Source organism: Peromyscus maniculatus, chromosome 5, assembly GCF_049852395.1.
Source record: "Peromyscus maniculatus bairdii isolate BWxNUB_F1_BW_parent chromosome 5, HU_Pman_BW_mat_3.1, whole genome shotgun sequence".
Taxonomy (NCBI): Eukaryota; Metazoa; Chordata; class Mammalia; order Rodentia; family Cricetidae; genus Peromyscus; species Peromyscus maniculatus.
Window position 1 is genome coordinate 128,149,864 of NC_134856.1, and position 71,342 is coordinate 128,221,205.

The 71,342-nt window shown below is 44.4% G+C and overlaps 3 protein-coding genes, 1 long non-coding RNA gene and 1 pseudogene across 6 annotated transcripts in view; 3 read left to right on the forward strand and 2 right to left on the reverse strand.

Annotated features, from left to right (window-relative positions):
- The first annotated feature begins 1,448 nt into the window (after nucleotides 1–1,448).
- Nucleotides 1,449–10,373, forward strand: LOC121829817 (uncharacterized). The gene is made up of 3 exons (XR_006072893.2): nucleotides 1,449–2,306; nucleotides 3,047–3,110; nucleotides 3,539–10,373. It is a non-coding gene; the product is annotated as an uncharacterized LOC121829817 (long non-coding RNA).
- A 21,425-nt stretch (nucleotides 10,374–31,798) lies between these two features.
- Nhlrc1 (NHL repeat containing E3 ubiquitin protein ligase 1) lies at nucleotides 31,799–34,650 on the reverse strand. The gene has a single exon (XM_006972849.4). It carries the CDS (start codon nucleotides 34,099–34,101, stop codon nucleotides 32,914–32,916), a length of 1,188 nt encoding a protein of 395 aa, XP_006972911.1. The 5' UTR covers nucleotides 34,102–34,650; the 3' UTR covers nucleotides 31,799–32,913.
- A 10,666-nt stretch (nucleotides 34,651–45,316) lies between these two features.
- Nucleotides 45,317–66,959, reverse strand: Tpmt (thiopurine S-methyltransferase). Of its 2 annotated transcripts, none has more exons than XM_006972850.4 (9): nucleotides 66,831–66,959; nucleotides 64,025–64,205; nucleotides 62,307–62,399; nucleotides 56,168–56,300; nucleotides 54,839–54,891; nucleotides 52,558–52,632; nucleotides 49,081–49,166; nucleotides 46,508–46,552; nucleotides 45,317–46,098 (listed from the first exon to the last, which is right to left on the reverse strand). In XM_006972850.4, exons 2-9 carry the CDS (start codon nucleotides 64,159–64,161, stop codon nucleotides 45,986–45,988), a joined length of 735 nt encoding a protein of 244 aa, XP_006972912.1. In that variant the 5' UTR covers nucleotides 64,162–64,205; nucleotides 66,831–66,959; the 3' UTR covers nucleotides 45,317–45,985. The 2 variants fall into 2 exon arrangements, with proteins under 2 accessions (XP_006972912.1, XP_042134357.1); XM_042278423.2 differs by having other exon boundaries at nucleotides 64,025–64,222; nucleotides 66,831–66,954.
- Nucleotides 50,492–50,594, forward strand: LOC121829931 (U2 spliceosomal RNA; annotated as a pseudogene).
- A 316-nt stretch (nucleotides 66,960–67,275) lies between the features above and the next one.
- The window catches only part of Kdm1b (lysine demethylase 1B), a 41,135-nt gene continuing 37,068 nt past the window's right edge, over nucleotides 67,276–71,342 (forward strand). The window contains exon 1 of one of the 2 annotated variants that reach the window (XM_006972851.4): nucleotides 67,276–67,421. The gene's annotated coding sequence lies outside the window, so the exon portion shown is untranslated. Of the gene's footprint in view, nucleotides 67,422–67,548; nucleotides 67,684–71,342 lie in introns of those variants that run through there. The other variant, XM_076573267.1, reaches the window with a different exon arrangement.

Consider the following 71,342-nt stretch of genomic DNA (forward strand, 5'->3'; position numbering starts at 1 on the left):
GATCAAGAACTCAAATATATGAACCTATGGGGCCTTTCTTACTCAAACCAGCCCAGTATGTTGTATGTGCATGCATGTGGTCAGGGGGCTATAGAAGATGACATCAGCCATCTTCCTCCATCCTCTCCACCTTATTTCTTGAGACAGGGTCCATCACTGAACCTAGAACTCACCAAATCAGCAAGGCTGGCTGGCCATCGAGCCCAGTGATCCTCCTGCCTCCACCTCCCCTAGGCTGGGACTACAGACACATGCTACCTCACCTTTTTATGTGAGTGTTAAGGATCAAAATTAAGTTGACATGCAAATACAGTTTATTGACTGAGACACGTTCCCAGTCCCCTATTTATTTTTAAATACCTACATTTTATGTGGTAACAGCATGTAATGAACTTTTAATAAATAGTTGCTCAACTAATTAAATAAATGCATAATCATAGAACTCACTTGCAGATAACTGAGTAATTGCCAATTGTCGACAACCTAAATATCATTTCTGTGAATCTTATCTTTGTCTTGGAGAAAGAAAACCTTTGCCACACTTTATCTTCACTCCATAGGATTAACCTGAACTGAGTAACAATTGATCAGTGTCTTTCTGTTGGCACACTCTGGAGTCATTTCCTGTAACAAACTAAAGCAAAAGTTATGTGAGAGGAGCCCTCCACTGGGTCTCTCTCTAATGAGGATGGTGTGTAAGCAGACGTTCTGGTCTGTACTTGCCCCTCGTTCCCATGATAGTGCTGGAGATGCACAGCCCTTGCCCGCCTGTTATGAGATTAAACCCAGGGACTTAATCAACTCAGCTCCTGATCTCCGAACAAATCAGCCTAAGAAAGCCCAATGTGTAGGCAAAAGGACTCTCCAATGTCTGTTCTCTAGATGTTCCTGTAGTAATTTGGGGCACTTGTCTCAGCCCTCAACTGTCCACCCACAATGATGAAATACATCTTGTAAGTATTCTTTTAGCTATTTTTAGTCACGTCTTTTTTTTCTTTCTCAAAGTGTGATTCTGTGTGAGTGAGGGCAATGAGCAAAAACTACTTAAAAAATACATTTTTATTTTGTTTGAGTGTGTGCCTCTCTCTCTCTCTCTCTCTCTCTCTCTCTCTCTCTCTCTCTCTCTCTCTCTCTCTCTGTGTGTGTGTGTGTGTGTGTGTGTGTGTGTGTGTGTAGGAGAGGACAACTTGTGGGAGTCACATATTGCATCCTTCCATCCTGTGGACTGCAGGGATTGAATCCTGATCATCAGACTTGTGCGCAAACGCCTTTCCCAGCTGAGCCACGTCCTTGGCCTCACAAGCTGGGTCTCTCTTTCTACCTCTGTCTCTCTCCTTTTTATCCCCTTTTCTTTCTTCCCTTCCTTTCCCCATCTCTCTTTTCTTCTCATCTCCACTCTCTTCTCTTTCCTTCTTCTGTTCCTTCTTTCTCCTCCTGGCCCCCTCCTTCTCCTCACCTCCAGTTCTCCTTCTTTCCACTTCTTACCATAGAATGATAAGCAAGTGAAGCTCAGCAACCGTGGGACCCACAGCCCTCAGCTCCCCAGCCCCCACGACTGTGAGGAAGGAATCCCTGTCCTTCAGTAATTGCTCAGCCCCGGCTGTTCCTGTTCCAGTCGTGCAAAGCAGGCTGCAATGCTAATCTCAGCTTCTACTGTCAAAAAAACAGGCCGTGGCAAGAACCTCTGGCTGTGCATTTACACGTACCATACCGTTTTCTCAGCTCTGCCTCCTGACTGGTTGTGTTGTAGTTCATCTTTTCATGAATTACAAACCATAAATTAAAAATGTGTAACCACTGTTAGGAAAGAATTCAATATACATTTCTCTGTATGAGAGGTCTACACAGGCTAGTGGAAACCACAGCGCATTGTAACTCTTTAGTATATTCAGAGCAACCTCTCATTGAAAATGTCTAGGGGCCTTTTACACACAGAGTCCACGAAGCAGTCCCATTCATCCATCAAACTCAGCTGAATGCCCCATGAACCCTAAAACCGAGTTCCCAAGATAGTTGCTAGGGTGACAATCATAAACAAAACAGAAATTCCTTCCCTGGAGCAGGAATGTAGCTATGCAAAGAGAAAGTACAGTCATGAAGAAAACTCTGAAGGCAGTTAGCCTCAGAGAGATGAAACTGTGAGAGCTGATAAGATTTTCAACCTGAATCCAGCCTGGATCCCTCCACGGGACCTGAGCTGTCACCACTGACCTGGCATGGCTAGGAGCCGGTCGGCAAGGTGGGACCTGGAAGAGTTGTTTTCCAGCCTTTTTCCAAAGGCCAGGGTTCGCTGAAGTGGAGTAGAGGTAGGAAATCCCCTCTAATATTGATTTATGTTGTGTTTCTTTTTTGGGTGGGTGGGTGGGCTCTAGCTTTATGCCTGTTTGTTTTCTAACTTTATGCTACCTGTAGTTTGCTGATATTTTGAGTTTTTGTTTTTTGACAAGGTCTCACTACTTAGTCATAGCTGGCCTAGAACTTGCTGTGTAGACCAGGCTGGCCTTGAACTCACAGAGATCTGCCTGCCTCTCTCTTTGGAGTGCTGGGATTAAAGATGTGCATCACCCTGCCTGGTTTTGTTGGTATTCCCCAGACACTGTCATGGAATGTAATTCAGGTTGGGCATAAACCTTATAACTCTCCTGCCTCCGCTTTCTGAGTGCTGGAATTACAAGTGTGTGCCACCACATCTGAGTCAAATTTTATATTTTAAATGTACATGTGCTTTAGTTGTACAGTGACTGTGTGTGTGTGTGTTTGTGTGTGTGGTATGTGTGTATGTGTGTTTGTGTGTGTGTATGTGTGTGTGTATGAGTGTGTATGTGGTGTGTGTGTGTGTGTGTGTGTGTGTGTGTGTGTGTGTGATGGTTGTATGGTTCTCTGGAAGGGCTAAAGTTCACTGCAGTTGTTGCTGAGGGTCGAGACAAGGGTAGGAAGAAGCAGGTTGACACCAACACCACGGTGTGTTTCCAGTATTCCTTGGTATCTGTAGCTCTGTTTTATGTTTGTTATGTATCCCAGGCTGACTTTTAACTCTGTATCCCAGGCTGACCTTCTGCCTCAGTCTCTCAGATGCTGGATTACAGACATGTTCCATCAAGCCCCACCAGGTAAGGCTTCCCCGCCTTGCTTTCCAATGTCCTGTGACACCCCAGCCCATGCTGGTCCTGAGGATTCTCAATGAGCATTCCTTCTCTAGAAGGCAGGGAAGAGAAGGGGCCCTGGGAAGGGAGAGGCCTGAGGCAGGCCCTCTGTCTTTCATCCCACACAACAGCAGTGGAGACGAGCTGCCTGGGTTCCTATCACCACAACACACTGTGGGGAGTAGGCATGCTCTCAGCCCAGCCTGTAGCTAAGTCTGTTGCTGTTTCCTGTCCATCACATGGCCTTGAGCCTGTTCAGCTAAGTTCTGAGTGTGACCAGGGTGTTAGATCCAGGAGGAAGGACTTCTCTAACAGACAGCGTTCCCTCAGGGGCTGCCAGACACACTGCAGCCTGAAGCCGTCCTACCCATCCTTCTGTTTCTCTTATTCCTCAGATGTCCTACTTACACCGTGGCCGGATGACCCTCTCCTGACTGCTTCCTCTGCCTTTTCCTGAACGCGCACTTCCCCAGAAGATCTTTGCTTGTTGCGTTTACCCATTGTCCTGCCATGGCCAAGTGCCACGGGCAGCATAGCTTCGACAGAAAACCATTGTCTCATGGTTCTGGAGGCTGGACATCCCAGGTCAAGGTGTCGGATGTGTTAGTTTCCTGGATTGCAAATGGCCACCCTCTCCCAGTATGTTCTGTTGGTCTTTCCTCTGTGTGTCTGTATTTCCTCTTGGTGAAGGAAATTCGCCTTATTAGACGAGGGCATGCTCTAATGACCTCGTTTTAAGTCATTACAACTTTAAAGACTCTATTTCCAAAGAGACCAGGTTCTGAGGTATTAGGAATTCGGACTTCAGCATACTAACTTTGGACAAGCACAGCTCAGTACCCAACATCCATCTAGTTCTGTGGTGGCATTCCAACTTCAGGGGTCAGGTTAACCCAACAGGCACAATTAACAAGGAGCTCAGTGTGACCGGTGACTCAGTTGTCCCTATTCCAACTCAAAAGCCCTGTTACAAAAATAATAACAAATATACAGAAATGGAGGTTATGTTTGTGGTGTTGGAGATTGAACCCAGAGCCTTGCATATGCTAGGTGAGTGCTGAATCCCTGAGCTATATCCCCAGTGTGAAAAAAAAAAATGTTTTAAATATGAAATAAACCTCTAGTTTCTTGGGCAACCACTAATTCCCCTGACACCTACTGAAAGATACTGAAGCACAGACATCATAAGCAAAGCTGGACATAGTGGTGTATACCTCTCATCGTAGTACTTGGAAGGTGGATGCAGGAGGATCAGGAGTTCAAAACCAGCTTCAGCTATAGAGTGAGCTTGAAACCAGCCTGGGCTATATGAGACCTGCCTTAAAATTGTAACAGTGAAAATCAGTGTGCATCAAGAAAAGTAATGGCGTCCCAGTTAGTGCCTCCTTCATGTGGAACACATCGAGTGTGACTGGGGTGAGTGAGCCTCAGAAGTCCAACCCTGGATCCCACGGCCAGCATGAGTTTTGTCTTCCGCAAGCAAGATGGCAGACGAAACACTCTAAGGGCAGGTGTTGGCAAGAGCATGCGTGAAAACCAGACGCTAGCGGGGTTTGCTGGCTTTGTTATTTGTTGGCTGGCATCTGAATCATATTGGCAATGTCTTAGGCAGAGAAAGTTTTAATGACTAGGAAAATGCTTTGACTTGTACCCTTTTAGTTTTAATTTTCATCATTCACGGTCCGTGGAAAGTTCTAACAGCTTCCTTCTTCGTAGTTTCTGGGGGAGCTGGCAGTACACCAGACCAGCAACTATTTCAATGGAGAAAAATTTCTTCTCTCACTCAGCAAACACATTTTGTTACTTGGAGGAGTGCTTCCAGGAGCACTTGGTGGTGAGTGTTAATAAGACTCTTACAGCTGAGGGTCAACTCCTTATGAATATTTTTATCAGGCTAGCAGACGGTTCTGATAAAGACACTTGTGCTGCAGCCATGGTGACCTGAATTCTCCAGAACCCGATAAAAGGGGAGAACTGACTCCCAGAAGTTGTCCTCACTGATGCCCCAGGGGAACTTTGATGGGATCTGCTTTGGTTTGTTGTTGGGACCTTAGGGAGGAGGGCATGGATTTGATCAATAGGCTGGAACCAAAGGCCTCATGCACACTAAGTAAGAACAGCAGCACCATGCTACACTCCTCACTTCCTTCCTTTTCATGGTCGAATAGTATTCCTTTGCCTGTATATATCACATTTTATTTATCTAGTCATCTACAGATTGACATCTGGATATTTTACAGTTATTTGCTTGTAGTGAGCAAGTATCTTTCTGAGACACCGTATCTGTGTATGTGCCTAGAATGGTAATTATTAAGTACTTATGGAAATTCTACATTTAATCTTTTGAGGACTCACCAACTGTTTTATATAAGAGTATTTTACATTTCTATAAGTAATGTTTGAGGGTCTCCATTCTGAATTTTTCCATCAGTAATTTCTGTTTTGTTTAGTTTTACACCCATTATAATGGGTATGAAGTATCTCGTCATTTTGATTTGAATTTTCTTTCCTTTCCTAAGAATACTTTTATTTATTTATTTATTTATTTATTTATTTATTTATTTATTTATTTATTTATTTATTTATTTATGTTTGAGGCAGGGTCTGGTGTAGCCCAGGCTGGCCTCAGACTCTCCTTGTAGCTGAAAATGACTTGGTTTTTGCTCCTCCTGCCTCGTGTCTAGGGTGCCTCAATCAGAAGCACGCACCACCATGCTTGGTTCTACACAGTGCAAGGAACTGAACCCAGAGCCCTGTGTCTGCCTGGCAAGCACTCCACCCACTGAGATACCTCCCAGCCACTTGATTTGCATTTTCCTAATGACCATGTCTCTGATCTTTTTAGCATACACATGTGTACATGTTTGTGCAAATATACATGTGGGTGCAAATATAAATGCGTGTGTATGCACATGGAGGCCAGAGGTTGATGTGGGGTGTTTCCTCTGTCACTTTCCACCTTATTGTTTTTGAATCAGGGTCTTTCTCTGAACTGACAAGGCTTCCCGGTCACTAAGCTCCTGTAATCCTCCCATTGCTGTGTCACTGGGTCTGGAATTACAGGTCCACACTGCTAGACCCAGCTTTTCATGTGGGTGCTGGAGATTCGAGTCCTCGTGCCTATATAGCACGCATTTTATACACTGAGTGATCTCTCTGGCCCCTTAGCTTCATGTTAGTGAATGATATATCTTCTTTGGGAAAAACAAGTCCTTTGTGCATTTTTTAAAATGTATTACATCTTTTGGTATGTGTGTGTGGTTGCACATGCATCCATACCACACAGCACATGTGTGGAGGTCAAAGGGTAGGAGTCACCATTCTCCTGCCACTATGTGGGACCCAGGAATCGAATTCAGATGGTCAGGCTTAGCAACAGGCACCGTTACTAGATGACCCATCTCAACGGTCCCTGTCTTAGTCACTTTCCAGCTGCTCAGATGAGACATCATGACCAAGGCAACCTAGAGAAGAAAGAGTTGACTAGGGGATTACAGTTTTAGAGGGTCAGACCATGACCATCATGGTAGAGAGCGTGGTGGCAGACAGGCAGGCATGGCACTGGAGGAGTAGCTGGGAGCTGGAATCTGATCCGAGAGAGAGAGAGAGAGAGAGAGAGAGAGAGAGAGAGAGAGAGACAGAGACAGAGACAGAGAGACAGAGAGACAGAGAGAGACAGAGAGAGAGAGAGAAAGACTAGGAATGGCATGGGCTTTTGAAATTTTAAAGCTTACCCAGTGACACACCTCCTCTAACAAAGCCATGTCTCCTAATATTTTCATAAAGTCTACCATCTGGAGATCAAGTATTCAAATATATGAAACTATGAGGTCTATTGCTATTCAAACCACCACATCCCCTCCATGTTTTTTTTTTTTTTTAAAAAAATTGGTGTGATTTTTGTTGTTAAATTGTGAGTCTTAGTATGGTACAGCAAGCAAAACATTCATACATAATAACATAAACTAAAATAAATTTTAAAGAAGTATTTGTAAATTCTAGATACTGGACATTTCCCCAATGAATTTTCAAGTCATATGTATTGTATTCAATATATATTCATATATATTCAAGTCATATATTATCAAGTCATGTATTTGTATACACACACACACACACACACACACATATACTGTACTGTATGTTGTCTTTCCTCTTTATTGATAATGTTCATTGATACACAAAAATCCAACTTTATGAAGTCCAGTTTTCTATTTTTTGCCTTTGTTGATTGTGCTTTCCATGACATGGCTAAGAATCCAACTCCCAGCCCATGCTTTATATTGCAAGTCATATTTTTAGCTCTTGTAGTTAATTCTTTCTTCCTCATGGTGATCTGTTGGGGAATATTATTTAAGGTGTGTTACTTTTGTTTATGTTGCATTTGTTTAACTCTGTGAAGCTGTGCTACAGTGCTTGTCTAAAACATCTGATGGTCTAATTAAGAACTGACCAACAGTAAGGCAGGAGAGAAATATGTGGGGCTGTCAGGTAGAGAAAATAAATAGAAGGAGAAATCTGGAAAAAGGAGGAAGAAGGAGGAGCCAGAGAAGGAGGAGGACTTCAGGGGCCAGCCACCCAGCTACACTGCAAGCCACAGAGTAAGAGTAAGATTCACAGAAGTAAGAAAATGGGAAAAGCCCAGAGGCAAAAGGTAGATGGGATAATTTAAGCTAAGAAAAGCTGGCAAGGCTGGGTGGTGGTGGCACAAGTCTTTAATCCCAGCACTCGGGAGGCAGATCGAGGTGGATCTCTGTGAGTTTGAGGCCAACCTGGTCTACAGAGTAAGATCTAGGACAGGCACCAAAGCTACACGGAGAAACTGTCTCAAAAACAAAAACAAAACAAAACAAAAAAAAAAAAAAGAAAAGCTGGTAAGAAACTAAGCCAGGCTGAGGCTATGCATCCATAATTAAGAATAAGCCTCTGTGCATGATTGATTTGGGAGCTGGATGGTGGGCCCCGCAAAAGAGCAGAAATAAGCACAATAGGGGTCCAGCTCTGTTCTCTTGTATGTGGGTATCCAGTTGTCTCAGGAATGTTTGTGGAGCATTCTTCCCATTGTGTCATCCTGCAATCTATCTTAGTTAGGGGTTCTATTACTGTGAAGAGACACCATGACCACAGCAACTTTTATAAAGAAAACATTTAATTGGGTTAGCTTACAGTTTTAAAGGTTTAGTCCATTATCATCATTTGGGACATGGTAGTATGCAGGCACACATGGTGCTGGAGAAGGAGCTAAGAGCTCTGCATCTTGATCCACAGGCAGCAGAAGCAACTGTGTCCTCACTAGGCATAGCTTGAACATAAGAGAACTCAAAGCCTGCCTCTACAGTGACACACTTTCTCCAACAAGGTCACACCTACCCCAACAAGGCCACACCTCCTAATAGTGCCACTCCCTGTGAGCTTATGGGGGCCAATTACATCTAAACTCACTACAGAGCGGTTGGCCATAGATGTGAGGATTTGTTTCTCAGTTTACCCACTGTCTATATGCTTTTCCTGATACCAACGCCACACTGCTGTGAGTAGCACACTTTATAGTGTATCGCCGCCTGGTGGGCCAGCCTCCAGGTAACACAGGGCTCAAAAGGAATCCACAGCCTTGGCACATACTGGACTTTTCTATCTGAGGAGGTCAGGGGAAAAGACATTCACATGCTCTCTTGATGGTTTCCTTCTTAATTATCTGGTCTCTTCTTCTTCTTCTGTCCTCCTCTCCCCCTCTACAGCTTATATAACCCAATGAAATCTTTCAGGCAATACAAGGATCACAATGAGGTTACATTCCATTTTTTCAAGTAAATGATTGTGATGAATACAGGTAAAAACATGTTTTTCATCTCCCTTACATGATTAAAAACAGAGTCACCCCAATAACCTACATATAATACATCTAAGTAACTTGTTACAGATTAATAGAATCATAAGTAAGCAAGGAGCATTTTTTTTCTCAGCCAACTCTTTTGTTTGTAGGCTGCAAACTACAGTTACAAAGAAAGAATCAATCACTTAGTTATCTATCTTGAAAGGTAATCCTATAAGGAATTTTAAAGGAGTCACAAAACTAAACTTTTATACATAAAAACAGTCAGCTGGAACTTTGAATCTTCAGGGTACATATCCATTCATCAATAGTTTCTTATATCAGAGGACTGAGGTCAGAAACGGGTACAAGGAATTAATCATCACCTTTGATCATCAACCAGTCCAAGCAAGGAAAGTACATCAGCTAGCAACAATTGGGCTGTTCGGTATTTTTTACCCTAGCCTAATGAATCAGACAACTCAGCTATGTGTCCTTGTAAACTTTAGATTGTTTTCTGGGGTTATTTATTTTAAAACTATTAGAAAAGCATCTAGTCTAACCTGAAGTTACTTTGAAGCTTTGTTCCAGCTAATGGTGCACATCAAAACTCATAATGGCATCTTTTCAGCATTAAGAGAATTCGAGCCAGCCTGGTTCCTGGGGACCCAATTGTTCTTCTTAATCATTAACCTGAGCTGTGATCTAAAGTAGCTCCTTATATGAAACTTGTAGACCTTAGCTGTGAAACATCCTTGTATTTATTTTTTATTCATCAAAACTCTGTATAAGCTATCATTATTATTATCAATTAGACAGTCAATTTAGGAAGGAATCATCTTCATGACAATCTGCAGGTAAAAATGCCCAGTAGAAGGGGATGTTTCTATGTGATAAACATACTACATCACAGGCCATGAAGCTCTCCCCACACCCATTCACACCACGCCAGGTACCTGAGAAACATAGCAGAAGCAAACATGTAAAGGCACAGCAGAAGCAAAAGACATTCCGGGTCTATAGTCCCATGGCCTTGTCTAAATGAAATTCACCCATCACAGAGTTTCCTCCTGGTGGTCTGGCAGTCAGTCAGCTGAACTTTGAATCTTCGGGGTATATACCCATTCATCAATAGCTTCTTATATCAGAAGATTGAGGTCAAGGAATTAACCATCACCTGTGATCATCAACTGGACCTAACAAGGAAAGCATGTCAGCTGAACTTCAATTGCTACTTGCCGCTCCTCTGACATGGCCACTGCCAATGGGGAGTGTGACAGCAGATAGTGCATCGTCCAATTTTGTTTCTCTTTTCCAACTGTTGTCATGACACTTGAAGCCTCTGTACTTCCATGTGAAGTTGAGGATCAGACTTTCAGTTCTGGAAAATAAAAAAAGGTTGTAGGTGTTTTGATGGAGATTTTACAGACTCTTTTTATTCTTGTGTGTATGAAACTCAGTGGTTAAGAGCCCTTGTTGCTCTGGCAGAGGGCTTAACAAAAAGAATGTCAAGCCTACCCAAATCTACACAAAATGAATGAATAAACTACAAAAGGTCCATGCCTCAAAAATGCTTCCATTGAATTGTGGGAAGTCAGACAGTGAGCAAAACCATATTTATATAATATATCATATATATATATATTTATATAAGAATTACAAATCCAAAATGTTGTGACTTATCAGGCTCTTCAAGTATCAACATGACATCACAGTGATGATTTCACACCATGAAATTTTGTTTCATAAACAAAATTATCTTAAAATATTATATACAGTTAGTTACCTTTCAGTTCTGTGCATAAAACATGTCATCTATGGGTCATAGCCAAGATACCCAATTCTGCACATATAAATATTACAGACTTGAACCTGTAGCACTTCTGATTCTATGCACCTGGGTAACAGACAATCACATGTCAGCTTGTGACAAGTGCTGAGAATGAAGAAAATGAGGGGATATTGAGTGGCAGGAGTGAGCGGCTATTTTAAATAGAATGGTAGAGATGTCTTTTTCCAGATCAATAGTCTTATTTGAGCTGTATTGATGGTAAGGCACTGTGCTCGGTTCTAGATCATTCTCTATCTATTTCCAGCCCTCAAGGGATTTGGACTCTGTGGGTGTTACCTAAGATTCCTGGCCCTTGGCATATGCACACAGCATAATCCACTGCTTTGAATACTGTGTGCTATGTGCACTCCAGTGATCAGGTGATGCATGTGCCTTTAAGAAAGAAGAGTATCTGCCTGAGCCAGAATGCAATCATGTGGACCATATCAAAGCTCCAGGCTTATAAAAAGAGATTGGGAGCATGAGAAAGATTGAATGCCAGGAAGTTTCTTCACTGCTGGCTTTGAAGTTGGAGGTGGCCACAAGCCAAGGACCTGTAAGCAACTTCTCTAAGCAGTCTTCAGCCAACAGTCACCAGGAACACAGACACCTTGGTCCTCTGGCAAGCAGAAACCCAGCTCTTTTATGTCCACAGCCAACAACTTAAATGAGGTTGGAAGTGAAGCTTCCTTAGTTAAGCTCAGGCTTGAGTCAAGAATTCAGCCCAGATACTTCTTAATTTCAGCTTCATGGGGATGTAAGGAGAGAGGGCAGGCATACTATGCCTGGACTTTGAGCTGAGAGACAATAACCATGTGATTTTAAGCCATTGAATTTATGGTAATCTATGACGGGGCAATAGGATACTAATAGTGACCCTAGGAACTGGGGAGATGGCCAGGAAAATGCTGGCCATGCAAGCATGAAGACCTGAGTTTGACACCAAGAATCCTTGTAGAAAGGCCAGGAATGGTGGTATCTGTTTGTTAATCCCAGTGCTGCAGAGACAGAGACAGGCAGATCCCTTGTAGATCACTAGCCAACTAGTCGAGCCAACTCAGAAACTCTAGGTAAAAGTGAGAGAATCTGTCTTTAAAAAAAAAAAAAGGGACACCAGAGGTTGGCCTCTGACCCCCACATACACACACACACACACACACACACACACACACACACACGAACAAGCACCTCTATATATAAACATGAACACATGAACACATGCATACACACACACAGAGAGAGAGAGAGAGAGAGAGAGAGAGAGAGAGAGAGAGAGAAACAGACAGAGAGAGATTCTAATGATGGAAATGAATGAAAAATATATCATGTCTAGACTACAAAGGCTCACACAAGGCGTCAGGACAAGTGTTGCCTTTGAATGACAAAATGGTTGGCTAGCTGGCATGTGTGTAGGCTCTTAGATTTAAGTCATTTGAGCGTCCACACATTGTGTGTCCATTCACAGCTTTGTCGTCTGATCATTGCCTTACTGGGAACTCTTCAGAGGGTGCTCATGCCTTCGGGAGCCTTTCCAGCCTTGAACCGGATGTTCAGTCTCTCTCCTACCATCAGCACAACCTACTGAGCAAGTGTCTCCAGGCCAGACTGTTGCTAAGTGAGAACAGAGTCAGCCCCCGGGCTTCAGATGGTCTTTTGATCCATCGCTTCACACCAGCCTTGAGCCGACAGCACAGCAGAATTATCACAACTGAGATGAACTGTGAGACAGCAAACTTTTCAAGTCTGGTGGTCCTGGGCTGATGTTAAGATGATAAAATGAAGAGAGATTTCAGATGACTGTGATCACAGCATGTGACTTCTTTGCTGAAATGTTCAATGGCCTCCTGCTTCATGTTTTGAGTTGGATCCTGACACTGATCTGATATGGAGGGAGAAGGAATAGTGATAGGGAATAGTGATAGGAGTGTGCCTGTGTGGGTGCTGGGAACTGCTAGGTCCTCCAGAAGAGCAGCAGGCACACTTAACTATTGGACAATCTCTTGTCCCAAGGCCATAGCAACTAGAGAAGTACTTACCTAAGACAAAGGGGTCACAGGACACAGGTGCTATAACACTGTTGAGTCATGGACTTGATGCTCTTTAGAGCCACTCGCCTCTGGCATGACGATATAAACTAGTAAATGTCCCAATTTAAGCTAATTTGAGATGGATTTTCCCTTGCTTGTCAAGGAAAGTATCCCACTGGTACACTTGCCAGGAGTGGGGATTTTAGTCAGGGTGTCCTCGTCTTTGCTGTTTCAATAGAAGAAAAGAACCAAGGCCTTGCCTCGTCTAGACTGAATCCCTAGATACACATGTGATAATGTGCACCCCTACACTGCAGGACATTAAGGCTTCATTGGGAATCCAGGTGAGCCAGGAAGCTAGGGCAGTTGGGCAGACTGGGTGCCACCACAGCAGCACAGAGCTGGAGGGACTTTGAACTGAGAGGTAGTCTCTGCCTCACTGGCCTATCAGTCCAAGCTAGTCCTGAAATCTGGGTCGGTCACGGGTTCCGGATTCAACATAACATCCTGAACATCCTAAAAGAAGTTTAAGAGATATTCTAAGTCCAAACCCTGTGAGACTTTAGCTATTGAAGTTAATACCATGTTGTGATAGCTGATGTCAAACAGGTAACTTTCTTAAACCAATATCCAGCCAGGCAGCACCTACCCGGTTACACAGTGCTCAGTGCTCAGGTTCACAGGAGTGAACTGTGTTAGCTTCATCCTTCCTGGGAGAGAGCAGGGTGTTATCAGAGCAACCTTCAACTCGACTCTAGTTTCCTTCAGTTACACCTGAGAGGGGCATCCTGGGTAGGTAATGGGTACCACCACCTTTAGTGAGTCTTGAGGTAAGACTTGGTGAGGGTAAGACTCCATTGGCTGGGGGCAGTTCTCTTCCGGTAAGCCAAGGAGACAAAGGATGGGGACTGAGGCATCTCAGTGTAAAGCAAAATGTTTACAAATGGGCAATGGCATGGGCTGGTGCAGTGGCTGAGCAGTAAAGAGCACCCGCTGCTCCTGTAGAAGGCCTGAGGTGCATTTCCAGCACCCACATCAGGTGGCTCGGAGCTGCCTATAAATCCAGCTCCATGGGATCTGATGCCCTCTTCTGCACTCCATGGACACCTGCTCTAACACACACACACACACACACACACACACACACACACACACACACACACACACCTAAAAGTAAAATAAGTATATTTTAAACTGTGTAATGGCAAATGACCAGATGCTTAGTTAACAGGGCTGTGACAACACACAGCCACAGGTTGGCTTTGGTTCAATATCAACTACTGAAGGAGTGTGCATGTGTCAGGAGAACAGTGGAAGTGTCCTAAAACAACACTAACACCAGCCTTTCGGAATCTGTTTTGGGGTCTCTTCTCAAGACAGGATTGAAAATGGACATGACATTGATGGGTCCCTGTGAAGGTTTTCCAGATCTCCCCATGCCAGCTGATCTTTCATGGCCTTTAAATCATCTCACATGGCCTTTAAATCGCCTGCCGGGCTTTGACACCTACGTCCTTCATCAAGGTTCCTGAAATCCTGTCGAAGACAGACTTGCACAAAGTGCATCTTAGTTTTAGGATGAGGGGAAAAGCATCAGCAATTTGCCAAAAGGAAAAGAAGGCCCATGACAAAAATAAAAAATGTCAAACTGTTATTTGACTTCAACTGTTTGAGCACTGCTGTCAATTCCAGCGTCCTGTTGTTTGGAAGCATCAATGGGATCCCTGCAGCTAGGACTCTGGCCCTTGCAGGTTTTATATTTTATTTTTTTAAAGATTTATTTATTTTTGTGTTATGTGTATAAGTGTCTGTCTGCATGTAGATCTGCACTGTGTGCAGTACTTGCAGAGGCCAGAAGAAGGAATTGGATCCCTGGAACAGGGGGTGGGTAGTCTCCATGGGGGTTCTGGGAACTGAACCCAGGTCCTCTGCAAAGCAGCAAGTGCTCTTAACCTCTGAGCCATCTCTGCAACCCCCCACCCCCCATAGATTTTTAAATGTGAACACACTCCATCCATTGTGCAGAACATAGTCACAATGACCAGTAGCATTCTTAGGGCACAAGAAAGCAAATTCAGACAATGCAGGATACCTTAGAAGGATCTGGTGTGGTGGTGCACACCGGTAACCTCAGAACTCGAGAGGTGGAGTCAGAAAAAAAAAGGGCTAGCTTCAGCTACATAGATGAGTTGGAGGCCATCCTGGGCTTCTCAAGACCTTATCTCAAAACAAAACACAAGCTAAACTGAATACTTGTGAAAGAAAAGCACCACACATAGTAGTCACTGCCACAGACCTTACAAAGGAGATCGAGTCTTCTAGTTAGAACACAAATGCCACCGTGGCCTTGGGCCAGCTTGCCTGAAGAGGAGAGGCTGAGCTGGGCCTGACTTGCCTGTGACATGCTGGCAGTCAGGAGCATGGCTTCTGAGGCTTAGGTGTTCTCAGAGAGGCCTTACTGCCAGGCTCATGGCTGGGAGGATGAGGATGATGGAAAGGGGAACCGTGGCTTTCATGACTCTTGTAGTCTCCTGAAGGCATGCCTTGTGGAGTATTATTTTACCTGTGTAAAGGTGTGTTACATTTGTTTCTGCTGCTTTTGTTAATGATGCAATGACGTGTTACATTTGTTGGATTAAATAAAATTAACCTGGGGTCAGGAGGCTGAGTCAGCAACTAACTGACCGGAAGTGGTAGGGAGGAGCCATGTGTAGCTAGTGATAGTAAAACAGCTGGTTGGTCGGCAGAAAAGTCACAGGCCATGGCAGAACCCAATGTTAATTTTTAGAGCTTTATTAGGAGGGAAAGTGGGTGTGGGGAAGGGGACCAGGCCTGGTGAGAGAGAAAGATGGGGGAGGGAGTGGAGTAGAGCAGAGAGCAGAGAGGAAACAGAGTGAGGGTCCACATCTGCTTTTTTAAGTCAGGGATTGCATCAGCGCCTGCTGCTGATGTAAGATGTTAGACCCAAGCTGTGCACGTACAGAATCCTAACAGCTAGGGTTCTTAAGTGGGGGCTGAACAGAAGAATGACCTTTTTGGGAGACGAGAGCAAGGAGATAAGGTTAGTTACTTGCTATTCAGCCTCTCCGAGGGAGCACAATTTCACCTCAACCTTTGAATCCTGAATGCTGTAGAGGGATCGAGATCTAGATAAAGTTCCCTTTAGCAGCCCTGATAGAACTGGTGCCTGAGGGAACAGAATTCCCGCCTGGCTGCTGACCATGAGGCCCAACCACTGCTGGTAGCTGCAGATCTGCCATCACCGGTTGGGACAGCAGCTGCTGAAGGTGCAGCTACTGTACTGAATGCAAAACAGCAGGTATGGATATATACCCTCCCCACAAGCTCACAGGACATACATACACACATACACACATACATACATATATATACATATCAATTATATATTGATATATAGTTAAGTCGGGGTTGCTTCTGACCTTCAGAGTGGGCCGTTTCAGTCATTATTCCTTAAATAAAACCTGCCAGAGACATTGGCTCAGTGTACCTCATTATCCACGGAATAAAACCTTTACCCACAGGAATCATAACCAGAGAACTGTTGAGTGTGGTGGCTTGAATAAGTATGGCCCTCACAGACTCATACGTTTGAATGCTTGGTTACAGGGAGTAGCACTCTTAGGAGATGTGGCTTTGCTGGAATAAGTGTGTCACTGTGGGTCAGCTTTGAGGTCTGAAGTGATCAAGTGAGGCCTAGTGTGACTGTCTATTCCTTCTGCTGCCTGCGGATCCAAATGTAGAACTCTCAGCTCCTTCTCCAGCACCATGTCTGCCAGCACGCCATATTTCCTGCCATGATGATAATGGACCAAGCCTCTGAAACTATAAGACAGCCCCAATGAAATGTTTTTCTTTATAAGAGTTGCCATGGTCATGGTGCCTCTTCACAGCAATAGAAACACTAACTAAGAAAACTGAGTATATGAATTTGGAAGACTGCAGATGTCAGCGGATATCTGGAAAGAAGGCCAAAGGACAAAGTGTGGTGGCTGACTCCTTCAATCCCAGCATTTGGGAAACTGGCACAGGAGGATTGCCATGAGTTCAAGGCCAGCCTGGGCTACAGTGAGACCTTGTCTCAAAGAAAAGAAGGAAGGAAGGAAAAAGAAAAATAAAAGAATCAGAGAAAGACAGGTTGAATCATTGAGAGGGATGGCTGTTCAGCTTTAGGGAGAAATGTGCAAATTCTTACCTCCATGAAGGCATTTCCCAGGGCTAAATCTGTGACATCATGGTTTGTAAAGTGCTGTAGCCCATGTGTAACCCTACCAACCCTGCTTATGATGCAGAATAACTTATTAATGGCATACAGTACTGAGGTACTCTGGTAAAAAGAGCCATTTCACTTGTAAACATATGTAAACACATGACTTTTTCTTTTTTTTTTTTTGGTTTTTCGAGACAGCGTTTCTCTGTGTAGCTTTGCGCCTTTCCTGGAACTCACTTGGTAGCCCAGGCTGGCCTCGAACTCACAGAGATCCGCCTGGCTCTGCCTCCCGAGTGCTGGGATTAAAGGCGTGCGCCACCAACGCCCGGCACATGACTTTTTCTTAAGTGACCACATGCTATTACTTTCTTTATGGCTAAGGGTCTACCCTATGCATTGGTTATATTTGCTGTGGTGGTTGATTTGAAGTAAATATGGTGGCTACAGGGAAGGTGTTTGCCTGTAGAAGAAGTAAGATACAATGAGGAAAAGTAGCAAAGTAGGTCAGGTGAGCTGATGTCATCCATTTATCCTTCACCTCTTTGTCTCCATGCAGAAAAGATGCCCTCTGCAGACTCCACTGCTGAATGAAAAGTGTGGCACAGTTTAGCATCCCAGTTTTTCTCCGATGGAGTTTGTTTTGCCCGAGTGCCCCCTCAGGTTACTCAATCCTAGGCATCAGCGTTTGTAGACATCAGCATCTCTGGGATTGTGGTAAACTTTAAAGTTTTATGTATCTAAGGAGCATTTAAAAAGTCATTTCAGTTAGTGCCCAGCAACTCTCCTCCTACTTCTTAACAAACAAAACAAAACAAAACAAAACAGTGAAAGATCTTATTTGACTTCCTACTCCAAAGTTCGTAACTCCCAAGTTCTCTACTGGAACCTGGTATCAATGATGGGAGGTTTCTTGGCCATTTCAGAGTTTGAGATATTTGCATATTACATAATGAGGATGGAACCCATGTCTAAACAAGTTCGTTATGCTTCATACACACTGTAAACACGGTGTCTTAAGCTCACTTTCCATAATACTTGAAAAAAATTATGCTTTTGGTTATGGTCTGAGGCATAATTTCTGATAAGGAACTTTATCTACTTGTTAGAACTCAAACATTTTAGATTTTGGAGCATTGTAAGTTTCAGATTTGGGACTGGTGAGTGTTGTCTTAATTAGGGTTTCTAACTCTGTGATAAAACATCTTGACCAAAAGCAACCTGGGGAGGAAATGATATATTTGGCTTATACTTACACATCTCAGTCCATCATCAAAGGAAATCAGGGCAGGAACTCAAGGCAGGAACCTGGAAGCAGGAACTGAAGCAGAAGCCATAGAGGATGCTACTTCCTGGGCTGTTCCCCATGCTTACTCAGCCTGCTTTATTATACACCAAGACCATCTGCCCAGAAACAGCACCACCCACTGTTAGATGATCCTACCCATGTGGATCATTGATCAAGAAAATGCCCCAGAGGCCAATCTGGTGGGGGCATTTTTTCAACTGAGATTCCCTCTTCCTAATGACTCTAGTCTGTGTCAAGGTGACATAAACGATCCAGCACAGGTGCTCACCCTGTAGTAGCATTCGGTAACAAAGAACATGCCACGGTGGATGACTGATTTGGACTGGATCATGAGCCCTATCCCCTGAGCTCCTGGAGTTGGGAAAGCAGGACCAGAAGTGACATCCCCAAGGTCACAGTGTCTATTCTAGCCTTGACCCAGCAGAGCCTGTTGGCGGATGCAGAGCATCAGAACACAGCAAGAGCGCAGTGATGATGTCAGGAGGACACCCCCAGTGAGGACCGTCTGGAAAGTGTTTGTTGTGTCAATTGGGTCTGAGAGGAGAACAGGGTCAGCACTGTCATCCAGCCTAGTCGGGGACCAGTGACAAGCCTATGTACTGGACGGTGCATCCCAGATAAAAACCTTTAACAAAAGCCCCTTACTAAATGGGGGACCTGAAACCTGAAAGCCCCAGAGAAGGCAGCTTCAGAATGTGCCAGCAGGAGAGTGCTGGGGGTTAGCCCAGTCTCCCCAGGAGGGAGATGGTAATGAGTTTAACTTGGCTGGAAGAGAGAGTATGGAACCCATGTGAAGGTCACATCCTCACGGGAAGTCTTTCATTGATGGCAATTTCATGAAGGGATGGTGCTAAATACTGTTCATAAATTATTGGCAGGCTTCATCACAAAGATAGCACCTCATTGAAAATTTAATATATGAACTGGCAACAGACACCTCTAAACCGGACTATGAAATAGTGTGTGGAATCAATGCATTGTCAGATGGTTGAACTGCAGGATTTATTCTGGATTTCCTGACCAAGTGATATGTACCTGGAATCAAAACTCTCCTCAGGCTCCCTGACATCATATTAGTCCTTTAAGAAGACTTACATTCATCATTTTCAGTTTTTGTGTTTGCATGTATGTGCTCTGTGAGTGCAGATGTCATGGAGTACAGAATGTGGTGTAAGATCTCTGGAGCTATAGGCATTCGTGAGCTATCTGAGGTGTGTGCTGGGAACCGAATCCAAGTCCTGTCCAAGAGCAGTATAGACTCCTGTTTTTTCCTCACTTTCTACTAGTTCTTCGAACATTTCATCATCTTTACGAACACCCTCCCAGATCCATGCCCCTCTCTAGCCACCCAAGTTTGTGTCCTCAAGATACAAGAAAACTCACAGAATCAACTCACAGAGACCGAACCAACAACTAGGGAGCCTGCATGGGACTGACCTGGGCACTCTGCATGTATGTTATAGTTGTGTGGCTTAGTCCTCTTGTGGGATTCCTAACAGTGGGAACAGGGGCTGTCTCTGACTCTTTTACAGGCTTCTGGGACCCTATTCCTCATACTGAGTCATCTTGCCCAGCCTTAATACATGGGAGGTGCTTAGTCTCACTGCAGCTTGAAATGCCATGTTTTGTTGATACTCATGAAAGACCTTCCCTTTCCTAATCAAAAATAGCAGGAGGAGTGGATTGAAGGGTGGGAACTGAGGGAGAAACGGGGGTGGGGTAAGGTGGAGTGGGGGAGGGAGGGACTAGGAGGAGAAGAGGAAGGGGGAGCTGCGGCTGAGATGTAAGATAAATAAATAAATTTATTAAATAAAAAAGAAGAAACTGTGAAACTAGCAGAGAAAATGCTAAATAAGGAACTTAAGAAAACAGAATGGGGGGCGCTGGAGAGATGGCTCAGCAGTTAAGAGCACTGGCTGCTCTTCCAAAGGTCCTGAGTTCAATTCCCAACAACCACACGGTGGCTCACAACCATCTATAATGAGATCTGGTGCCCTCTTCTGGCCTGCAGGCATACATGAAGGCAGAACACTGTATACATAATAAATAGATAAATCTTTAAATAACAAAACAAAAACAAACAAAACAGAATAAGGAGCAGAGAATAAGCTGGGTGATAGAATTCCTACCTGGTGCACACAGCCCCCACACCAGGCTCAGGGGATTACAAAAACCAGTGAAATTAAAAAGCAGATGACAAAGAAGGAAATTAACAAAGCCAAAACCCACCCTTTGAAATAAACAAAACCCATAAAGTCCTTATTAGACAGATCAGGAAAAATAAAGGAAATACATACTTCCTAACAATATTGGGAATGAGAGGAATCACAACTATGGATCCTACAGATCTTAAATGATAAAAGGGGCATAATGTGAATAACCTTATTATCACCAAACCTGATAACTTGGTTTAACTGGAAATTTTTCTTGAGAAATATTCTTTATAAAACAAAAATAACATGAAGCCAAAACTATCTTTATTCCCTGTGTAGAAAAGACATTAAATTAATAATTAAACAAGATATTGGAAACAAGAAAATTCTTGACCACAAGAATGTGCTAGTTTGATAGTGATTTCTATCAAACCGAGGAAATAGTAACAATAATGCTGCATTAATTATTTTGGAAATTAAAAGAAAAGACATTTTCCAACCCATTTTTATCAGGCCAGTATAGCTCTAATCTCTGCAGGGCAGAGAGTTATGCTGGTGAACTCCATAGATGATAAAGGGTTACATTTGGAAACTCCCATCTTGGTTATTTATGCGGTATTTCTAGCAAATCTAACAAGTAAAATATTGTCAGACTTGTTATTTGGCAGAAGAGATTCTCATTTTGGTGTCCATGCAGGAAGACTAGTTATGGCCATGTCACTAGTTTCACAGGCAGAGTACATCTCTAGTGGTTTGACTGCACAGAGGAGAACTTCTGGGAAGAAACTTTGGGACACCTTGCTCACCAAAGCATGGCTGGGTAGAGGGTCTAAGTGGCCAGGGTGAAAAAGTCAGAGCAGTTCTGTTTTTATCACACCCGTCACCCTGCATTGTCCAGTGTGTCACAAGGCTCCGATCTCTACACCAGTGTTTGATTTCACACGTTTAAAGAGCTCACCTCCCTTCATCCCACAGCAGGATAAATTGTGCTCATAATTATTGAAAAAAAAAAAAAAGTCCCGAACACATAGGCTAAACTGAACTTTCTTTCCTCTTCATGCAAGTTTTCGTCAAATTGGAAGCCTGGTGCTAAGTCAGCCCATTTAAATTCCCTGTAAAACCTACGCGTAGTGTTTTATCTGTGCAGATTACAATGCTGGCATTATGAAATGTGAGAGCTCAGCTTAGCCTCAACGTTTATCTGTATCTGCATCACTCTTGTCTCCTTTCCTCCTGTCCTCTCCCATCACAGGAAGAACTGGTCACATGATCCCGCTGAAATGCAGATGGCCGGGACATGAGGAGGGCAGATGTCCTCTGTCCATGCTCTCCCCCATCCCCATGGAGCTTTGCTTCCCGAGTTTAGTTGCATGTCCCTAAAATGTCCCTTTTGGCAAGAGAATCTGTGGTTTATGTAATGTCTTGACTGTTTTATGAAATTTGTGTATGACGTAATTTCTAAGAACATTAATCCTGGGTTGGCAACAGTCAACTCTGCAAAAATAGTAACAGTGGGGTTTTTTGGTTTTTTTTAATTGAAAGCGCTTAAGTATCTTTATGTTTAGCTGCATTTTCCAACACCACAATAAACAAGTGTTGCTTCTCTAGTTCAGGGGGAAAAGGAATAGCCATCAAGGAAAGGACACTGTAATGGCCAATCTTGATTGTGAATGGACTCGCCTAGAAGATACACATCTGGGGGTGCCTGTGAGCTTCCTTCCAAAGAGGACTAACTGAGGGGGAAGACTGACTCTCAGAATGGGCAGCACTTCCCGACCGTGGCCCAGATATGCAGGGGTCCAAGGCAAGGCAGTGTTGCCTGCTTCTGCTTTCACTCATTCCCTGTGCTGCTGCTGGGGCTGCCATCCTCTGCTGCGGCTGCTGCTGGGGCTGCCATCCTCTGCTGCGGCTGCTGCTGGGGCTGCCATCCTCTGCTGTGGCTGCAAGTGCTGTCATCCTCTGCGGCTGCTGGGGCTGCCATCCTCTGCTGCAGCTGCTGCTGGGGCTGCCATCCTCTGCTGCAGCTGCTGCTGGGGCTGCCATCCTCTGCTGCGGCTGCTGCTGGGCCTGCCATCCTCTGTTGCTGCTGCAGCTGCTGCTGGGGCTGCCATCCTCTGCTGCTGCTGCTGGGGCTGCCATCCTCTGCTGCCATGACTGCAGCTTCTCTGTCCTCTGAGGCAGACTGAATACCAGCAGCTCTCCAGGAATCCTCTCCGTCTTCAGTAACAGATCAGGACTGCCAACGCTTCGTGGACTGAGGAAGCAGCTACCGTGTCTCTGATTCTAGAGCCTGCAGATGGCTACCGTTGGCCTACTCAAATCCTATGGTGAAAGCCAGTCTACAAATCTCCTCTTATGACACAGAAACATTCATTCTATTGGTTTCGTTCCTCTTGGTGAGAAGAGGGTGGACTAGAAGAGGATCTTGAGGCCTCCAAGTTTGGAAAGAGCGGTGTCTTCTTGGCCTACCATTTGACACTTATCTTTTGCAGTTGCTCCCAACGTTGAGTCCGTCCTACACAATAGTCTAGTCAGAAAGCTACACAACACTGGCAATTCTGAAAGCAATCTCATTTCATTTTTTTTAAAATGAAAGTAGTTGACTTAAAGGCATTTACTGAACTCAATTCCCATCATGAAACCTTCTCCCCGAAACCCTATTGAAAATCTTCCAGCTCATAAACAAGTCCTTTCATGTTTGGTGGTCTCCCTCTAGCTTGTCAAAGAAGGGACCATTGTGTAGATCATGCAACACTCAGAAGTGGATGGTCCATATTCATTATGAGCCTAGGCTCTGAATCCTGCAAAGGGTGGCAATCTTTCTCCCTGCAAATATCATTGGGGTTGCTACAGGTGTAAATAGTGGGCATAGTGGAGATGGCACCATGAAGGGATATTTAGGTTCTATGATAAGTTGTTCACCCAACCTTGGGTGAACAAAGAAATCACCTTGGTGGACAAGAAGTGTTTAAAAAAAAAAAAAAAAACCTATTCTTTGGGTTAGAGAGATAGTTCAGTGGTTATGAGGCTGCTCTTCCAGAGGACCTGGGTTCAATTTCCAGTACCCATATGGCAGCTCACAACCGTCTGTACCCTCAATCCCAGGGCATCCAATTCCCTCTTCTGGCCTCTATGGGCACTGCACACACAATATGCACAGACATACATGCAGACACAGAAACACATGCAGATAAAACATCCACTCACATAAAATAAATTTAAATAAATTTTAAAAACCCACTCATTCCCCCAAATCAAAAGTACCAGGATTCAGCTATGTCATCTTGGGCAAATCACTCAATTTTTGTGGGCCATAGTTTCTCCACCTAAAAAGTCAACTTGAGAAAACCTGGCTACCTCAAGAGAAGCTGTAAAGATCAAATAAATGGATTGTTTTCTAAAGTCATGCCAACGTTGTGACCTGCTAGTCATACTAAGTCTTTAAGTGGCTTCTTGCAGACACAGGCTCTTTTCTGAGACAAGATGAGCACAGACCGCATCTGATGACCACGGAATTGGATTGGCCCTGTAAGGACTGAGTCCTGTGATTCTGGGCCCATAAAGGCTTACTGTATGCAACAACTATAGAGAGCGGCCTCAAAGTTATGGTCACACCGGCCATTGTGGAAAATAGCAGTGTTCTCTTGGGCCACTGTGTGTACAAACTTGGATGTCATTCGAGAAACAGTGAGACATCCTAGTGGGTGCTATGAAACAATGAAAGTTCACTTAGGAAAATCGCAAAGATCAAGAACAGGTGTGTGTGTGTGTGCGTGTGCGTGTGCGTGTGCGTGTGTTCTCAGCCATTGACTTTCAAATCCTCTCCCACTAGATGGGGCATATTGGAACCTGTTCCTGATGAATTCTTCCCTTAACTGTGCGACCTCAGCCAGTTTTCTGTTTCTCCAGGCCTCCAGCTGGAGCTTAAGTACACTGCAATAGAAAACATTGTAATTTCTTTCCATTCCTAAAACTAAGTGGCTTGAAGCACAATTTGTAAATGGTTTTAGATTTTTCCCTGTAGCTGCTTTTATGTCATGATTTGTCAAACCAATGATTTGGCCAGAATCTCTTGCCGGGAGATTGCCTCTCTAATGTCATCACTTTTCAGCAAGACAGGGACTGTTGGTCAGCTACAGTAACGGACACACTATGTGTTATGTTTGCAGCCTGGAGTCAGCAAATGCCCGGGGCCAGGCTTCCTAAGTGGTGCATCGCTGAGAAAGCCCGAAGCCACTTTATGTACTCATTATTAGCCAAAATGAACTTGGAGGTGACTTCCGCAATGCTTCAAGCATGGCCAGGCATGTGACCCATGAGCACTGAGTGCCTTTGGCCTCCAGAGCTGTTTGAAATCACTTTCTGACATAGACGAGTTAAGCGGGGGGTGCCACCTCTGGTTGCCTGAGGTTTGACCAAAGCTGTTAGTCTCAGGCTTCTCCAGGACTTCAGCATCCTAATGCTTGGGTGATGATAGAAGACATGAAGACTGTAAACACAAAGTTCACACACCAAGCCAAGCCTGGTTACCACAAAGCCACCACAGTGCCTTTGCATCTCTGAGGTACTCAGCAAACCCACCACAGGTCACTTTACTTCTAAACCATTTCTTCAAGATTCCTAGCTGCCCCCCCCCAACTTCACTTTTATCAGTGAGTAAAAAACAGAGTCTAGAAAATTTCTTCAGGAAAAAAAACCCCACACTAATTAAAAAATATATCTGAATGCCTACAAGGTGTCAGGAATAAGAGATACAGCTTTGAACAGTCCACATGTCTTTCATAAGGGTTTACATTCTAGTTAAAAACTGATGGAAAACAAAGTCTGTTGATTCTTCATAACCTTTAAATACTTTTTAGCACGGCTTAAGTTTTGTGTGTTTTAGTTTGTTTAAGACCAGGTCTTACTATGGAGTCCAAACTGGCTTGGAACTTGAGATTCTCCTGCCTCAGTCTTCCAGATGCTAGGACTACAGGTGTGTGTCACCACAATTTTCTTAAAATGCAGCATTGCCAAGTTGAGGAAAACCTCCAGATATTCAAAACTGTAATTTGGCTTTCCAGATCACTATGAGAGTGTATTGTTAACATTTATATGTACCTTTGCCAAAGTAGGAGGATCAGTGTGTCTTATTTTGTAAATTAACTATTTAGACCCATAGCATAGGAGTTCCCACTTGTGCCCTGGTCTCAGGGACACTAGGATTGTATTCATGGGAGGGTTCTATTTTCTTCAGATTTAGTTTTTTATTTTTGGCACCCAAACTTGTAGGTTTAAGTCCAACTTTCTCCAAACAGATCAGTGAAAGAGTCTAATTTTTTAGGTGGCTATGGGAATCCTGACACTTGGGACTTGTGGTGGTTTGAATATAATTGGCCCCCATGAGCTTTATGGGGAGTGGTATTATTAGGAGGTGCGGCTTTGGTGGAGTAGGTATGACCTTGTTGGAGGAAGTGTGTCACTGTGGAGTATGGTGGTATTTTATTTGTACTGAAATGTGATTTTCATTGTATGTTAATGAATAAAGTTGCCCGGGGGTCAGAGCTATTAGAGCCACAGCAAGAGCGTGGTGGTGGCGGTGATGCACGCTTTTAATCCCAGCACTTGGTAGAAGATCTAGGTAGATCTCTGTGTGTTCAGGGATACAGCCAGCATTGGAGACATACGCCTTTAAGACCTGGAGGGCGGTACTTACAGGCAGTGATGAGGCAGTCATGTGTTTGGGTTTACAACCAATGAGAAGGCAGAACAGAAAGACTATTTAAAGACAGACACACAGGAAATAGCTCTCTTTTGGGAAGCTAGGAGCACTGCAGGAGGTAAGATTTTAGCTCTGAGCTCTGATCTCTCGGCTTTCTCTTTTACATTGGTTCTGTGTTTCATATTTTAATAAGACGTTGGTTACATCTACAGTGGAGGTGTGCTTTAAGGTCTTATATATGCTCAAGTCACACCAGGGTCTCAGTTAACTTCCTGTTTCCTGCAGATCAGGATGTATTAACTCTCAGTTCCTTCTCCAGCACCATGTCTGCCTGTATGCCACCATGTCCTGCCATGATGATAATGGACTAGATCTCTGAAAATGTAAGGCACCTAGTTAAATGTTTTCCTTTATAAGAGTTGTCATGGTATCTCTTCACAGCAATAGCAACCCTACTAAGATAGGAGGTAACAGAGACAGGAGGATTACAAATTTGCGGACTGCCTAGGCTGTAATACAGTAAGACTGTCTGAAGAAGAAGAAGAAGAAGAAGAAGAAGAAGAAGAAGAAGAAGAAGAAGAAGGAGAAGGAGAAGGAGAAGGAGAAGGAGAAGGAGAAGGAGAAGGAGAAGGAGAAGGAGAAGGAGAAGGAGAAGGAGAAGGAGAAGGAGAAGGAGAAGGAGAAGGAGAAGGAGAAGGAGAAGGAGAAGGAGAAGGAGAAGGAGAAGGAGAAGGAGAAGAAGAAGAAGAAGAAAAGTATAATTTTTGCTAGATACTTCCTTTGCAAAAAGTAGAAAATTCCATGCAGGTTAGAGGAATCAGGGAAACATTTGTACAGACAACCTCGACTCAATGGTTCCATTGATGGTTTATCTACTTTAGGATGCTGTGAGAGTAGTATGTGTTCAGGAGAATATATGACTTCATGTGGTGGTATTGTGTTCCCCAAAATATTGTACATCCTAATAAACTTATCTGGGTTCAGAGAACAGAACAGCCACTGGACATAGAGGCCAGAAAATGGTGGCACACACACCTTTAATCCTATCACTTGGGAGGCAGAGATCCATCCAGATCTCTGTGAGTTCAAAGCCACACTGGAAACAGCCAGGCATGGTAACAAGAGCCTTTAATCCCAGAAAGTGATGGCAGGAAGCAGAAAGGTATATAAGGCGTGAGGACCAGAAACTAGGGCTGGTTAAGCTTTTAGGCTTTTGAGCAGCAGTTCAGCTGAGATTCATTTGAATGAGGCCTCGGAAGCTTCCAATCTGAGGAAACAGGATCAGCTGAGGAATTGGCGAGGTGAGGTGGCTGTGGCTTGTTCTGCTTCTCTGATCTTCCAGCTTTAACCCAATACCTGGCTCTGGGTTTGATTTTATTAATAAGACCTTTTAAGATTTGTACTACAACTTCAGTTTTGAAGTTTGACCTTTTCTTAAGATATAGAGATACAGTGTGGTATTCTCTTATGGTGCCAAACAGGGTCAAAGGGCCACAGCTTCCAGTCAGCTGTTCCACAAGAAGCAATGGCCTTCCTGCCATGGTGTGCTAGGCTGGAGTAGAAGGAGTAGCTGGGGTGGAAGAGATAGCTGAGGTGGAAGGGATAGCTGAGGTAGAAGGGGTAGCTGGGGTGGAAGGGATAGCTGGGGTGGAAGGGATAGCTGAGGTAGAAGGGGTAGCTGGGGTGGAAGGAGTAGCTGGGGTGGAAGGGGTAGCTGAGGTGGAAGGAGTAGCTGGGGTGGAAGGTGTAGCTGGGGTGGAAGGGGTAGCTGGGGTAGAAGAGATAGCTGAGGTAGAAGGAGTAGCTGGGGTAGAAGAGATAGCTGAGGTAGAAGGAGTAGCTGGGTTGGAAGAGATAGCTGAGGTAGAAGGAGTAGCTGGGTTGGAAGGGATAGCTGAGGTAGAAGGGGTAGCTGGGGTGGAAGGGGTAGCTGGGGTGGAAGGGGTAGCTGGGGTGGAAGAGATAGCTAAGGTAGAAGGAATAGCTGGGGTGGAAGGGGTAGCTGGGGTGGAAGGGGTAGCTGAGGTAGAAGGAGTAGCTGGGGTGGAAGGGATTGCTGAGGTGGAAGGAGTAGCTGGGGTGGAAGGGGTAGGTTTAGTTACATTGGATACTTTCTTGACTTACTATCGTTTCAACTAATGGTAGGTTTTCAGGATGTAACTCCACTATAATGTGAGGAACATCCATATGAGGGGCTACATGTAGACGAGTTTGTAAGTGGTCTTATTAAATAAAAAACACAGAGCCAAATATAGGGGTGAAAGCCTTAGATATCAGGGAAATAGAAATAGCCACCAGCTAACCTTACCTCACCACACCGCAGCTTCCAAAGTGAGCTACTTCCTGTCTACTGGCGCCTTTATTGCCTTGCTGTTCTGCCCTCTCATTGGCTCTTAGCCCAGCTACCTCACTTCCTTGTCACTGCCTGTTTGTACAGACCTCCAGGTCTCTATGGTTGGTACTGGGATTAAAGGCGTGTGTCACCATGCTTGGCTCTGTTCCCTAGTGTGGCCTTGAACACACACACACAGACCCTGCCTGCCAAGTGATTGGATTAAGGGCGTGTGCTTACCACTGCCTGACTTTTGTGTTTACTTGAAATGGCCTGCTATTTCCTCTGATCTCCAGGCAAGCTTTATTTATTAACATACAAATAAAATATCACCACAGCCACACAGTGTAAGAAAAAGTTCTTGGGATTCTAAAAACAGAAATCATAGTACCAAGACCGGCAACGTGGAGCCTAAGCAACACCAGGGATCAAAATACTAAAAGTTTGCGTTGACATGATTGGAGGCACCGTGGGGTTTTTGTTATTGCTGTTACATTTGTGTATGTGTGTGAGTAAGTGTATGTGCACACTTGCCACAGCACAAATGTACTGGTCAGAGAACAACTTGTGGAAGTTGGTCCTCTCTTTCCATCATGTGGGACCTGGGGATCCGACCCAGGCAGTTAGGCTTGGTGACAAGTGCCTTCACTGGCTAGGCCATCTTCCTGGCCTGCCTATGAAGGTACTGAGTCTTTCTTGTTGGCCTGTTTTGGACCACAAGTCCCCAAATAATGACACAGACACTTCTTATTAATTATGAATGTTTGGCCTTAGCTTAGGCTTGTTCCCAACTAGCTCTTAAAACCTAAATTAACCCATTGTTATTCATCTACATTCTACCACGTGGCTTGTTACCTCTCCTCCATACCGTAGGTCCAACTTGCTCTGCATCTCGCTTGCTTAATTCTGTGCACTTCAGATTCTTCCTGAGTTCCCTTCTCTCCCCCTAGAAGTCCCACCTATTCTCTCCTGCCTAGCTAGTGGCCATTCAGCTCTTTATTAAACCAATCAGAAGGTGTCTTAGGCAGACATATCTTCACATTGTACAAAAAGACTATCCCATAACAAATGCACCCTCACCCAAGCCCTCCATTGGGTTCCTTTTCTCTGTCTAGAGACTTCTCACTGTGATCTAGCTTGTCCCCAGGATGAATTTCTTTTGTCTGTGCCAAGCATAAGGAACATTAAATCTGTGATCATCAGAAGTTCTTGCTCATTTTTCTGATGTATATGGGATTATACTTCTTCCTCAAAAGGTTCATACAACTAATCTCCAGAGAGGTCTGCACCACCTCCAAGTGGATCCCCAACAGGTCTAAACAAGGGCCTACCAAGTTTGATGGTTTGAGCCCTCAGCACCAAAGCTAGGGTTGCTACAAGAGAGAGTTAAGACTCTGAACCATCTTTAGGAAATGCCAAAGGTAAAAGATGGGGAAAGCCAGGTCTAGAGAGCAGAGTGAGGTGAAAATCAGCTTACAGTGTCAGAGGGGAAGAGGTGGAGGGTGGTGTGAGAATGTGGACTGGGCGCTGTGTATGCTTCTGTGGTCTCCCTAGATGGAACATGGCTGGTGTCCTGGAAGAATTTGTTTCTTTTTACTCCTGGTCATATTCTCTGTTCTCATTTCAGCTCTCCTCCATCACGTTGGCATCCTATATGGTCTGCTGGGTCCATTTCTTCTTGATTATCTGAGAACTCTTCAGCTCTTAATCACCTGGAGTTCAGCTTGCTTGAGAGAACACAGCACAGAAGACAAAATTTAGATCTACATCACAAGTTGATGACATGAGTCCCTCAGCCGAGGATGCTTGGAGATGAACAGTCACACTGCTCTGTATCACACCGACTCACAGGAAGATCTGCCCTAGATACTTCTTGCTGTGCACTGGACCCACCGTGCTCCCAAGAAAGACAAGCTGTCACAGAGTACCAGTTACATCATCACATCTCCAGGGTATTCCGGCACCGTGTGACAAGCCCACACCTGACTCTCCACCTGGTGGCACACAACTCCTCACAGACCACCCTGGGTGCTGTACATGCTCTCTTAAAAAGATACACATAGAGTGTAGACTAAAGGATGTGATTGATAATTTAAAAAAATCTTTTGAATTGGGTCCATGAACACTAACATTACTAAAAGGCCCTGGTTCTGAAGGAAAGTGTTAGAAGATCGATCCATAGTTGCCCTCTTTGCAAACGAGCTCATATCTCCTTGTAGAAGTTTTGCTGTTACACATTCAAAATAGCTGTGAAGTCACTGGTCCACCGGTGATAATTTGTTTGTTTGTTTGAGGCAGGATTCTACTATGTAGCCCAACCTGGCCTCAGCCTACTGAGTACTGGGATTATAGGTATGTGCCACCGTACCCAGCTGAAGGATGTGTGATGGAGGAGAAGAAGTCAACCACTGGGTTCCTAGTGGAGGACCAATGGAGCTTTGGGGTACCCAAGATGTTACTGTTGATGCTATGTGAGGGAAGCAGTGAAAGCCATGGTTGGGGATGGGAGAAGGGGAAGATGATTAGTGAGTAAATGTGCTTGCCATCAAGCCTGATGACCTGAGTTCAATCCCCAGGCCCCCAGATGGTGACAGAAGAGAACAGACTCACTCAAGCTGTCCTCTGACCTAAGTTGTCCTCTGACTTCTACACGTGATGGCATGTGTCCCCACTCACTAAATAAATAAATGTAATAACTTAAAAAAAGAAGCAACATGGACTTTTTGGACTGGCCTGGGAGCTAGGCTTTCTCTTTGGGCTCCCAATGTCAGCTTTTATATCTTTTGGAGGATGTCTCACTCATACTTTTGAGGCAGCCTTCAGTGGATACAACACCTCTCTTAAAACTTTGTAACTCAGTTGGTAGAGTGCTTGCTTAGCGTGTCTGAAGCCCTGGGTTCGATCCAGCTCCAGCACCAGAGAGCCCTGGGCACTTCAGTGCGAGCCTGTAAGCCAGCACATGGGAGATGGACTCAAGAGCATCAGAAGTTGAAGGTCACCCTTGGCTACTGAGCAAGTGCAAGGCCAGCCTAAGATATACAAGACCTTGTCTCAGAAACAAACAGCTTCTTTGCAGAAAAGAATACTATTTTTGCTGACATAGCATCCGTCATTATAAGCAAACTATCACCTTTCAAGAGCGTCCCCCAGAAAACATTTCCCTGCTGCTTTAGAGGTTTAAGTTATTTGGTATAATTTCGGCAGCCCTAAACTTGAAGATTTTTGCGCTTGCTTAAAAAAATAAACAAATAAAATAGACAAAGGATCAGCACTTCATCCAAATTTCCTCCTATTCCTTTCCTTAACTGCAGAATTAAGGAGCCCTCATGTGGGCCAAGGTTATGCTTCAGCGCAAAGCATGTTTACAGTGCTCTAGAAGGATGAGGAAACTGTTTATTGAATACACAGTGTTGGAATCACATTTTAAAGTGCACAGAGAAAACTCCCATCACAAAGCCCTGCCGGCGGCAGCGGCGGCAGAGATCACGACATAGCAAACAAAACCATTCCTGCCATGAATGCTCTGGGGCGACATCGCCCCATTAACACACGAGTTTCGTCTGTCCATGGCCCTGGCAAGCAGTGGCTCTACAAGCTTTGCTCAAACCATCACTCGGGGATGTCCCCCGTGCCCGTGGAGGAGGAAGCACCAACAGCAAGTACAAAAAAAAAAAGACAGAATGTCATGTAGCCCAGCCTAGCCTCAAACTAGACAGCTGTAGATGGCACTGAGCTCCAGATCTTCCCAGGTGCTGGGACAATTGGCAACTAGGCAACCCTTGCCTTATCAGGAGAGTTCCACTGTGCTTCTGACTCAAGTCTTGGGATCAGTAATAATCTATGTACTCCGCCATCGGGGGAGCTCCCAGCTGAAGGTGACTGCGACCCACACAGAATCCATTTTCTCCTGAAAACTCCATGGAGACCGCTTTCTTCTGCGTCTTTGTGCACTTAACCAGTTAGCTACTTGTAGGGGGAGCCGACATAAGACACGCTCACTTTGGTTTATTTACATCTGGCATCATATTTAGAGTCAGAATTGAGTTCAATTGTGATTGTCCCAGTCAACACGACTGGAAAAAATCATATTAAATTCTCTGGATCTGTTTTCTCATCTCTAAAATGGGACTAATAATAGAAATGATATCTCGGTGCGTTAAGGAGCAAATGAGCTAAGATTTGCAAATTTCTTAACACTAGGATAGGCACTCACTAAATGACAAATGTAATTACTAGTCTTTAATAACTGCCTCAAAGCCAGTACTTCTGCCGGGCATTACCACTGTTCCTGCTTGGACGGGTGAGTGACAGTGACCCATCCAGGGTGCAAGTCACTCCTGAGGACACCAGGACTTCTGACTCCAGGCCCCAGAATCCCAATCACCCCCCATTACCCTCCATCACTTTAAAGACTTTTATAGAATGGGATGCAGTATCCAGCACAAGAAGAGAATTATCCTTGGTGAAGGCCAGTGCCACAGGACGAGAAAGACTGTGAGTGACCATGGGCTTCAGGGCTGGAAATTCCTCAGGTTTTCCCAAGCATATGATGGCTGGCCCAGAGGTGTCTGCAACAATCACATTTCCCTGGTGATCGAAGGCCACAGCTGAGACAGTTATTTTTGAGGGAAAGAGGAGGTTCAGCCCGAAGCTATCCACCTGGCCAATCAGCTGCATTGTGGAGTTGAACACCTTCACCCGTGTGCTATTGCCTGCTGTCCCCAAGGCCCAGGGGTGTTCTAGGACCGCGATGGCCCCGGTGAGCCAAGACACAGCCACCCCACGGGGACCGCACAGCTGAGCTTGCAGCCTCTCAGTCCTCCGAAGGGCCCCTTCGGGGAAATCCACTTCCAGCAGGTGCAAGGTCCCCGCCTCTGCGTCAGTCACCAGGACCTGGTTCTGAGGGGTGATCTCCACACCCCAAGGCAGGGAAAACTGCTTCCCCACAACCAGCTTGATCTGGCCGAAGAAATCAAACACTTTGAGGGAGCGGTCGCCAGCGTCGGTGACAACCACGTGGCAGTCGTTGGTGACGGCGACATCCAGTGGGTACTTCACGTCATGCGCTGCGTCCCCCTTCTCTCCAAACTGGTGTGCACCTCCTCCTCCGGAGTCAAAGATCTTGACCCGCCTCTTACCGTCGTGCACGACCACGACCCGTCCGGTCTTGGGGCACAGTGCAAGCCCGGTGGGGTTCACCAGGGTTCCCCACCCGCCAAAGGCGTGGTGGCAGGTGAGCACGCCGGGCGCGCAGGGGGCGGCGCTGAGGGCAGCCGGGGACGCGTGAAGAGTGGAGCCCAGGAGCTCCAGAAGGTGCAACACTGGCAGGCAATCGCTGGTGTCACAGGCTCGGCAGCCCAGCCGGCAGAAGGGACATTCGAGGGCCAGCGTCCGCGGGTGCGCGAGGGCGGCCACGCAGGCCAGGCAGACCACGTGGCCACAGGGCAGGTTGCGCGGGCGCCGCTGCTGCCGGTGGCCGAACCTCTCGAAGCACACCTTGCACTCCAGCAGGCTGACCTCCGCCTCGCGCACCAGCTCGGGCCGCACCCCAGCCGCCTCCTCCCCCATCGCTCCCGCCGCGCCGCGGCCCCAACGCAGCCCTCGGTCACGGTCACGGTCACGGTCACGGGGCGGGGCATCCGCTCTGACGTGGGACGCCGCGGGCTGACCGGGTGCGCGCTGCTGCCTCCTGGCGGGCACATGCCGCAGTCGTTCGCATGCGCCGTGCTCAGATCACGCCACGGGTGAGCGATCCCGGTGGTTTTAGAGATGAGCCACACCTCGGGAGTACGAGTGGGTCGTTCCCTGTTAGTCTGTAAGTGACGAGGCGAGCACCAGGACCTAGTCTCCCAGTGCTGATGCCCAGCAGAGCTGCCAATCAGCTGGGCTGGGTGCTGGGCAGGGAGAAGATGCGCTTCTAGTCTCGGTATATTGTGACTCTACTGAGGAGAGAGATACACGAAAGAAGGTAACTTCAAGAGGGTGAGGCAGGTGTGCATACTTCCTTCGGGTGTTTTATCACACTTGTGAGAAGGTAGATGCCTAGCACTCGGCGCCGGTTATGGTAGCTGAAATCCCAGCACCCAGGAGCCAGAAACTAGCAGTTAGAGGCCAGTCTAGGCGACATACACTGTCTCAACCCTCCCATTCCCGCCCCCACCCCACCCCAAATCAAAAACAAACAAAAGAATACTTGTGAAATTGGTTTGTGTGGAAGGAATATTTAAAAGCTGTTAGTTGCCTCGCATGGTGGCCTACATAGTGAGTTCCAGGCCAGCTAGAGCTACATACTGAGAACTTGTCTCAAGCAAACAAGCACAAACAGACCAAAACCAAACAACAACAAACTGTTAATAGCAGTTACTATAGAATTCACTTCATGCCTGTCTTCCTTTAAGCGGTCTCATTCAAGCCTCATGGACAACTCGAGTGGCTTGGATAAAGAATGGCTAGGCTAAGATGGGAAGCCAGGCAGTTTGACTCTCGGGTCTCTCACGCCTTCACACTGATCATCAAAGATGGTTCTATATGACAAATACTTGAATCTCCTTGCCAAAGGCTTAACAGTCCTGGGTGAGGGCTGGGCTGCAGGGAGCTGTGAAGGGGGATTACAGTGTAGAGGTAGATTTGAGCAAATGAATCCTTCACACAGTGTCTTCCAGTCTCAGGTAAGATTGAAAGGAAAGGGAGCGAAAAGATGGCTCTGTGGTGAATAACGAGCACTTGCTGTCCTCCTAGAGCACAGTTCCCAGCACCCACACTGGGTGGTTCACAACCACCGGTAACTCCAGCTCCAGGGAATCCAGTGTCCGCTTCTGGTCTCCATGTACTTGTACACATGTGGCATACATTCACACAAACATACACCCGTGCATATAAATAATTATAAGAAATATTTAAAACTTGAAAGTAAAGGTGATCCACATATCTTGGAACAACCTTAAAGTTATGGGCACTATAATCTTCAGGAATCCATTATGATGTTCAGCTCTCTTACATTTAGGAGTTTATTATTCCCACTCATTTACAAGTCATGGTCATGGTTGGTTACACTCTTGTTTCATAGACTTCCAAGCAAATGGAGAACTCAATCCTTTGCTAACACTCTTTAGGAGAGATTCTATGGAAGGCAAAGAGAAACATTTATCAAGAGTTACATGTCTCAGAGATGGAGCATGAGACCAGAAAAACCAAGCTGATGCTATGATTTTAGAATGCATTTCCATTCCAAATAAGAAACCAACTGAAAGCATATCTTGTAGAAATGTCTTTTAGTAGTAATTCTAAAGAAGATTTATTTATTTGTGTGTGTGCATGTGTGTGTCTGTGTGAGTGTATGTGCACATGTCTGTGTGTGAGCCCTTGGGAGTCCAGAAGAGGGGGTTAGATATCTGAAAGCTGGAATTATAGGCAGTTGTGAGCACTTGATGTGTGAGATCAAATGCAGGGCCTCAAGACTGAACAACAGCTGTGTCTAACTACTGAGAAATCTCTTCAGCCCCTTGGAATTAATAAAAAAAATGTTTATTTTATTTTATGTGTATAAGGGTTTTCTCTACATTATGCATATATACCACTTTCATGCCTGGTGCCCGAGGCCATCAGGAGAGGCCATCGAGATTCCTGAAACTGGAGTTATGGATGGCTGTAAGCCATTGTATGAGTACTGGGAATTGAACCACAGTACAGGTCTTCCACAAGAGCTATAAATGCTCCTCACTGTTAAGCTATCTCTCCAGCAACTCAGAAATAATTTTTAAACTGGGAAGTACATTCAAGATACAAAAAACTGGATTATTTTCAGAACCAGTCTTGTCCAACAAAAATGTAACGAAACTCACGTTTTAAAATAATTTCCTTGTAGCTCCATTTTTAAATGTCAAAAGAAGATGAAACTAATTTAGTTGTATACTTTAACCCATCATTTGGACTTGTAATCACTTGGACATATGAAAGAGATATTTTATACTCATTTTAGGTGCGAAGTCAAATCTGGTGTGTCTTACACCCAAGGTGCACCCGGGGTCAGATAAACTAATGTGGCTGGTGGTTCCCACCTGGAGCCTGACCAATGCGGACCTGGTCCTGCTCTGAGATGATGTCACCTCCTGAAAGTATTTCCCAGGCAGACCTCACTGAGTCCTGTGCCCTAACCTGTCTCTGCTCCAGTATTGTCCCAAAACTATTAAAAATCCCAATCCACTGCTGACTGTGGCCAAGCCTGTGTCCTCCAGATAGATCAACAGCCAGCGCCCTGCTAAGCCGGCCTTTCCTGCTTCTCAGTCCTTGGCTGCCTCTGTGAGGCCACTGGCAGTACTACACCATTAGCATCCTAGGACAGCTTTGCAGCACAGGACACACAATCTACGCCAGCGATTTATTACCAAGCACCTAACAATGAGTTTAGTTTTCGTTTTGGTTTGTTTGAGACAGGGTCTCATGTATCTCATGTTCCATTCACACCTTGAGCTCATGATCCTCCTGCCTCTGCCACCCCAGTGCTAGGATCCCAGGTATTTGTATGTCAGGCCCAAGTACTAAATTAAAAGCATGGCAATTGATTTAGTATGGCATTTTATTGGCAGTGAAGGTTTTCTCAATTATTCAAGGCATCAAACTTCAGAAGTAAAAAAACAAAACAAACAAACACACACACACACACACATAACACACACACACACACACACACACACACACAAGATTTAAGTCTTTCACAGTTTAGGGTTTTTGGTGATCATCATTTTAATAGTTTGTCTCCACCATATGGGATCAACCAGTTTCTAGTCTGGTATTTCTACCAACCTAGCAGACAGCTGCTGTTGCTTGTTTTTGCTCTTTTGGGGGGCCTGCCACACAACTCCCAAGTAAATCACACATGGAGGCTTATTATTACTTATAAATGCCCAGCCTTTAGCTTAGCTTGTTTCTAGCCAGTTTTCCTTAACTTAAATTATGCCATATATCTTTTGCCTCTGGGCTTTTATCTTTCTGTATTCCTGTTTACACATCTTTGTTTCTTACTCTGTAGCTTGCTGTGTAGCTGGGTGGCTGTCCCCAGATGTCCTCCTCCTTCCTCTCTCGTTCCTTCTTCTTCCTTCTCCCAGATTTCTCCTTCTATTAATTCTCTCTGCCTGCAAGCCCTACTGATCCTTTCTTCTGCCTAAAACTCAAGGCCCAGTCAGAGGTAGGTGACCAGGAACTGCATTCAAACTTCCTAGAGCTCTAAAATGCCAATGCTCGCACTGTGGTAGGCATTTTTACTAAGTTTTTTGTTCCTACTTAATGTACTTGCTGCTCAAGGGCTCACCAGCAGGCAGAAATGTTTAAAGGAGCCATATCCTTTTTTTCCCCCCAAGCTTTCTCAGGCCCTATAGAAATTCGAGCACCACATTGATATGCCAAAATGTTGTTGTTTGCTTTTGCTTTTTTGGGGGGCCCTCCACCCAGCTCCCAAATAAATCACACTCAAAGGCTTATTCTTTATTATGAATGCCCAGCCTTAGCTTGGCTTGTAGCATGTCAGCTTTACTTAAATCATCCTGTCTACCCTTTGCCTTTGGGCTGTTACCTTTTCTTACTTCTGTATTTCTTTTCTTTCCTTTCTACTCTGGCTGGCTGTGTAGCTGAGTGGCTGGCCCCTGATGTCCTCCTCCTTCTCTGGCTACCTCTTCTTTTTTCCTCCCAGATTTCTCCTTCTATATATTCTTTCTGCCTGCCAGCCCTGCCTATCCTTTGGCCTCCCCAACAACATTTTGGCACCCAATGTGGGGCTCACATGGCCATCTAGAGCCTGAGAAAGCTGAAAAAAAAATGTCTCCTTTAAGAAACCCTGATGTATGGCAGAGCATGTAAACAGCATTTTCCACACTAAATAGAAACAAAAACTAAGTAAAAATGCCTGCCATAGTGTAGGGCACTGGCATTCCATAGCTAGGAAGGTTGAATGCAGTTTCCAAAATGCACCTCTGACTGGGCTATGAGCTTTAGGCTTGGCTTTCATGACCTGAGAAGTGGGTGGAACCTGCCACCAAAGCCACAAGTGGAGGTCCCAAGCCACTCTACTTAGCATTTTTTTTTTTGTTCATACAGAAAAAAAAAGACTAGAGATACAAAGTAAAAAGAGATCCAGATGGAAAAAACTCTAAACAGGTTGCAGTGTGTTTAACAATGTGTGTAGGCTTAAGAAGAAAGAAAAAGGGCATAGACAGTCATAAGAAGAAATAAATATATTAAAAATAATAAAGCCTTTAAAGAGACAGTAAAAGAAAAAAACATGTGGAGATGGGAAATACACAGGGAGTCTGGATCCTGTAAAGTATTGTGTTGATTTTGGATTTTTTGATGGCCGATGGGCAAGAGACAGCTGCTGGGAGATATGGGATTGTGAGCAGGACTGCTGAATTGAACCAATCTAGATACTTTAGGAATGCCTTAACTTTAAGAAAGAAGTAAAAAAAAAAATAGATTTATCAAATTTGGAAATCAAAAATGCTTTCAAGTTTTGTTCCCACAGGAGACAAGAGCTATAGATCAGGAGTGATCAAGGGAGACCCTCTGAATCTTGACAGGTAATACCTATCTACAAAGGTTATATATAGTTGGTCCTCACAGGACTTAGCCATTATCTCAAAATTTCTCCCCCGGACACTAAAGCTGCTTTGCCCACAAACAGGAAGCAGTCTAGAGAAAACAATATTCAGATTCCCAAGAGTTGGGGTGTGGATGGCTGTTGGTTATGAGGTAGGTTATGGATGTGTGTTATCATTTAGGGGAATATGGGAATGATAAGATAGAAGGATAGATTATTGAATGCTGTGGGATGGTCTGTATGTCAAATTGCTCTGATTAGTCAATAAATAAAACACTGATTGGCCAGTGGCCAGGCAGGAAGTAGGTGGGACAAGGAGAGAGAAGAATTCTGGGAAGTGGAAGGCTGAGGCGAGGAGAAACTGCCAGCCGCCACCATGACAAGCCGCATGTGAAGACTCTAGTAAGCCACAAGCCATGTGGCAAGGTATAGATTTATAGAAATGGATTAATTTAAGCTATAAGAACAGTTAGCAAGAAGCCTGCCACGGCCATACAGTTTGTAAGCAATATAAATTTCTGTGTTTACTTGGTTGAGTCTGAGCAGCAGTGGGACTGGCGGGTGACAGAGATTTGTCCTAACTGTGGGCAAGGCAGGAAATCTCTAGCTACAATTGAATCTACTTTAAATAATAGGGTAGATTATTGAATCTACTATAAACTGAGGGACAGCTATTTATCTCAAATATTTTAAGGACTTTTTTATATTGACACAAATTTAAGTTAATTTTGTTGCCACATACTGTATGTATGTTTCTGTTCTTGTTTGGGGGATTTTTGTATATTGATAAAAATTTAAGGTTATGTTTGTTACAATATATTGTATGTATGCTTCTATTTTTGTTTGAGGTATTGTGCCTATGAAGTTCTTTTGGAAATGTAGGGTGAAGTTCTAATTTTTGAAAGCTATTATTATAAACTATACAGGATAATCAGGAAACATAGTTTAGAGGTTAGTCGTGTGTGTGTGTGTGTGTGTGTGTGTGTGTGTGTGTGTGTGTGTGTGTGTTTCGAGACACAGTTTCTCTGTGTAGTTTTGGTGCCTGTCCTGGATCTTGCTCTGTAGACAAGGCTGGCCTTGAACTCACAGAGATCTGCCTGGCTCTGCCTCCCAAGTGCTGGGATTAAAGGCGTGTGCCACTGCCACCCAGTGTGGTTAGTCATTTATAACAAAATTGTAGATATGTTATGTATGCTTTCCAGATCATACAGAGATATATTTTAGATAGATAGATGGTCTTCAACCCTTTCAAAGACCTATAGAATATGGCATTTAAATTATTTTGTTAACTTACGACTTTTCATGACAATGAGACATATGTGTTCCTGGCAGCACCAATTTACTTTGAAGATGATGGGCATCGAAGAAACTCCTTGTGGAGTTTCTTTCAATGTGGCAAGGCTAGCCATTTAGGCAAGAAACTGCTCTTGCCTGGACTGCTTGACAGTATGTTGTTTAAACTGGACATTCAGGACCCACAGGAAGATGACCACTAAACTTTGCCAAAACAAGGCAGGATAGTCCTTCAGGGTTCCTGCTTCACAGAAGAAACTGCCAAACATCCTGCAGGACACAGAGGAAAGTGACTGACAAACTTTGCCAATATAGGTGGGACAGTCTTTCAAATTTCCTGCTTCATTGAAAAGTCCACCAGATACTATGGGCCTGTAGGCTGAAGATGGATGTTCTAACATTGCAGAGGAACTTTGGATGACTGTCCATGCAGTCAGATGTCTCTGTCATTTCTAGAGTTCTTGGAAGTTGTTTGCAATGCATTTATTTACTTAAATAATATTATACCCTTCTAGGCCCTTTAATGGAGTTGAACACTAGATAATTACAATTGCTGTTTTCCTTAGATATGATAGAAAGTAAATTATGTATAAAATTTTGGATTTACTAAGATTATGGAGTATTTTCTTTAAATTTACCAGACACAAGTGAATTGGAATTCAGAACATTGTGAATGTCATCTTTACTTGATAATTGTTCTTATTGTATACAGTCTTACTATGTTAAAGTTAAAACATTTCATTTTTGTAAAAAAAAAAAAAGGGGGGGAGGATGTTGGGGAATATTGTTTAAAGATGTGTTACTTTTGTTTATGTTGCATTTGTTTAACTCTGTGAAGCTGTGTTACTGTGCCTGTGTAAAACACCTGATGGTCTAATAAAGAACTGAATGGCCAATAGCAAGGCAGGAAAAGGGATAGGTGGGGCTGGCAGGCAGAGAGAATAAATAGAAGGAGAAATCTGGGAGAAAAAATGAAAGATAGTCAGAGAAGGGGGACATCAGGGGACAGCCACTCAGCTACACAACCAGCCATGGAGGAAGAAGGAAAGAAACGTATACAGAAATAGAAAAAGGTAAAAGCCCAGAGGCAAAAGATAGACAGGATAATTTAAAGTTAAGAAAAGCTGGCAAGAAACAAGCCAAGCTAAGGCTGGGTATTCATAATAAGAATAAGCCTCCTTGGGCTGTAGAGATGGCTCAGAGGTTAAGAGCACTGCTTGTTCTTCCAGGGGTCCTGAGTTCAATTCCCAGCAACCACATGGTGGCTCACAACCATCTGTAATGAGATCTGGTGTCCTCTTCTGGCTTGCAGGGATATGTGCAGACAGAACACTGTATACATAATAAATAAATAAATAAATCTTTTTTTTAAAAAAAAAGAATAAGCCTCCTTGTGTGATTTATTTGGGAGCGGGCCCCCAAAGAGACAAAGAGACAAACAACCAACAACAGACAGCCATGGTCCGTTTTCTATATAATCAAAAATACAAAATCTAATTGACCACTTTATCTATTAAAACTTATACTTTGTCTTCATCCTCTTTTTTTTTTTTTTTTAAGAAACACACTAAGTTCCACCTCTGATTTTGCTTAACACTGTATTATGCCCAGCACAGACCCAACAGGCACGTACTTCCATTTGCTGAGTGAAAGCCATCACCAGGACAGGAGGAAATGTACAGGGATTTAAAGACTTTTGATGTGGTGGGTTACACCTTAATCCAGTGCTTTGGAAACAAAGGCAATCTCTGTGAGTTCCAGGCCAGTCAAGGCCACATAGTGATACCTAGTCTTAAATAAAGAAAAATAAAGACCTTGGGTTGGTAGATCAATGTACCAGCACCAACCAATCAGAATTTAAAAAAAAAAAAAAAAAAAAGTTTTGCTTTTGAGAGATATTCAGTCATTCTGGAAAGGGCCAAAGAACTGAGAGGAAGGTATTAGAAATGTGCTATGGAACCTGTAGTATAAGCCTAAGTTTGTAAAAATCACACATATGTAAAGGCAGACCAAAAAAAAAAAAAAGATGAAAACATCACTCTCTCAGCAGTAATTGTCTCTAGTGAAAGTACATTCAGTTACTTGTTTTTCTTTGGTAGTCCTCCCCAGATGTTCCAGATACTGTGATTATTTTGTAGTTCTAGAAGTTGAACCCAGGACCTCACATATACTAAACACTCTACCGCTGAGCTGTATCCCAAACCTGGCGTATTATTCCTTTTTAAAGATTTATTTTTAAGTTTTTATTTATGTGATGTGTAGTGTGTGTGTGTGTGCCACTTACGTGAGAGTGTTCACATAAGACCGAAGGGGGCATCAGATCCTCTGGACCTGTTGTATGCTGCCCAACATCGGTACTAAAAACGGAACTCAGGTCCTCTGGAAGAGCAGTACATGTTCTTAACCACCGAACCACTGTTCCAGCTCCCAGCATGCTCTTCTTAGCATTGACGTATAAATAAATGCTCACCTCCTATTTAAAATGCTGCTTCCTGTGGTTATCCTCCCCACTGTTCTTCACCACTCGGCAGATTTTCAGGCAGATTTTTAAATTTTATACATTAAAACTAGACAAAGTTGGGAAATGTGGACTGTTTACTAAAAACAGAGTGATTATGCTTAAGGCTCACATAGGAATCCTCTCCCATCCCCATTATTAACTCAGCCACTCTGGTGGATTTGCAATCTGTTTGCAAGAAATAAAACACATTAGATGACACATGGTAGAAACCCAGAGCCATGAGTTAAAGACAAGTTTCATAAAAGCCCTCAGAAGTCTTTCTTTGAAAGTTCTTGTTACACACACATACACACATAAACAAACATACATGCCCTAGTTACTTTTCTTATTGCTGTGACCAAGTACTAGGCACAAACAACTTAAGGAAGAAAGGGAGGGTCTGCTTGGGTCGTGGTTTGAGCGACTACAGTCCAGTATGGTGGGGAAGACATGGTCAAGGGCTTGGATGGCGGCAGCTGGAATGTCCTGCGTCAGACTGTTCACTGGCACAAAAAAGAAACAGAGAACTTGGGCCAGAACCAGGCCTGGCTATAAACCATCAAAACCTGCCCCTAGTGACCTACTTCTTTCAACTAGCCCCACCTCTTAAAGGTTCCAGAGCCTCCTAAAACAGTGCCACCAGCTGGAGACCAAGTGCTCAGACTGTGAGGGACAGTTTACATCCAAACCGTAACACGCATGCGTAAACACACACTGGAAATCACTTCCTTTAGGAAATAAAACAACAACCAAGACTGTACTATTGCAGTGAATGGGCAAGCTAATGTCTCTGTGGGCCGCGTTTCCATTCAACCATGAGTTCCCCAGCATTTGGGAGCTCTCATGAACAAATGTTTTCCAGGCCACCTTCTGTGGTCCTGACCACGAATCCTTTCCAGAACTAGTCACCAGGCAGCCAGTGGAAGCTTTGGTTATATTCCTTTGTGTGTTCTTTCCTCATTCAACCACACAGACTGACCAGGACACACTTTTCTTGTCTCCTCCCATGTGTACCTGTGAAGTCTCTGTTTGTGTTTTCATGCGTGCAGAGTGGGCAGTTCACAAACCACCAGGCAGGGCACAGAGACTCAGCCAGTCTATTGTTTAAACTGCAAAATTAGATAAAAGGCATTTTTGGAAAACCCCCAAGAATAATTCAACCCCTGTAACATAGTGTATATGGAGCGTCGATCTCAGGGCTTTTAAATTCAGAACGCCCCCAGTGAGGACATATTTTACATAAAAGATTGACCACATAAAGCATCTCATTTGTGTCATTTAGGACTGTGGGTTTGAGTTATGGAAACAAACTCTAGCTCCTGCATGAGCACAGGAGTCTATCATACAACACGAGACGTTCTTCCTTAGGCTGGGCAGCGGGGCTTCTGGAAGGGTAAAGTGGGAGACTGGAACACCCGTGGCCTCTCTACTGTTTGTGTCTCCACTTCTCAGCTCTGGGGTGGGCCGTGGCAACTAGAGAGATCCTGGCTCTACCCTTTAGTTTTGCCCTCTGAGCACCTAACTTGTCTTTCCAGCTCTGAGCTTAAAAAAAAAATCTCTAAAGAGAATTGGATTGGCCCAGCTCAATGGTCCAACATTGTTCGTTCAACTGGCTACAAAGATCACTCTGTAGACTGAGGCAGGTTTCAGAGAAGCAACTCTGATCAGGATATTTGAATAGGTCAATGGCAGAAGATATCCAAGGACAGCATCCTCAATGCTGTTGGAGGATGTGAGATCAACACTGAGCATTAATGAGGTTTACACAAAGGTTAGTATTTAAAATCTATATTTTTATGTGTTGAGTATTTTGACTACATGTATATATTGCACTACGTGCATGCCTGATGCCCACCATTGCCAGAAGACAGTGTTGTATCTCCTGGAGATAGTAGTAGACATTAGTGAACCACCATATGAATGCTGGGAACCAAACCCCATCCTCTGGAAGAACAGTAAGTGCTCTTAACCACTAAGCCTTCTCTCCAGTCCCAAGTTTAATTTTTAAAAGATAATCTCTATAAAGAGTATACATGACTTTCATCAATATTAATGGTATTTCCAGTAACAACCATTACCTTAGTGCAAGCACAAATATTCTCATTATATATATGTGTGTGTGTGTGTGTGTGTGTGTGTGTGTGTGTGTGTATCTACAGTATATATATAGTAACCTATCTTTAGAAACACACCTTACTGTATTAACATGAGTTAAAAATATAAACCACTTAGACGTTGGGAGGTATGGAGATGAAGACTGACATCTGATTTAACAAAATGTGATCATTAGTAAAAACTGACAAATTCTGAACCTGAGTTTCCACAATGAACAGCCTCAAGCCACCCACTCATATAAGTAAGAATAAATTAAAAGAAACAAAAGTTGCCAAACTCAGAAAAAGTGGTTTTTAGAGGTTTTATTCTTACAGTTTGGGGAAAAAACTTTTCCAATATAGGTTAAAAAATTTTTTTAATTTCTTGATTCTGTTAAGTATAAAATTATACAAGGGGAGAAACATGTGAAGATGAGGTCCCAAGATCTAAGCAGATTAGGATTTATGGTGAAGTTAATTTTTAATAAAATAATTTAGACTATCCCAAATCCTGTTAAAATCTTACATTTCCTCAGTGATTGTAATTTTCATGTATATTTTTATTTATTGTTTAAAGTAATAAACACTGTATTTTTGTTTTTAGTTATAGAAGAAATACATGCTGACTATTAAAAAGACACATTGTATTTAATATTTTGCTACCAATTATACATTCTTCAAAGGATTGACTTAAAACATTTTAGTGTGTGATTTCATTTAAAAAGTCATGCACAAAGATCTGTATTTTGAATAAGAAAAAAATCCAAGTGCTTATATTTTCAAGCCTTAACATAATTTTTAATTTTTCAAAAATTCATGCAGGGATTGACTGCTTTTGTTTTGTTTTGTTTTTCCAAGACAGAGTTTCCTGAAAACTCACTCTGTAGCCCAGGCTGGCCTTGAACTCACAGAGATCCGCCTGCCCCTGCCTCCCGAGTGCTGGGATTAAAGGCCTGCGCCATCATCACCAGCTGTTTTTTACTTTTCTGTAAGGAGATACAATTTTTCAAAAATGTAGTCAATTCCCCAGGTTTTATGTCGTTCTTCAAAAGTATTAACTTCTTCAAGGCAACGAATGTTGCATTTTGTACCTGAAGTAAGAAAGGTAACAAGTTAAAACATTGTGAAGGACATCTGGGATGCCTCTAGAAACGTTCTTGAGGATTTTGTGGCTAAAAATATCTTTATCTCTCTCTCTCTCTCTCTCTCTCTCTCTCTCTCTCTCTCTCTCTCTCTCTCTCTCTCTCTCTCTCTCTCTCTTTCTCTGTGTGTGTTTCAAACACACAGAGAGAGTGCATAACTTCTAACCCATGGTAGGGTGCCTGCAGTCTGCCTGACAACCTGAGTCAATCCCCCAATTCCACACAGTAGAAGGAAAGAACTGACTTTCTGCAAGTTGTCCTGTGACCTCCACATCACACACACACACACACACACACACACACACACACACACACACACACACACACATGTGCGTATTAAAAAGGAATGTTAACTTACCAAATAACCTTTTAAGTTCAGCATCTGGAACATAAAATGGTGGGCCTAAGAAAAGAGAAGTATGGTGAAGAATAGTTTATCTTTCAACTCAAATTCCCAAATTCTCGGGGTTCAACTCTCAGTTTAATTTCAGTGATATTATGGATACTTATTCTATAAACTACTGAGAAATACAAAGAGGTGAGGATATAGTATAGCATGCCTTTCTAGTTTTGTTGTGTGTATGTGGGGTTTTTGTGTGTGTGTGTGTGTGTGTGTGTGTGTGTGTGTGTGTGTGTGTGTGTGTGTTTCAAAGATAGGGTCTTATGTAGTTCAGGCAGGCCTCAAACTCACTATGTAGCCAAGGATGACCTTGAACTTCTGACCCCCTGCCTCTATGCCCCGAGTACTGAGATTGCGGGCATGTACTGCTATATCTGGTTTTCAAAGTGCTGGGGATCAACCCAGAGACTTCCTGCATGCTAGGCGAGCACTCTACCAGCTGAGCTGCATCCCTGCTCCCCACAATCTGGCTTTTGTATAGCTCACGTCCAGGGTCAGAGTGCAGCCCACTGACAGGTTCCTTTGGGGTGTCCTTCGCCTTCCAGGGTGCTGGTTTCTGCCCTTCACACTTCTCGTCACTACATTCTTCCCACTCTGCGGTGGGACAGGGACTGGCAGCATCTTCCCCTTGTCCTTTAAAACAGTGTTGTCCCCACCGCAGACAGAGCAGCTGTGCGGCTTCCCATGGTGCCTTCCCTGGGCCTCCTGCTCATGAGCAGGACTTAAATGAGACGAGCAGAGCTCACTTCTGCCTCCATTAACTTCTCTTTCCTTCTGACTGCCGCAGACGTAACTACAGATACCAAGTCTCATCTTCTAGTGAGTTTTTTAGACCCAAGGTTTTCAAACAGAACAACAAAAGACTACCATACATAAATATTAATAAGATAGGGCACTGTTGTTGTTGGTTTTTTTTTTTAAGCTCAATTAAAAATCAAACAACGCCAGACATGCTAGTTCATACCTGTAATCCTAATGCTTAGGAAGTCAAGGGGGCAGGATCAAGAGTTCGAGGCCAGCCTGGGCTACATAAAACCACCCCTCTCAAAAACCACCAACCCACCCCAGGGAACCAGGTGCGGTTTCAGCACTCAGGGGTGGAGGGAGAAGGACACTGAGTGTGAGGCCAGTGTTGCCTTCATCATGAGACATTGCCTCCAAACCAGTCGGCCAACCAAACAACATCCTCCTCCCCCAACAAGAAAACCACCAGGGATCTTACCCATTAGAAGTCTGAATACTTGATTTTAACTCCTTCATGAAAATACAAGCCTGTCCAAGGCAAACACTAAGCTCCAGTGTCCAAGGCTGGGAGGTGGCTCAGTGGGACAGCACTTGCCTGGCACCTGGAAGGCCCTGGGGTCCATCCTCAGTGCTGTAAAAGCTTCCTCCCAGTACAACAAAATGAGCTGCTGTGGAATATTCCTTTACGTTGTGTGAAGATATGTCGCTGCGATTGGTTTAATAAAGAAGCTGACTGGCCAATAGCTGGACAGAATAAGGTTAGGCAGGAGAGCCAGACTGAGAATGCTGAGAGGACAAAGGGCAGAGTCTGGAGTCTCCAGCCAGACGCAGATGGAATGTGCCATGCTAATCAAGATGCTGCCATGTGGTAGAGCGTAAGAAGGAATATGGGTTAACTTCAAATGTTAGAGCTAGTCAGTAATAAGCCTGAGCTATTGGCCAAGCATTTGTAATTAATATTAAGCCTCTGAGTAATCATTTGAAAGTGGCTGTGGGACAGGAAAACCCTGCCTGCAATGAGTCAGATGAAAGAACCTTTTCAGAGGTTGAAAATATGAAGCTCAGTGAGAGAGGGCTTGCCTAACACCCATAATGCCCCGGGTTTGATCCTCTCGGACGCCAAATGTTATACACACACAAAAAAAAAAATCAGAGAGAATGTAGTAGCATACAATAGATAACATATAAGATTAGCTAGATGTGGGGGCTCAGGTCTACAGTCCAGGCACTTGGGAGACTGAAGCACAGAGATCTTCTTGAGTTTAAAGCTAGCCTAGGCTATATAGTAAGTTCCAGACCAGGCTGAGCTTTAAAGTAAGACCATGTTTTAAAAACAAAACAAAACAAAACAAAAAACACTATTTGAGAGATTTCCCTAGAACCCCCACAGCTCCTCATGCCTCTTCCCCACCTGTCTGAGAGGTATCTGTGGGTGTATCAACATTAGCTTCATGCAGCTCCAACTCAGGGGCAGCATAGTCACCCAATGCCCAGGGCAGGGCACCCACATTTCTTTCTTCTACTCTAGGGCTCTTGAGATATCTCTTTACATTAGGATCGTCCTCTTCCCCCTTCCACAGTTTGAACTATGACTGGTGAACAAAACAGGAAAGGAATATAAGAAAACATGGACAGTGCGGAAGAGCACAAAGATTTCCTGTTCTCATTAGCCCAGAACTGTCTCCATGCACACAAGCAGTGTGCATCCTATGAGAGAAGACAGGGAAAAAATCCTTACACGTACATAGAATTAAATCATGAAATGAGGCAAACAAAACAAGTGTTACCTGCATATTTCGTTGGATCATAAGAAAGGACAGCCACGAAGTACTGAAACTCTTTTCTCAGTAGGGACAGTATAATATCTGCATAGCTAGAAAGAGCACAAAAAATTATGTTTCATTTCTCTAGACAGAGGCTGGAGGGGGCAAGAGGTAATAAAGGAAGCCAGCATTTACTATACATTACTATCTGCAGTGAAATTCTCCTAGTAAACATATAAACCTGTGTGGTGGTTTGAATGAGAATGGCCCCCATGGGCTCACAGATTTGAATACTGGTCCCCAATTGGTGGAATTGTTTGGGAAGCATTAGGAAGTGTGGCCTTGTTGAAGCCTGGTTCCTGGCAGGTGCACTGTTTGGCTCACAAACACCTGCATCTTCAGCTCCTGGGCATGCAATGCCCTCTTCTGACCTCGAGGGTCATCCACCGTGTGTGCACATACATACACATGTGCATGCATACACACAAATAAATCAGAATTAATTAATTCTGATAACAATATCCAACATGCTCCTGAGTGTGCTTCCCCTGTGATCACACACACCCCCCGGGGGGGGGGGGGGAGGGCCGGGGACTAGGGAGGATCTAGACTCTCTGGCCAAGCTAGAGCTTGATTCTCTAAGTAAGCCTCCCCTTGGGTGTCACTTGCCTTGTTAGCCATGAACAAAGAGGGTCAGAGTCCACTAGGGTGGCCTTCACAGCTAAGGACAGAGGAGCTGATGCAGGAAACAGTACACTTGTCTTGCTTAATGTACAGCTTAATTTTCTTCATTTAGTCACAATAATTACAGAGATGTTACCTGTGCTAAATGTGGATCAAGTCCAATACTGAGGGAACAGCTGAGCCCAATGGACCTGTTTTCCCTTTGGTATGAACTCAATATTCTGCTCTCTCCCTACCATCCTGTGGACTTTCATAGAGCAAACCAAAATCCACGAAGGGACTAAGCCCAAAGAAACAGAAGAACATCCTGGAGGCGGTTCAGGAAACAGCTACTGACTTAAGCATTTTGCAGAACTGAATGTGGTCCACAAATACAGTGTGCTATGAAGACACAGGAGTTTCAAGTGATGCTTTGAGCTGATGAAGGACAAATGCAGAGCATGCACTAGAAATGTGATGTGGATATTTGGAAGAGCTGGGTAACAGAACTGTCATGGCAAAAGCCATGCCCACTTCCCCAGCACCTGACCCTGATCTGATCCCGAGAGAATGTTGGGCTTCTGAGACATTTCTGTTTAAAAGTTTATCTTCTTCTTGGCACAAAATGGCCTGCTGGGCAAAGAACTGCCCTTGCCTCAACTGTTGACAGTATGAATGCTGCTGTCCTTTCTGGATGAGCAGGACACAAGGAGAAGTGACTACTGAACCTTGCTAAGACAGGGTAAGATGATCTTTTAAAATTCCTGCTTCTATCGCTTCTCAGCCTTTTGGCTAAGATCAAGTGTAGTATCTGTTCTTATAAAAAATTCCTGCTTCTGAAAATGATCTGTCAGATATTCTGGCCTGTAGCCAAATTGGATGCCCCAATGATGCTGAGAAACTAAGTGACTGTCCAGGCTGCCAGCTATCTCTGTCTATTCTCAAAAGAATTTCGGAATTTGCTTGCTTGTATTTTTCGTTTTCTCAAGTATTATTATGTTCCTTCTCAGGTCTTTGATGGAGTTGAAGACTAGATAGTTACAGTTATAATCCTCTCATATCTTTTTTTTTTAATTTTTTTTTTATTTTTTTTTGGTTTTTCGAGACAGGGTTTCTCTGCGTAGCTTTGCGCCTTTCCTGGAGCTCACTTGGTAGCCCAGGCTGGCCTTGAACTCACAGAGATCCGCCTGGCTCTGCCTCCCGAGTGCTGGGATTAAAGGCGTGCGCCACCACCGCCCGGCTTAATCCTCTCATATCTTAGCTAAGAACATTTTGGATACTAAAGTTAGAATCTTCAGGATAGGACAGCTATCGAAATAATCTTGGTAATTTGCCATTTACCTATGATCTGGACATTTCTGGACATTTAGCATGTCTTTCTTGTTTGATGTTGTTCTTGTTGGTTGTAGTTCCATTTTTGTTTATGTTATTACCCTTTGTTTTTCCTGGACAATATTTGATAATCATTCTTATCGTATACAGTTTGCATTAAGTTTAAAACCTTCTTATTTAGACAAAAAGGGGAAATGTAGTGGAATTTGCTCCACCCATGACCTTGGGCTATAGGACCCAAAGGAGGCGGTGCTTCCTGCCATTGTAGGTGACCTCTTACATCTGAGAATCTAATGGGAATGTAATAAATAGTTATTAGAAAGCTCAGTACAAAGAACAGAATACAGTGAACATTCAGGGGCAAGCATTGCAGAGAAAAGCCCAGATGAGGAAGCAGAGTGGGGTGGGATGTAGGTAGGAAAATGAGAGGAGAGGAGAGAGAGAGAGAGAAATTATCAGAGAAAGAAAGAAAATATGTATATTTCTGGTGTGGATGTTCTAATTTTCAAAGATTAGGTTTGGCAATAGCCTTACATATAATGCAATTGATTTTTTTTAATTAAAAAAAATATGTGTCCCTGACTCAGAGCTTGAACTTTTTGGCCATGTGTTAAGAGCCTGCCTCTATTTAATGAGTAATTCAATATCTAACCTGTCAAATCCAAGGAGACACATATGTGGCATTATTTACACAGGAAAATTACACAGGATTGCATTTCCCTTGCATGCTTTCTTAACTTTGCTTTCTACTAAAGCTAGGTATAAATATGATCACCATATTTCTTTTCTTTGAATTCCTACAGCAACTCTTCAAGGTCATATGATGTGGAGATCTAAGCAAACTCAGCAGGTTAGAATCTTAACTGTCAGGTACTAGCTGCCTAAGTTGGGACACATCTCTTTGACCTTAAATTTCTCATGTGCAAATTGAAATCAAGACAGCATCTATGTCATAGGGCTGTCAGGCTAGTTAAATGTGTTAACACACACTGAATATTCCAAACAATGCCTGGCACAGGACAAGAGTCCACCAGCTGTTAGCCATGGTGATGGTGCTAGCAGAAATAGTCTCAGGTTGCGGAGGAGTAAACTGAGGCTTAGAGAACCCCAGCACAGGGCAGCAGAGCTTGCGAAGCGACAGAACCATTGGCATCACACATTCTTTAGCTTCCCTCGAACTCAGGTAAACACAAAGAAAACCAAAACAAGTGAAGAAACTGTGCTGGTGGAAGCCCACCTCTCTGCCCAGACCCTGCACCTCAGAAAGTCCCTCCAAACACAGCTCCTCCCCCAGAGGTGCTCAAGACCACTCCCACGGGGTATCTAAACTGCCCCCCCCCCTGAAAATAGAGACTTGGTTTTTCAGTCTCTTGTCCCTGTCTCCTCTGGGGGGGGGGGCGGAGAATCACCATTAAACCAGGGCTTTTTCTAATTTGGTCTGATTTGGATTGCTGCATTGATGGAGAAGTTTATTGTGGTGCAAAAACTTTTCAGAAACCAACTTACCGGTCATGGTCACCTGGATTGATAGCCACTAATGATCCTCTATCCCAAATCCTGTCAAACTTGCCAATATCCACTCTGCTCAAAAGAGAGGGGAAAAGTTGTTACATTTTGTCTGAAAAAGGTCAAATCTCAAACAAGATGTCTGGTGTTCCCCAGGGGACATGTTGGGACCTCACCCATCATCAGTGTATCAGGATCTCATGTTGGCTTTTCTTTATAGACTTGAGAGGGGTGTACTGACCCAGAGTGGGGACTGTCCACTTCCTGACTCCCACAGCAGTCTCCTTGTTTTGCTGTGACTTGGGAAAAAGAGTGAGGACAGAGGACAGCTGTACCAAGCTTTCTCATCCACTGACAGCTCACAAATAATGATATAGATACTTATTATTTATTATGAAAGCTCGACCTTTAGCTCAGGCTTGTTTCAACTAGCTCTTATAACTTAAATTAACCCATTTACATCAATCTACATTCTCCCACATGGTGTTACCTCTCTTCCATCTATCACTTCCTGCTTCCTCTCTGTGTCTTGCTGGTGATTCTGCCTTTCTTCTTCCCAGAGTTCTCTCTCTGCCTGGAAGTCCTGCCTATACCTCCTGCCTAGCTATTGGCCATCCAGCTTTTTATTACACCAATCACAGCAATACATCTTCACACGGTGTATGGATATCCCACAACAGGCAGTGAGTGACAGCTCTGTTCCCTGCCCCTGGCTCAGGCATCAGGCTCTGTCAGGTATCATACTGCCTCCTGGTTACAGGCTCAGGTGCCAGGTGGATGACACAGTCTTCCTCTCCTGCCTTTAGCTGTTCTGGATCATAATAATAATTTGGAAAGTTTGAGAGCTATCCCCATTGTGGGACGTTTTCCCACCAACCCCACAGCTCCCCAGAGTTTTCTTGAGTGAGAGCAGCAGGAAATATTAGATAGAAGGATTGAGATTGTGGAGATAAACAGATAGAAAATACAGGATAGCCTTGAGAGGGCCTGGAACCTATTCCAACAGGCCTTGACTATCTCTGCCTCAGGGTATTTATAGAGACACCAAGGGGTGGAGCAAAAGACCTCCCCCCAGCACAGCCAAGTGCAGACCATCTCAGACACCTGCACTCTATGCGGACCTGCTGGGAAAAGCCACCAGGAACCTGAAAACAGACTCCCACACCCCATGAAGTGGAAAGATGGGGCTTTGGTAAGAACAGTTGTAGGACAATAATTCTTGTTGCTGCAGAGGTAGACAGGAGTGGTGAACAGATTCCCCATCCCACCCCAGCACTGCCTAACAAGACCCACCTTCATTGTTACTATTATTACTCATTGTTACTATGTGTGGTGCGTATGTGTGTGCAAGCACATGCCTACTAAGGTATGCACATGAAGGTCAGAGGACAACATTCAGGAGTTAGTTCTTCCTTCTACCATGGGCTTTGGGAACTGAACCTAGGTCATCAGACTTGCATGGCAGGCACTTTTATTCTCTGAGCCATCTTGCTGGACTGAGCACCACTTTTTTTCTTTTTCTTTTTTTTAGGTAGCATCTCACCATATAGCCCTGGCTGGCCTGGAACTTTCTATCTAGACTGGGAACTTGCTATCAAAACAGAGATTTGCCTGTTTCAAGCACCGTGTTAAGGCGTGTGCCACCATCCCTTTATAAATGAACAAGTGGATGGGTAAAGCACTTACCACAGAAGCACAAGGGCGTGTGTTCAGATAGCCTGAGCTCATGTAAAAGCAAGACATGTTTGCAATAGCAGCGCTCTTATGGTGAGATGGGAGATGGAGGCAGGAGAATCCAATAAGTGTAAAGGCCAACGACTCTGGAGTACACGGTGGCCATGAAACCCTGTCTCAAACAGGGTGGCAGGCAAGGACTGGCATCTAAGGTTGTCCCCTGACTGCCACCCATGTGCCATAGCATGTACACATTCAAACATATACTCACACTCTCACACATTCGGTCACACACACTCACATACACTCACATACAAAATGGTACAGATAGAGCACTCAGTCACACAGATAAACACACACTAACATTCACACACATATGCACTCGCACACATTTACACATATACTCCCATGTCCTGCTCACACTTTCACACATACACACAACTTCACTCTTACATACTCACACATTCACATTTACACACACACACTCATTCACTCTCTCACACATACATACACAGTGGTGCAAGGGATCACTCAGTCACACTCACACTCACCCACCCACTCATTCACACTCACTCACACACTCACATAATGGAGCACCCAGTCCTACCTGGGAAGATCAAACAGGTTACAGCAGTACAATGAAATGCTCCCCGAAGAGCTCTGTAATAAAACAATGGAAACATTTTTACACTTAGCTAGGTAATTTTTAAATGGCCAAGGAAGGAAACAGGGCTCAGACAAAGCCAAGGAGATAGAGGGAACACACGTTAAACACAGTAACTTTATTGGAGTTTAACTGTAACTTATGTTTTCTTTTAAAGCCTGGATGGGGCCGGCCAGATGGCTCAGAGGGGAAGGTTGCCGCCAGGCCTGACAACCGGGTTTAATCCCTGGGCCCTACAGGATGGAAGGAGAGAACTGATTCCCACAAGCTGCACTCTAACCTCTACATGTGCACCATGATATATGCACATATACATTCTACATCTATATATCTATTCCTAATATCGACTCAGCTATTATTCATCATCTATGTACCGAACTATCATCTATATGGTTAGCTCTAATTCTATCATTTATCTTTAATATTTGTCTATCTATTATCTTTTGTTTTGAGAGAAAAATCTCACTATGTAACCTAGACTAGCCTTTGTAGCCATAAGTTTTCTCAGGTCCCACCTGGCCCCATGGTCCTGAGTTCCTCCATCCCACCTGGCCCCACGGTCCCTCAGCTGCTTATAAAATAATCATTCAGAGGCTTAATATTAATTATCAACTGTATGGCCTATGGTAGGCCTCTTGCTAGCTAGTTCTTATAGTTTAACTCAACCCATAACTACTTATCCATCACCACATGTTCCGTGGCTTTACCTGCATCCCATTCCATGTTGCTCCTAGGATGGCAGTCTGGCATCTCCCCCACTCCACCTGTCTCTTTCCTGTCTCTCTCCTTGTGTTTCCTGCCTGTCTCTAAGCTGCCTTGCCATAGGCCAAAGCAGCTTATTTATCAACCAATGGGAACAGCATATATTCACAGCATACAGAAAGACGTCCCCCAGCAAGTCTTGAATTCATGATCCTCCTGCCTCCACCTTCCGAGGGCTGAGCTGCCATCTATAGGCTGAAGCCCCGGCTCATCCCAGTGTATAACACATAGGTGATCTGAAGCCCTGGCTCATCACAGTGGATAACACATAGGTGATCTGAAGCCCCAGCTCATCACAGTGGATAACATGTAGGTGATCTGAAGCCCTGGCTCATCACAGTGGATAACACATAGGTGATCTGAAGCCCCGGCTGATCACAGTGGATAACACGTAGGTGATCTGTGGTAAAGAGCAGCCATTTGACACTGGTTTAACATCTTAAGTACTCGTGGGAAAAAGTCATTTTTGGTGAGGCATGGAAATAACTAGTCACCACAATCGATACAAACCTTAAATACCTTGGCACCAGCAATTTCATTGAGTGGTTCCTCTGTGTACGAAAGATTCTGTTCTGCAAAAAATTCCCGAATCCCAATTTCACTGATTTCTACACCAACTACAGTGTGGCCCTGGTCTGCAAACCTGCAGAGAAACACAGTTGCACTTTAACTTTACTTCACATACACCACAGAATAAAAACCATAATAAACAGAGAGTCCCTCTGGCTGGAACTACAACTCAGTAACCAAGTCTGGCATGATGTCATATCGCCAATTCTAGTACTGAGGAGGATAAAGATCTTGGAATTGGGGCCATGCTAGACTATTCAGCAAGACTCTGTTTCAAAATTTAAAAAATGGGTGGTGGTGGTGGTGGTGGTGGTGGTGGCGGCGGCGGCCACGCCTTTAATCTCAGCATTTGGGAGGCAGAGGCAGGTGGATCTCTATGAGCTCAAGACCAGCCTGGTCTACAAAGCAAGTTCCAGGACAGCTGAGGTTATACAGAAAAACCCTGTCTCAAAAAAAAAACAAAAAACAAAAAACAAACAAACAAAAACTATCAAAATTGAAAAAAATATAATTAAATGAATTTTAAAAAATTGCCACATGTAGCTAGTAGTTGCCATATTAGAGCTCAAACTTGAGGTATTTTGTGCATTTTTGGTAATAATCCTATAGTTTACATTTATTAACAATAAACATGATTGGAAAAATGAATCTCATTACCATATGCAAATAGCTAACAAGCTCTATAGTTATAGATTTCACATTTTGAGGATCTTAAACAGTACCAGAAGTCTTAGAAGGCAAACAGTAGCAGGTGCACAAATATTGAGACAGAAATATGTTTACATCAAATTACATAAAAACTAGTCAGTTCTGCTGTAATATAGTACAAGCCTAGCTAAGTGTTACTACAGTATGCGAAAAATTCACAAGGCTGATGGGAAAGTGAGGCTTAGGAAACAATATGAAAACCTTTGTGAGCTGAGCATGAGGGCACAGGCTTGTAGTCCCAGCACTTGGGAAGTGGAGGCAGGAGGATCAGGGGTTCAAAGTCTCACAGCCATACAATGAGTTTGACACTACCTTGAGCTACAGGAGACCCTGTCTCAAAGACCCACAATGGGGGCTGGAGAAACAGCCCAGGGGTTAAGAGCACTTGCTGCCCTTGAAGATCCGAGTTCAGCTCCCTGCACCAGAACCAAGTGACTCACAGCTGTCTGTAACTCCAGCTCCAGGGAATCTGATGCCCTTTTCTGACCTCCAAGGGCAACAGCACTCATGTGCACACACCAACCAACATATAGTTCAAATAAATCTTTAAAAAACACAACAAAACCAAAAATTAGGAGTGAGGCAAGGGCTCAGTGGGTAAAGTGCCTGCTATTCAAGCATAAGGACCTGAGTTCAGATCCCCAGCACCCACAGAGAAAGCCAGGCACGGCAGCCCAGACCTGCAACGCCAGTGCTGAGAGGATCCCTGGGGCCTGTCAGCAGACTCCAGGTTCAGTGAGAGATCCTGTCTTTAAAAATAAGGTGGAGATCAATAAAGGAAGATGTGGACTTTGGATAGCACACGTGTATCTGAACGTACAAGTACACATATATATCACACACTCACACTCACACACACACAAGCATGTCAGTGTCACAGTTGGATAAATAGTACAATGGGGCACTACCATCTGATGGAATCAGTTTCAAAAGGTGGGTGTTGGGAAATGCTCTGTGTGTATTGCTGTGATGTGACGGGATGAGGGAAACTGAATGGGAGCTTCTAACACCAAGTGTGGACGGGAAAGGCTGGGCCGGGGGTAAACTGAGTAGCAGGGTACTGTTTGAACAGAATACATGTGGATGTAGTCTGTTCATACGCAGCTTAACTCATCGTGGCTGAGTTTGCCTTTCATCTGATGTCTTCTTCAGAGGAAATCATGGGTGACCAAAGGTGAGTGTCACATGATGTTCCAACCATTCTTTCATACATTAACTGAGAATGGAAGGCACATTTCAAAACAAGAACAAGATGGACTGTGCCTATTATCTACACAAGAGTGCATGCTCCCAACGTGGGCAGAGCATGGACTATTTATAGTTCTAAAATGAAACATACTAATACCTTGTCTTTTATACTTCCCAGGGAATTTGTAATCTAGCATATAGAGACTGTTGTTTTCATTCTTTGTACATGTTTTTGAAGTTACAGAATATAAGCAAAGGTTATCCGAATTGGCTGCATATATTCTTATTTCCCAATCAACACATGCAGCGTTGCCTGGATACAAATAGGGCAAAAGTGAGACCCTAACATAATGTTAGTCTCTCATTTTAATGCTTTGTGGCCCCTGTTCCTAGTTAGTTTATCTGCTCCTATTCAATGTTTGTACATACACAGGTCAGTTATGTGAGTGAAAATTTCTCTAAAATGATAACTTACATGCAATTACAGTAGCTTGATTCTGTATTTTTATTCCAATTTTATTATTATTTTGCAGTTTTGGGAGATGAAGCCTGAGCCTGTGGATGCTAGGCAAGGACTCTCCTACTGAATTACATCCCCAAACCTTGAAATTTTTTTGTTACAAATGGATTGAGACCCCCAAAATATCCAATAAACATGTAGCTAGCTAGCTATACAGTTTCATTAATGTTGCCTAAAATCTCTGCTCCAGCCACAGAATTACCATTTCTGTTTATGGAGTTGTTTTCTCATAGGTAGTTTGCAAAAATTAGTTTCTTCTGGTTTGACAAGAACCCATTAAAACATGGGCCTAATAAGAAATATAATTCTTGCCGGGCAGTGGTGGCGCACGCCTTTAATCCCAGCACTCAGGAGGCAGAGCCAGGCGGATCTCTGTGAGTTTGAGGCCAGCCTGGGCTACCAAGTGAGTTCCAGGAAAGGCGCAAAGCTACACAGAGAAACCCTGTCTTGAAAAACCAAAAAAAAAAAAAAAAAGAAAGAAAGAAAGAAAGAAATATAATTCTTAATTTCATGGCCACACTTGAATATCAGGTTATAATAACCATTTAAAAATTTTGTCCATTTTTTTTATTTATGCGTATGTGTATGTCTCTGTATGTACGCTGTGTGTGTGTTCACAGAGGCTGGAAGGGGGTGTTAGAGGTGGTTGGGAGCCACCTGATGTGGGTACTGGGAATTGAATGGGAGTCCTCTGAAAGAGTGGCAGGTACTCTTAACCACAGAGCTTTCTGGCTACTCCTCTAACAGCCATTTAATATATGCTCTTAGCTACAAGTTGAGACACTGTGGGCTGCAAAAATTTTACTCTCACTATTGGAGAATAAAATCCAAATGCATATGTTTTGTGGGTAGATCACTGGTATTTACATGGGGGGAGGTGGAGCATTTGAAAGTAAGTCTATTTTGTATTCACTACCCTTTTCCCCCAATCTCTTGTTCTTTCCATCTTAGTGGTAGAAAGAAGTCCTCAACACTTAAGTTTTTCAGCAAATACACATCTTGGAGGGTGTGTTTGTGGCCGTGCATTATCATGACAACAGTGTTCTGTGTAAAAAATAGTTTCTAGGGTTGTGACTCAGGGTAACCCTGAAGTAAAGGTGGCTTGTTAATTAGTTCTTTTCATAGAGGACAGCTCACTGGTTTTATAACAGTGACTCACAACAACAAAAACCTCTGTTTGCTCCTGGGAGGAAGGGAGGGTTGAACTGAACTCTGGACTATAGACACTGCCCTGCTAAAAAGCTTGCATTACAGTTTGTGTTTTTCTGTTGTCTTCCATTTCAAATATCCATAGTTATTGAAATTTCTAAGCTACATATAGACATTAAATCACATACAAATGTAGCTAGAGTTTTCCTGCCTGGCCCACAGTCAGGACAAATCTTTGTCTCCAGCCAGTCCCACAGCTGCTCAGACCCAACCAAGTAAACACAGAGACTTATTTTGCTTACAAACTGTATGGCTGTGGCAGGCTTCTTGCTAACTGTTCTTATATCTTAAATTAGTCCATTTCTATAAATCTATACCTTGCCACGTGGCTCGTGGCTTACCGGCATTTTCACATGCTGCTTGTCCTGGTAGGCGGCTGCAGTGTCTCCTTCTGCCTTCCTGTTCTTTTATTTCTCCTCTCTGTTAGTCCCGCCTATACTTCCTGCCTAGCCATGGCCAATCAGGTTTTATTTATTGACCAATCAGAGCAACTTGATATACAGACCATCCCCCAGCACAGCCAGGTGCAGACCATCTCAGACACCTGCACTCAGGCTCATGGTCCTAATCATCCTCTATGCGGACCTGCTGGGTAAAGCCACGAGGAACCCAAGAACGGGCTCCCACAGGACATACATTAACATCCCACAGCACACAAAGATCCAGGAGATATGAAAAAGGAGGCTGTTCGCTCCAAAATAATTCACTGCCTAACTGCCAAGATCACAGGTGTGTGTACCACCACCCTAGTTTTAAGCAATGCTGGGGACTGAACCCAGGGCCTTGTACATGCTAGGCAAGTGCTCTACCAACTGTGCTAAATCCTCAGGTGCTCTCCCCCCAACCCCCACATTTTTTTTTTTTTTTTTTGGCCTTTGAAACAAAATGCAGAAAGACAAGGTCAGGCCTGACTCAGTGGGCATTCTTGTTTGGAAATAGTATCTCTAATTTTATAACTATCACAGAGTCTCCTAAAAATAAAGACACTCTTGTATTTGAGAATGGGATTTTGTTATTGATCTTTGTATGTTTGTTCGATTGGCTTTTTGAGACAGAGTCTCACCTAGCCCAGCAGCCCTTAAACTTGCATGTAGCCAAGGCTGGCCTTGAATTCCTGATCCTCTTGCTGCCACCACCCAAGCATTACTATTATGGGTGTGTCCCGAGACACTTGACCCTGAGAATTGTAGCTGTATTTTCTCCAGCCCCGCTTGGGCTGCAGCCGCTCAGACCCAAGCAAACACACAGAGACTTATATTACTTATAGACTGTATGGCTGTGACAGGCTTCTTGCTATCTAGTTCTTTTTTTTAAAACTTTCTTTTTATTTTATTTTATTTTATTTTACAATACCATTCAGTTCTACATATCAGCCATGGGTTCCCCTATTCTCCCCCCTCCCACCCCCTCCCCTTAACCCCAGCCTACCCCCCATTCCCACCTCCTCCAGGGCAAATCCTCCCCTGAGGACTGCGATCAACCTGGTAGACTCAGTCCAGGCAGGTCCAGTCCCTTCCTCCCAGACTGAGCCAAGTGTCCCTGCATAAGCTCCAGGTTTCAAACAGCCAATTCATGCAATGAGCACAGGACTTGGTCCCACTGCCTAGTTGCCTCCCAAACTGATCAAGCCAATCAACTGTCTCACCTATTCAGAGGGCCTGATCCAGCTGGGGGCCCCTCAGCTTTTCATAGTTCATGTGTTTCCATTCATTTGTCTATTTTTTTTCACACTTGTCAGAATGGCTACGATCAAAAACACCAATGACAGCCAATGTTGAAGAGGATGTGGAGCAAAGGGAACAGTCCTCCACTGTTGGTGGGAATGTAAACTTGTACAACCACTGTGGAAATCAGTATGGCGGTTTCTCAGAAAATTAGGAATTGAACTACCTCAAGACTCAGCCATCCCACTCTTGGGCATATACCCAAGGAATGCTGATTCATACCATAAAGATACATGCTCAGCTATGTTCATAGCAGCACTGTTTGTAATAGCCAGAACCTGGAAACAACCTAGATGCCCATCAACGGAAGAATGGATGAAAAAAAATGTGGTACATATACACAATGGAGTACTACTACTCAGCAGAGAAAAACAATGAAAGCTATCTAGTTCTTATATCTTAAATTAACCCATTTCTATTACTCTGTAAGTTGCCACGTGGTTTGTGGCTTACCAGTACTTTACATCTTGCTTCTCAGGGCAGCTAGCAGCGTCTCCTGACTCAGCCTTCCCTTCTGGGCATTCTCCTCTCTGTTTATCCCACCTATACTATACTTCCTGCCTGCCAATCAGTGTTTTATTTATCAATCAGCCGGAGCAACATATTCACAGCATACAGAAAGACATCCCCAGCAGAGAATGGTTTTTTCTTTCTTTCTTTTTTTTAACCTACACATAGCCTGTTAAATATTCACCCCAGTATTACTCCACAAAAACCAGTTAATGCTTACCATTTCATCTCAACTGCTTTTCCACAGAGTGGGAAAAACACTCTCAGTCCATGCTGGCCTTTAAGAAATGTATCCAAATGCTTCTTTAATAGCCTGGGGAGAAAAACAAAGTCACAACAATGTTTGCTTTAACTAGGCCAATGCAGAGGGGAGAGCAGAATTAATGAAACTAAGAACTTCTCATGTATTATCTCAGTGTTCCCAACAATGTAACAAGGAGGTAATGTTACTTATTACAACCTCCAGTTTACACTTAAAGAAACAGGGAAGCTTAAGGAACTTGCTTCATTACACAGCTATTTAGTATCAAATATGACTAACAACCTGAGTTTTCATGACTGGGAAATAACTTATTTCCCTGAGTGATAAATTTGGAAAAGTCTGTCCTAATTGTTCAGTTGGAACCTCCAGCTTACTCCTGCTTGATCCCTAAAGCCCCATTCCTGTCCCTCCAAACCTCACCCTCTCAGAGAATCTCCATCAAAGGGAAGGCACCAAAGAGCCCAGTTCCTAATTTTTGGTGTTACAGCAGCTCCTTCCCCAAAGTTGCCAGCGGCCCAAATCCCCACCTAAAGTCAGCTTTTGACCATACTTGGGCATAAACCCAGCTTGTGGTGACAAGTCATCACCCCTTGCCTACAACATATATAATCCCCCTGCTTTAGTTCCAGCGTGTGACTTCTGCCTCAATCTCTGGGACTGGAAAACTCACCCAGGACTTGCTTTGCTCAAATAAATCTGTTCTTTTACTTTTCCAATTTGGCTTGATCTGGCTTACTGCAATTGTGATACAGAAAACCTATTACTAATCACCACATTTATACTCTTATTTTTGTTGTTATGAAAGTGATATTAAGAAGGGGTTCTCTGGACCTGTACATTTTCAGTACTTCACAGAATAGCCTCTCAATGAGCTTAACTCTTCTTTCTTTAATTTTAATTAAATTATGTTGTGTGTGTGTGTATATATGTGTACACATCTGTGTCATGACACATCTCTGGAGGTCAGAGGACAACTTCCAAGAGTCAGTTCTCACTTTCCATCCTGTGGGGCTTAGAGGCGGAATGTAGGCTGTTAGGGTTGGTGCCAAATGCCTTTCTCTGCTGAACCAGTTTGCTGGCCCTCACCTTCACTTAGAACATGTGGAGACATAAGCTTACATGTTGCTTCAGCATTTGCTGCAGGTATAGGCACCATGACAAAAGTTTGGGTGATTTTTTTAAAATGAAGATGCATTTCATAACTCTAAGATGTCATCGTCTGTAAGTCATATCATTATATAATGAGAGAAATCAAAGTATGATATGCTATGGATGCTTTCTGATTTCTGAAAGGCTACATGATATGAGACAAGTACACAACCACAATGTGTATCTGAAAATAAACCCCAAAATGTATTTGTATATTACTTTCAAAGTCAGCTTCTCCCCCCCCCCCTTTTTTTCTTCTTCTTTTCTTCTGGAGACAAAGTCTCATGGAGCCAAGCCCTGGCCTCAAACTCCCTTATGAAGCTTCCACTTCTGATCCTCCTGCTCCCATTTCTCAAATGCTATGACAGGCATACACCACCACACCTCATTTTGTTCAGTGCTGCGGATCAAACCAAGAGTGTCCTGCATGCTAAGAGAGATCTCTACCAACTGAGGCACATACTGCCCCCTCACCCCAGCCAATTTCTGATAAAGCATTTCTCTGTCAGAGACCAAACATGTCTTACTGATGCCCTTGTTCCTGGTGAAATCCGGTGTTATGGGTCACCCACTTGTCTTGCCATTCTTCCAGAGTTAGTACTCGATTCTTCTGCACTTCAGTTTCAGGGTGCTCTTTCACATCAGGTGAAGTTGTACTATCCATAGTTTGTAGATAATTTTTGTCTCAGAGGCTGGTGTCTCCAGAGCCTAAATGGAAAAAGTATCTGCAATGATGTTATTCAGGACCTGTGATTCTACTGATGAACTATACAAAACCCTTTTACCTTTGGCAATAGCTTTTTAAAAATACATCAAGATCAAAGCCAGGAGTGTTACCACACACACCCAAAAGTTGGGAGACAGAGGCAAGAGGGTTGTTGCAAATTCCAGGCCAGCTTGGTCTATATCGTGGGTTCCAGGCCAGCCAAGGCTACATAGAGGACCTTGTCTCAAAAACAAACAAGACAGGCATGATGCTATATGCTTCTAATCCCAGCCCTGGGGAGGCAGAGGCAAGAGGCTCTCTGTGAGTTCAAGGCCAGCCTGGTTTACAGAGTGAGTTCCAGGCCAGTCAAGGTGACAGTGAGACCCTGTATCAAAACAAACAAAAAACCAAAACCAACCAAACAACAACAAAACCCAATTTTCAACATCCAGTAAGTCATACCAAAAATTACATTTCAGTGAGTCTAGGACTAAAAACACTTCCTTGTTATATATCAGAAAAGATATCTCAGAGAATAATCTGCACTCTGCCCTACAAGGCTACAGAAGGAACAAAGAGGAGAAGCCGGTCTGTAAGAAGTTGACAAAAGGAGCCTGTGATTTTAGCCTTTTCTGAACCATCCAACGCCCTAGTTTCCTAGTTTCACTCTGACTCCCACTTCTGGGACTGGTGCGGTTAGGAGAGGAGGGCTCGGGGATTCTGCACTGCCTATAGTCATCCATTGGCCGGCCCCATGGCGAGATCAGAACTCAGCTTGTAGAACCTGTCACGTCCTTTACCAGCAGCCCTCTGCTTACTGTGTCCTGACATTTGGTAGGGCTTCAGGAGGGAGAACAAAAAATAGACACATGGGTTCAATATATTATTGCTATACCATAAGTTTGTATTTTCAAATAACTTTCTCATAGCTTTTGGAAAGGTACTGAAGATTGAACCTAGGGGTTCATACATATTCCAGACAAGCACTATGCCACTGAGCTACATCCCTGCTCCCGTTTGCATAAGAACATGGACAAGAAGGGAAGTGAGGGGGTAGGAACTTCATGTACCTGCAATTGCAGTTAGACTATGTAAGGAGACGCCTCCTGCCTCCCCCCACCCCCCGCGTTTTTTTTGGTGTTTCGAGACAGGGTTTCTCCATGTAGTTTTGGTGCCTGTCCTGAATCTCATTCTGTAGGCCAGGCTGGCCTTTGAACTCACAGAGATCCGCCAGGCTCTGCCTCTGTGCTGAGATTAAAGGCACACGCTGCCTCCCAGCTGCCCTTCCAATATTAAGGGCAACATAACACCACAGTTCTGGGGGCTAGAGAGATGGTTCAGTGGTTAAGAGCACTTGTTGTTCTTGGCAAAGGACCAAGGTACAATTCTCAGAAACCACATGGTACCTTATGGTGGTCTGTAACCCCAGTTCCAACAGTCCAGCATGCATGTATGCTTGTGTATACAGGCATACAGGTAAGACATTGGTTCACATAAAGTAAAACAAATAAATCTAAAAAAATTTTCCAGAATTCCGACCTGCCCTTTAAACCACTGGTGACCATATGACTTGAATGTAATGATTTTATTTGTGAAACAGCAAACACATTACAAAAGCAGCAATTTAAGGAAATGTCCTTTTGTTGTATGATTTAGATTCTGTGCTTAGGATTAAGGACACCCCCATTAACTCTGGAAACAAAAATGCAGTTCACAGCAAGTATTTACTAACAAAAGGCTTTTTCCAGGTCCTGATGTCAGGGGGCAAAGCCCAGAATTCTGAAAGGTCAGCAGGAAGTATGGGATTATTGTGGATACAGAAAAGCAAGAGAATTGCTCTTTCCCCTGTTTTCTCTCCTCAGAAACTGTGGTACTAAAAGTTGCCCTCAGAGAGAAGTGCTCTTCTGTACACAGAATAAAGCATAATCTTTACCTTGCCTAGCTCTATCCCTCTCACCGAATCCGGTGCTGAAAATATCATAAATACAATCCCTTAGCTGTAGTAATAGTGCCTCAATGTGGTGTTCACTGTTCAATTCTGGAGAAATAAAACTATGAACACAATAAAAGACAATACAAGTGCAAAGTACGAAGATAAGAAGAGACAAACCCACGATAGTTTCCTCTCATAAATGTTCTCTTCCAGTATATTCATTGGTCCAAGTCCTCCATACTTAAAACACTTGTTTCCGCTTTAGGATTTTTTTTTTTTTTTTTAAACAGAGGGTCTGTCTGGAATTCACTATGTAGTCCAGGCTGATCTCTAACTCACCGAGTTCCTCCTGCCTCAGGCTATAACGCCTGGCTTCTGCGTTTGTTTAATTTTTAAATTTCGTTAAACTGAAAAGTAACTTCAATAAAGTCCACAGATCTCGAGTATGGTTCATGGAAGTATTTTACCCTTGGACATGTATTATCTGAAACACACTACTAAGCACGGAGGCTACTTAATACAATGAACTCAAAGCATTTGCTTTCTGATCTCTTCCCCGTTTTTGCTGCGGTGCCCGAAGCCCCTTTTCGGGACGCGGGGAGGTGGGTCATCCGTGCTTTTCACACATTCTGAAGAACACGGTAACAGGCTCATACAGTCTTAGCAAAACCACTCTCACCCGATGGGAACTTACCTCGGATGCGTCCAGATGTCTTCCTCAGACCCTAGCCCGCCCTTCGGTCTGCAACAACCGGAGCTGTGCAAGGACGCTCAGGCCCCGCCTCAGGGACGAAGGCCCCGCCCAGCATGGACAGGTCACGCCCCGCAGAAGATGCCCGGCCTCCAAGTCCTATAGGCCCTGCCCGGGCGTGAGAACCCCGGCCTGAACGCGCAGACGCCTTTGCACGCCAGAGCACGCCCAAGACACTTCGGCCCCTCCTAGGTCGTATTGACCCCGCCTCCGGCACAAGGACCCCGCCCAGGCCACTCAGGCCCCGCCCCCAAACCAAAGCCTCGCCCCCCCTCGTACCCCCCGCGCAAGGGCTCCACCCAGAGCGCGTAAGCCCCGCCTTTCGCAGGTGCGGAGTTTGCGCAGTGGCGGAAATGCCCGGGGCGGGGCGAGCGCCCGGACCCTCCCACTCCCTGGGCCTGCGAGCTCCTCCCACTCCGGGTCACGGCGTGATAGGGGCGGAAGCGGCGGCGGCCGAACTGCTGCAGCTGCTGGTGCGGATCCTGCTGTCCTGGGCACCCGGGCCAGTGCGCGCCGCCTGGCCAGCGCTCTAAGGTAGGGACTAGCGGCTCCGCGGGCGCGCCCCGGGGGTGGCGGGGGGTTTCGGGTGACAGAGCCGCACAAAGCGGCCGGCTGTGGGGCGAGCCCGGGCTGGAGGCGCGCGCGTTCCCCGGGGCTCCCCGGCGTCCCGCGTCTGGAAGGGGTGGCGCGGGGGACCCTGTGTGAGCCGGGGCTTCCCGCGCTGAGCTGCGGGCTTTCCCACTCGCCGCTGTCTTCGAACCCTGCAGGGAGCTCCTAGCGCCTCGGCTGGCTGGAGGTGAGTTGGGGCGGCGGCTGCACCTGGCACGCTGGCTCCGTCTCCAGCCCCAAACCGGGAGGAGGGGGACCACAGGCTGGCTTTCCACCCGGGGCTTTAGGAACCCTGCAGCCCGGAGGAGGGGCCTCACTCTGGGATCCCACCCAGGGCCGTAGGAACCCTTCAGCATGGAGGCGGGACCCCATTCTGTGCTCCCTGCCGGGCTGTAGGAACCCCTTAGCCTGGAGAGGGAACCCCACGCTGGGCTCCCACTCGGGGTCGTGGGAACCCTCCAGCCGCTAAGGGAGACTCTAGGCTGCGTTCCCACTCGGAGCCATGGGGAACCCCGTAGCCGGGAGGAGGGACCCTTGCAGCGTGAGGGAAGGACGCTAGCAGTGTTCCCAGCCTGGGCCGTGGGAACCCCGCAGCCAGCAGGAGGAACTCCAGACTGCCCTCCCCACTCAGGGCGGCGAGGGATCCCCACAGCAAGAGGAGGGGCCCCAGGCTTCCCTTCCCACTCGGGGCGTTGGGGAACTCGGAGTCGGGAGGAGAAACCCCTCGCTGGGCTCCCATCCGGAGCAGTGGGGAGCCCCGCGGCCAGGAGGAGGGACCCCACGCCAGGCTCTCCACTTGGGGCAGCGAGGCGCCGTCCGGTTTGCAGATGTAGCGGGTACCCTGCGCAGCTGCCCTGAGAACTCCCGGGATGCCTCCCCTGGGAATGCACGTCGCCGGGTCAGGTCCGGGTGGCTGTTAGTCTGCGCAGCTGGCATGTGAGAGAGGAAGGCAGAAGCAGGCCCACCTGCAGAAAGTTGGGGTTGAATGATCTCGAACCCAACCACAGAGGCCCAAGTCCTTGAGCACGCCACAGACTACGCCTGATGTGGGGAATCCCTCAGTTAACACAGACACAACTCAAGGCATTAGCTAGTCCCGTCCCCCCTCCACTCAGAGCAGTCCTCCTGCCTCAGCCTCTCTGCTGGAATACAGAGCCTCCACATCTGCTTTGAATGTTTACAAAATATATTGTGGTGAAAGCCTTTCGGAGGTTTTCTTCTGAGGGTACATGAGAAATTCCCATTAATAATTGTCTTACAGACAGGGAACAGTCAAGAAAAGACACGGGGCAATAGGGAATTCAGAATTGAATTATTGGGTTGGGTATTCAGTATTAAATTATAGCACTGGGTCTGTATTTCTGAAACTCAGATTGGCATGGGAATATGAGGTGCCCAGCTTGCCTTATTTTAAGCGACCCAAAGGGATTTCAGTTTGTTAACGAAGAGGTTTCTAGTAGATTGCTCCATTCTTATAAATAATGCTGCCTTTTCCGTGAATTTTTCCCTCTGTTTTGGATTCTTTTGAATTCATGTTTTTATGAATTTTGTGGTTGGTGTTTAGACTCTTGAATAAGCTACATTCAGAACACCTGGGAGTTATTTAAACAATTCTAAATATTAACATATTCACTTGTGTATTTTTATCTTTTTTTTTAGTCAAAAGAAAGCTAAAATTCTGCATTTAAAATTAGCAAGAAATGGGCTTATAAAATATTGACCACGAAGCAAATTCCATTTCGTTGGGTGTCTATACTGAAAAAGCAGGTAGGAGGGAGCAGCTGTGTGTGGTGCTTCTCACCTGTAATCCCAGCATTCTGGAGACAGAGGCAGGGGGATTGCCAAGAGTTAGAGTAGCTAGGGCGGGTACATGTAAAACCCTGTGCTAACAAGAAAACCAGGTGGGAAATCATTCAGTGTACTTGTTTTAATAACACTTTATTTCTAAGAGTATATTGTAAAACACAGTAGCTTGCGAACTTCCAACTCCAATGATTTTACCTCCATTTTACTGAAGACCCTAGGACTGACGGTGGAAATGCAGATTATATTAAGCGCTTTAGAGAGTGGAAGCACTTTACTCTAATTGTATAATTAAAGATGAAGATGCACTACTTTAAAGACTTCAGTCAGATTTAATTGCTCCTACAGTGTTCTCATTTCTTCAGACATTTCTCGATGCCTATTTGTGCCTGTTTTCCACTGTATAGGTGTAAAGATTTGAAATTTCTGGAAACCATGCTTGATTTTAGGAGCCATGCATTTCTGGCTTATGTTCAGTGTTGCATGAATCAAGGCTAATTTCTTATGTTCCAGAACCTCACAGTGAGCTTCAAGTGTTTTTTTTCTACAGTACTTACATAACTAACTAGGCTTCATGAACATAGGTTATTTACATACTCTAATATTTACATGTTCTATTTGTGGCCCATTTTGTGAATGCAGAATACTGTTTTACATGTAGAGAAATGTATGTATTTTTATGTATGTGAAAATTTATGTGACTGGTTAAGTGGACATCCTTTTTGAAAGTACAGATGAGGCATGGATTATAGTTCAGTGGTAGAGTGCTTGCCTACAGTACAGCGTAAAATAGGTTCATTTAAAAAAGTACAAATGGGATCTGGAAAGCCCTTGTTGTTGTTGTTGTTGTGAAACAGGGTATCTCTGTGTAGTACTGGCTGTCCTAGAACTTTCTCTGTGGACCAGGCTGGCTTTGAACTCAGAAACCCACCTACCTCTGTCTCCTGAGTGCTAGAATTAAAGGCATGCACCACCACCACCAGGCTCAGAAAGCCTTTATGTAACAATAATTGAAGGTAGACTGTATTCCTACTATTAGTACTTAATCAGTGGAGTCCCTAGGACTGATTTTCTTTTTTGTTTTGGGGACTTAATTCAGGGTCTCCTGCATACCAGGCTTGTCTTCTATCAGTGAACTGAACTCCTAGCACCCCCACACCTCTCCCCATTGTGGGCCAGGGAGACACAGAGATGGATCAGCAGCAGATAAAGGGCTTTTGCTGCCAAGCCTGAGTGTGATCCCTGGAACCCACATGGGAGGAGGAGAGAATTGGTTCCTCTTAAAGGTTGACCTCTGACCCTCACACTTGTGCTGTGGTATGTGCCTCCCCCCGTACATAAACATAAAGGAAAAAAACAAACCCTCTTAAAGTAGTAGTCTGCATCTTAGAATATGTAGGGTTAACGTGTTTGTAGCTAGCATTATGCTGGCTTTAAGAAAAGAATGAAAAGTTAAACCGCCCACAGTATTGATGTTGTAATTTCTTAGTGTGGATGTAAGAGTTTCCATGTGATGTTAATAATTTATGGGAATTGGTCTTGTGGATATGACTATAACTTACAAGCTGAGTATTAACAAGGTCTTCAGACTTTTCTCCAAGGTTAACACGGTGTGACTTCCGGTTCCTGTCTTCTGTGGTGCCGCTTTCCTGCTCCCACAGCACTGATCCTTACAGGTGTCCTACTTCTTTTTCATTCCTTCGTTTGGTGTGTGACAGGTAGCAGGATAGGAACGGCGAATAAGTACAGATCCATATGCCATTATTTACTCTCAGTGTTTTTCTTATTGAATATTTTCTGATAGCTCATAATCTTTCATGGTTTCAATGCTTAATTTATGGATGTTGAGGTTTTTGTTTGTTTGTTTGCTTGGTTTTGAGACAGTGTCTCACGTCCAGACTGGCCTTGACCTCACTGTGCAGCTGAAGCTGGCTATGAATTTCCAGTCCTCATGCTGAGGTCTCCTCCACTGGAATTGCAGGCATGAGTGGCCACACCCAGCTCGATGTTTGTTCTTAATGCTTGTTTAGCCATGCTGTCAGC

Bases quoted from the DNA above. Each gene is read 5' to 3' on its own strand.
- Nhlrc1 (XM_006972849.4), bottom strand. From the start codon at position 34,101: ATGGGGGAGGAGGCGGCTGGGGTGCGGCCCGAGCTGGTGCGCGAGGCG.
- Tpmt (XM_006972850.4), bottom strand. From the start codon at position 64,161: ATGGATAGTACAACTTCACCTGATGTGAAAGAGCACCCTGAAACTGAA. The intron at 62,400-64,024 runs GTAAGACATGTT...TTTTCTCCCCAG, and splicing joins CACCAGGAACAAGGGCATCA to GCTATTAAAGAAGCATTTGG. The intron at 49,167-52,557 runs GTAAGTTGGTTT...TGCTCTTTCTAG, and splicing joins AATCCAGGTGACCATGACCG to CTATGCAGATATTATACTGT.